Genomic DNA, 72089 nt, shown 5'->3' with positions numbered 1-72089 from the left:
ATGTTCATTGCACAGTGGTGACAGTTGTTGCATGGTTGCAGGGCAGGTGTGGCATGATCCTGTGATTGTGGGTTCAAATCCTGGATTCAACCTGACCATGATTCAAGTCATCTTCCCAAGGCAAGGGAGTCAACTGACTGTAATAGTCCAGCTTCCACTCTTACTGAAATAGGCTGGAATTCCTTGGCTCGCTGACTTGGTTGATGCATGTTACCGTATCCTAATTGCGTGGATCGATGCACATGTCAATCACTGGATTGTCTGGTCCCAACTTATTATTTACAGACCGCCATCACATAGGCGCTTGAATATTGCTGAGGGCGGCAGTAAACAACAACTAAACAAACAAACAAATCATATCACCACCAGACCAGGTCAAGGTGAAGATTTCCAATACATATGCAGCATACCTCTATCGTTCCTTGAATTGTCTTTACATCCTGTTTAACAACTCCACTGACGCGCTGGACTTGTATCCCGCTGGAGGAAACATCTCAAATTTATATTTAATCACACTTCATAAAAGTTTCTTTGAAAAGGTAAATACAAATAAATACAATGAACATGTTTTTTAATTGGTTTACAGATCAACCTAACCTAAAAAGATGATAAGTGAAAAAGACAAAACTATGCGAAATATTCAATGATTGAAAAAAACATTTTCAGCAATCTTCAGTCTCAAGCTTACTAGGGGCGGTCGGGTAGCCTTGTGGTTAAAGCGTTCACTCGTCACACCAAAGGCCTGGGTTTAATTCCCGACATGGGTACAATGTCTGAAGCCCATTTCTGGTGTCCCCATCATGATATTGCTGGATTATTGCTAAAAGCGGCATAAAACCATACTCACTAACTCACTCAAGCTTACTAAATCCAAAACAAAAGACAAATCCAAGAAGGACAGGCCTAACAAATCAAGTGCACATGGTGCAATATTTACATAACTTTCGAAATAACAGAAAAAAAATCTTGGAGGTCTATACCCAGGTGAATAGGATTGTCATGGGAGTGTGCTGTTAAAATAAATGTTACAAAAATGAGAGGTATTTTGATATTGTGTCAATATTGACTTTTCATCAATATCTATTTAATGACAATAGATATGTAGTCAATAGCTCAAAATCTCAACGACAGCTACTTCATGAAAGTTGCTTTCACCACCGACATTTGTTTGTTTGTTGTTTAACGCCGCACTCAGAAATATTCCAGCTATATGACGTCAGTCTGTAAAATAATCGAGTCTGAACCAGACAATCCAGTGATTGATATCATGAGCATTGATCCACGCAATTGGGATACGATGACATGCATCAACCAAGTCAGCAAGCCTGACGACCCGATCCCGTTAGTCGCCCCTTTACGACAAGCATTGTCACTGTTAACAGCAGGCATGGGTTGCTGAAGACCTATTCTAACATAGATTTTCCTGGGTCAGCACCGACATTTAAATATATTTGCCTAAATACTGAGGAATAATATGTGAACAAAATATGTCTTCAAAAGGAGAATCATACATGCCTCAGTTCAGCTTTTTAGTCTTGCAATTTATACAAAATACATTTTGAAAGAATTTAAGTGCATTACAGCACATTTTGAGCAGAAATTGCTCAGTAGTGGCAATAAATAGGTTTTTCAATATGGCTGACACGGTGGAAAATTAAGTGTGAACCTCTTGAACAATTTGACATGTTATTATTGGTGGGAATAAGCATGGGAAATTTCAGCTTCATTGGTCAAGTGGTTTCTGAGATGTTTACGACAGATGGCTCATGATTTCTTTGTACTTTCCAATATGGCACAGGCAGCCATATTTAATTTCTGATCAAGATGCCTTGAACAAACTTGGTACTTCTTAAGGTGACCATCTCACACACCAAGTTTTGGCCTCTGGCCCGGAAGCTTTAGAGATGACGACTTTTTAATTTTCCTTGCTTAAAATCAAAGATGTCTTTCTATACGGAACATCAAAGTATGATTCATTGAACAAACAGTAATCCTTAAAAAATAACAAAAAGTCCACATAATTTCAGCTTAGATCTAATCCATCAAGCCATTTTGAAGAAAAAAATTAAAAATGGGTTCACAAAGCTGACAGCACTGATGATGACGGACGAATTGTCTGACCACCTAATGCTGTTACTAGCCTCTGACAACAAGCATGTGTTGCTCAATGGATATTTTTTAGTAACTGCTAGCTATCACATGTTATAGGACTAGGATCTATAAAAGACCTGGTGGTAGTCTGTATTTAGATTTTGTGGCTGGCCATTATTGGAGCAAATACTGTAATTAAGTATGCATGGGCCAAGCAAACCAGTGATTGATAGCATGAGCAACTATCCGAAGCATGTTATACCAACTGATGTACGTAAATTATTGATGCGATTGTGAAAAATATTCAGCTATCAAATTAAAAATACACAAAAATAAAGTTGGTTCATATTTGAAATAAAAAACAAAACCTGTCATGATCTAATAATTAATTGGTTGCATCTGATTATTTTATAGGCTCTGGTTTCATTATATAAGGTAACATGATTACAATTGTGTTAATTACATATCCACTGACCTATACTGCGTTCCAAGATACTGTATAAACATAAGATATCTTCCCATATTTAACCCGATTCATTTTCTAACACTTCTGTCATGATTGAGAAACTATTTTTATCAATCACTTCCGAAAACACGTGCAGAGTCCAACAGAAATATGAGAGGAAGTTTATACTTTAGAGACATGCGCAGTCATTACCGGATGTTCAAAATGGAGTCGGCTTCGTGACAGCGAGGCATTGCAACGTGGCCGGATGATTAAAACACAGATAATTGCGTGGTATTTTTCGATTTACAACATTTGTGTGTAATTCCAGGATCATTGACATCAAGGTTGCCCACCTGACGTAAACGTAAGTCATTTGGATTTCATTTCATCGTCAAGAAAACCTGTTTTCCGTTGCAACCGAAGACGAGAGAATGTGTAAAATGGCGGATATGTGTGCGATAGACTGAACGAAATGACAGTTGTTGTCTAGTGTGTTATTGTTGGTGAAGATCTTATGGTAGGAACACACTGCTGTAGATTTTTGAAAGTGTGTTTAAGTTATCAATATTGTTGTTTATATCTTTATTCAAAGGTTGTTGTGCAAGTAAAGCCTGTATATTATAAACGACTTTCGATGTATGCTGATCATGCACCATTGCATGATGGAGCTAATTGTTGTGTGACACTATGCCAGATATCAAGAGATAAACCCAACTGCGCAGTAGGTCCCCATTTTTTTGGTGTGCAGTAAGATAGGCAATGTCTTCACTCATCTAGAGAGTCTCTGATTTGTAAGGTGAGGTGTAAATGTGGTAGTATCGACACACCAGAGATTGACACATCCATTTGTCCTTTAGACAGAGACTAGTAACAATTTATATGGACTATTTGTTTTATTTCCATATCCCCTAAGTATTTTCCGTTACCACTAGTTTAACATGAGCTGCGGAAAGGTTGCATATGACCAATCAATGGTGTTTACATCTGCACTCCTTTACAATCATGAAGGTTAAGCCCCTGTTTCCGATCAACCAGCAATTTCCAATCCTTACAAGTAAGTTAGGGTTGGCTTTCCCACTTCTTGGGACAAATATTGATCCAATGTAATCCAAAGTAAGTCAGATTTTTGTAATGGAGTTTCAATTTTTGTGGAAAAAAGTGGCACATTCAGTGAGGGTGATTGCCAGGAAAATGAACACTAATCATTTGTCTAGCTCCCATGACAAATGTGTTGGCTAATTAACTGATTAGTCAAACCAAACTTTCACAACACGAGTTTGATCCTCCTACTCACACAGCACTAAATGGAACCAGATGTACGTCCAGTAAAGTGCAGAACTCCATCATTTTTGTAAGCTCTATTTAACACAGAATGTACAAAATGGAAACTTTTGCCAACATGAAACCCTTGAATGAAATATTGTTTGAGGTTGATAACTATATATCCCCTAAAATCACTGACCACAAGGGTTGAATGATTGATGGAAATACAGTCAGTTTGGTCAGTAAGGTGGCTGCTCATTATTTGTTTCTGATGTAATTTGTGAAACTGGCCGATCAGGGATAACCATTATAAAATATCTAAATCAAAGTGTATAGGGCTGTTACGATTCACTCACACATTCAGTGAATCAAACCGTATCCATTCATGAATTGAATTTGTTATCGATGGTCACTAGAATCAATTATTTATGAATATGCAGACATGTGCATTTACATATCCTGACCCTTAAAATATATTTAATTTTACAGTATTATACATGTTGTAGTCGCAATTGAGCAGATACTAGTACCTGGATAAGTGCAGTAAAAAATGTACAATAAATTAATAATTAACAAACTGTCACATAATTTATTATGTTATTGTTTCACCGAATATCATAAATGATACATCAACTACGACTTGTTATTGTATTTGTGAATAAATATTCACATTCGTTACCCTATATTCATGATGCGCATCGTATTCGCCTCATAGTGGATTCGTTGAAGCCTTATTGTACTATCCGATGTATTGTCTGTAGCCAGGTCAGCGTACAATGTGATCAAATTTGGGATTCTTTTCAGTAGCAGTCATTGTCAAAATGCAGATGTAGTGTGTATAGTAGTTGGTTTTGTTCCACACCTTTCCAAGGTGTTTTATTTTTATTAGTGACTTTTAAAAATTGTTGGTTCAATGTGAAGATGAATGAATGACCAGAAAAGGATCGTAAAGCAACTGCTATAATCACTAAAACATGGATGTGTTGCAACTAAAATATTGTAAATTCTGTGTGGTTATATACTAACTGGGATAGGATATCGGCTGATTGAAGTATGAATCATAATGCTTGGATTGGCGTATTATGCCTGATCTGCTGTGACCCTTGACCTGCCTAGTACATTTGCAGTATACTCTATGCCATGTTTGTTTGAAGCTTCTCGTATAAAGGTACATGACTGAGTTGGTTGGTTGATTTGTTCAACTCCGCACTCAGCAATATTCCAGCTATATGACGGCGGTCTGGGATGCAATGACATGCATCTATGGGTATCCATGTTGAACTGCGGCATGGTATCTCAGTGAGCTAGCACTATAAATTGGCAATAGTCCGGACAAGTACAAGCAGACACACACATGCATGTATGTCGCTATATAAGTGCAATAATCCTGGACGCGACGTTAAACCCAATTTCACCTCAAATCAAAAATAGTGCAGAACATGACCACATTATTACTTATGTATATGTACTTCTTTCAGTTAGTGAGAACAAGATGTCAGCCATCATTGAAGAGCCCCAAACACAATCAAAGCCAAATGTTATAGCAAGAGCTTTCCGACATTATTGTGAGGTGAGATATATTTACAGATTGCAATATTACAAATTGCAATGCAGATCTGCCAAAATGTATGTTTTAATTTTGATCTTGTACATGTTGTAATGATATGGTGTTAACCATGCCATGTTCTGGTTCTTCTTGTCTCATCTGGATCCATGTGAGTTCATTTCCTAATTTTGTGCCACATACAACAATGTCTATGGTTATGTATTTACTGGAATCTCCAGCATCAACTGTCTTTGTTATGACCTGTTTTAGGCTATAAGCAATATTTTGGGGTGACCAATTATCTTTGGCCATTCTGTATATGGTCAGAGCACATGCAAGTATCGTGATACCGATCAGATCATGAGCAAGGTGTATGTATACCCAGTTGGTGTATCGTCCCAGCCCAAGTGCACGCCATGATTCTCAAACTAAACCTGTGGATTTAGACATTGGAAAGTATATTATTAATCTCAATTCAGAGGTTAGGCATGGACTTTCTAAGTTAAAATGGCTAATTCTCATGATTACTTATGTATTTAGTTGATGTTGAAATGATATGCAATGCTCTTATTTTTGGCAGACTTTAATTGCAAAGAGCACTCATGTCTGACTTACTGTCAATGATGCAATTCCCTGTGTTACAGCGTCACCAGTACTGGTTAGACCGGTCCACTCCCCACAATACAGGGAGATGGGTTTTCACCGTTGTCTTGTCACTCCTGTATCTACTCAGGGTCTATCTGCTCCAGGTAAGTGCGATAGTTATTCCATATTACATTTGCAGTGTAAATTCAGACAGTGTGGAGGTGTTCTTCTTGATGTCAATCACTTTCTGTCTGCTCCAAACTCGATAATTTACAGACGGCCATGATATGGTTTGACTATTGCGGAGTGTGGCAGTAAACAAACTATTGCAATTGTTTTACCTATCGTTTTTAGCTATGGCAATATCAGTGAGTATGCCATCCATAGTCACCCCTATCTTCAGGTGGTTTGGACCACTTGTCCGTATGACCACCTCAGTGGTCCAGTTGTAGAGCATCTACCTGTAGAGCCGAAGGTCGTGGTTCAATCTCTGGCCGTGTCATACCAAAAGATGTTAAAAGATAGTGCTTATTGTTACCTTGCCTTTTGCTTGGCATTAAGGGGCTAAACAAGAACTGGTCAGATCAGAGAAGGTATCCTGTGTCTGAGTGGGGTGTCAAACTACAGCACAATACTGGCTTTAGTCCAGACAAGTACATTTGTCATAAGAAGCGACTAACGTGATCGGGTGGTCAGGCTCGCTGGCTTGGTTGATATGTCATCGATCCCAATTATGTAAATATTTGCAACAGTTACATATTGTTTCTATATATTCATATGAAACGTTCGGTTAAATAACAGTTACAGGTATCTGACTTACAGTCAGACTACCTCATATTTCAAATTTAATAATTTAGTGCAATTTAATATCCCAGAAAAGTCTTTTCAAGAAAGACAGGTTGAGTTAGAAGGCAAGAATTTTTATTTTTTTCACAGACAGTCTTTACTTAGCCAAATGCCTAACAGACCGTCTTTAATGACTGTTCGGTCGGTGGTTCAATACCCTGGCTGTGTCATACCAAGAGATGTTAAAAGATGGTTCTTGTTGTTACCCTGCATTGCGCTAAGCATTTAGGGGCTATAACAAAGAGTCGGTGTAGTTTTAGCCCTATGTAAACCTGCCGCACTGTATCTTGGGTAGCGCCATGAAGCCAGCACAATTCAAGATGGGTACAAGCAGCCTCAAACATGTTATGTTTGTCACTAGATGATTGGGTGGCACGGGTGGCCCAGTCGTCTTAGGCACCACGATTCGCTGTGCAGGGTTGCATCCCTTGGGCACACCAGAAACCTAAGATTGTGGGTTCGAATCCCGGTTCACCCTGATTGTGTTTCTAGGTTTGTCAACACCATACCCGTGCACGTGGGTTTCATCGAAGTGGTAAACGTCTGAGACCTGCATCACTTCTAGCTATCCTCCCACATTAAGCTGACACGCTGCGATATAACTGATACTGTTTAAAGCGGTGTTAAACCCAACTCACTCACGAAATGATTGAAATAATCTTAAACAGGATGTTGAACCCCATTTTCCCTCTCCCCATCATGTAAAAAACCCATTCAGAACTTGTTTTTCTCCTATGTTTAACATGTTTGTTATTTCATGATTGTTGTTTTTCTCTTTCCAGGGCTGGTATATAGTAACATATGCTCTGGGCATCTACCTGTTGAATCTATTTATAGCTTTCCTTACACCAAAAATAGATCCTGCTCTTTTAGATGACAATGGTAAGATATTGACCAATATCTTGTTCATTTTATATCTTAGAGGTGAAGCCTGTCATAGGAATTGATAGAGGATGAGTGACTGTACTACCTGACTATTAGGAAATAAAAGTACATACAGTTACGAGAACAAAGCAAAGGACAACCCTATTGTTCCATGAACTCTTTGTCCTATCCATCAGCCTCAGAGCACAGGCAAAGACCCATGAAGATCCAGGGTAGAATAGGTCTTCAACAACCCATGCTTGCTGTAAAAGGTGACTAGCTTGTCGTAAGAGTCAACTAAAGGGATCAGGTGGTCAGGCTTACTGACTTGTTTGATGCATGTCATCGCATCCCAAACAAACAAAACAAAATATATGAACAGGACATTCAAATTTTTGACTTAAAAAGATTCTAGAACTCAAGCAACAGTGTTATTTAGAGTGTATTGATAGTTGATATTATGAATATAATTGTACTGCACGTGACCCAGATGAAGAGCACCCATTGGGCTGAGCCTTTTGCTTTGCTCTTATCATGATTATTCCAAAGCAGTCTTATGATTGTTTATGCCAAGGCTGTCTTACGATATTGCTGGAATGCTGCTGTCTTTGGGTGCTGAGAATGAATGACATTTGATGTATTGATTGGGGAATAATGTAGCAAAATAAGTTGACACTTGGTGAATGGAATATGGGGTATAAATGAAATATGCCCCCCCGTGACTGTCCGTGGAAGATGTCGTTTCCGGAACAGACCAAGCTTGGTACATAGATAGGTCTTGTAATAGTTATACATTATATATAGTCTATATTTTGATAGTTTGTGATTTTTAAAAATTATTTTTGGAGTTTCCATGGCCACAACTTTGACTTAGGTTGGAATTGGTGGTATTGCTCATTTCCTGAGCAGATGTTGAGAAAAGTACAACAGCTTTGACTTAGACTGCTAAATTATATTAGTGCTTGTTTCCTGAGCAAATCTTTGAAATGATGATTAGTTATTTTAAAAAAAAATATGTTTTGAGTTTCCATGGCAACAAGTTTTACATGTTTATTCACGACCAGTATTTATTGATATCAGTGATTTTTGTTTTATTATTTGAATGTGGGCCGCCATGTCCTCTGCATGTGGATACTACTTAAAAAGGTGAAAGTATAAACACTTTGTTGAATATCAATTATATTGTTTATTCATCAACAGATGATGGTCCATCATTGCCAACCAAAGCAAATGAAGAGTTTCGTCCTTTTATGAGAAGATTACCAGAATTTAAATTTTGGTGAGTATTTTATGCTTCATTTCTTGTGAACAGCAGCCAGAAATTGCACATTGCCATGGTTCAGCCCTGTACATAGTCCTTCACATTGCCAGCATGTACAACTGCATGTTGCCTAGGTTTAGCTCTAGACATTGCCAGGGTTTAGCTCTACACACTGCCAGGGTTAGCTCTACACATTGCCAGGGTTGAGCTCTTGACATTGCCAGGGTTAGCTCTACACATTGCCAGGGTTGAGCTCTTGACATTGCCAGGGTTAGCTCTACACATTGCCAGGGTTTAGCTCTACACATTGCCAGGGTTTAGCTCTACACATTGCCAGGGTTTTAGCACTACACATTGCCAGGGTTTAGCTCTACATATTGCCAGGGTTTTAGCACTACATATTGCCAGGGTTTAGCTCTACATATTGCCAGGGTTTTAGCACTACATATTGCCAGGGTTTACTCTTTCCCCACCAACACTCTAAGGCTAAGGAATGAAAGTCTTTCAATTGTTTTTGGATTTCCAAACCCATTTACAGTAACAACTTAGTGTACCTTAGGGGGTGGGAAGACACATGTTGAGTAAAAACACATTGTAGTTTTTATTCTTTTCATTGATACAGACTATTGGGTGTTTTTTGTAAGATCTGTCATATTTCTCTTTTCAGGTACTCTGCCTCCAAGGCCATAGTTGTGGCAATGATATGTACATTTTTTGATGCACTTAACATCCCTGTGTTCTGGCCTATCCTCGTCATGTATTTCATCATTCTTTTCACCATTACCATGAAGAGGCAGATAAAAGTAAGTTTATGTCTCTCCAAAATGAAGAATGAAAATCATGAGGTCCATGTCATGATCCTAAGGTTTTTGTAAATATTCATAAATTTCTTTTAATTATTGCCAACTCACATTTGTTATGGAGAAAATATGATACAGGAAAAACTGTTTCCATTTGCATACTTATCCTTTTTGTTAACAATGGTTGTGCAGACCCACATGCAGACATGAAACCCTACAGAGAGCTAGCGATATGTGTGTAGATATACTGTCATCATCCTCACTCCCACAGCTGTAGTAGCATGTCAGTAATTATGTAAAACAATATGTAAGTCGCACTGAAGGTTTTCCACTGCGTCAGACTGCTTAGATTTTAGAATTTACGAGTTTGTTTACAAACAAAGAAAAAGTCTGGTCACATGATATGCAAATTAGCTTGTGGCCATGGTGTCATGCTAAGTCATCACTGCACCGGAGTGTGTGATATTTTTAGAAACTATTGCATCACATTTTCATGACTTTATCAAATTTTTAAAGGATATTCTTCTATATATTTACCAAATTTGACAAAAGTCCTTTTTGGACATTTGGATACCATCGGTCAAGATCCTAGAAGGATAACCAATGCCTGAAGAATGAATTGAGATGCTGTTGACTGACATAGAATTATGAATGTGTTGTATTTAAGGCTGGGACGAGTCCAAATTTACTACCAGGTACCTTCCAACCAATTACCCGACCCTACCCGAGTACCTTTTGCAGATATTTAGAGATAGGTAAAAACTGTCCGATTTGGAAAAGTTTGACTGTAGCCCTCGCAAAATGTATTAAGATACATGTGTTAAGATACATGTGTAAAAGATCTTGTCATGCATACACTGAAGTTTACTGCATAGAGTTTTATCTTTAATCGAACATATAAAAGTCAGAAGGAATGGGTGCATTTTCAGAAAGAAATGGGAACATTAGTGACTTGTAGTGTAACCATAGAGTTTTAGATAGTTATTTTCATTAAACAATATATCACGTGACTAACCACGGGTCCAGGAAGTCCTACTCAAGACCCACCCGACCCAAGCATCCGAGTTACCCGTCCCAGCCCCAGTTGTATTGCTTGCTGTCATTAATATTGAATTTGTTTACATTCAACTTCAACTCTGTCTCTTTCCAGCATATGATAAAGTATAGGTATCTGCCATTCAGCCATGGAAAAGCAAAATACAAGGGCAAGGAGGATTCTGGTAAAGTTGTGGCCAATTAGATAAACAGGAGAATTTGAGAAGGACATCGTTGGGTCTTCACCTCATCAACTGAGACCAATGGTGCCATGGTCTGTTGGAACAGATGTGTACAGAACTTTTAACTGTTGTCATAGTCAAATGAATTTGATGTCCTGAATGTTCTTCAGTGGAGAGTTTGAAAGTGGTACATATAGCTTGTGAGTTATCTCCCCTGGATACATAGTAGTTACCTCCCCTGTTCATGTTATGAATTTGAAAAATGGTTGGACGATGTACAAGGCGTATGTCCTGGTGATTTGTTAGCTTTTAAAGTAGTAAACCAACAAACTTTTTCAGGTTCAGCACTGGGAGGTTTTTTTGAAAATTTGAATTAATTCTTATTTGGGCAATCAGTTTGCAGTGTTTTTTCATCTTTACTGTTACACAGTCACCATGTTCACTGTTACTTTGAGAGTTAACAGGTATGCTCAAGTTTGCTATTTTATTTCCATTGATAATGTTGATATCTATAATAGCTAGTGAGGAAGAACAACTGTTTTGACAGAGTATGATGGAATGTTGTGTAAAGAATAGGGTATACTGTCATTCAGTCATTTTTGTCATGAAAACATAATCAACAAGTTCCTAAAACGTAATTATTTGTGTGTTATTAATGATTTAATAAATGAAATAGATGAAAATTTTGTATTATCTTTGGTACAATTCATAAAACAGAATTATTCTTAGCAGTTATCAATATGCACGTACACGCTGTATGGATAGTATATGAACAACCAGCCTTGGTACAACTCTCAGCTTGTTATGTCGTGATGCCATAGGGAGGGCTGTCGTCTCAGTTCGCTGTGCAGAGTTGCCTCCCTTCGGCGTATCAGAAACTATTGGGTTTGAATCCCAGATTTGCCCAGGTTATGTTTGTCAGCACACTACCCGTGCTTCAGAGTTTTCAAAAACTGATGACCATCGAACACCTGCATATCACTTTGGGATTGCCCCCCTGCATCAAGCTGATGCTTAAATGATACATCACAAATACTATTGAAGGCAGTGTTTAACAAAACACACTTAGCTCGAAGGCGTAAATGTGCGTTCAAACTGTCGAGCGCTGGTTTATCAGGCCCAGGTCAGACTGCCAACTGATTCATGATCTCTGCTAAGTATAAGATTGTTTCTTTATGCCCCTGTCCATGTATTCTGTATACACAAAGTACATCACTTAGAAATTCAGCTAAGATTGTTGTATTACTTGATTCACAGACTTATTGAGGTGGCTAAAAACCTGCTGTTGCAGTGTGAAAATAATAAGTAAAACTAGAATCGGCTCCTACAATAATTGAGATATCCAGTGTTGGTACAAGATCATTTTCCCTTCAAGGAAATACAATTTCACAGGTATTGGGTCGAGTATGAAAGTCAGTTTCAATATGCACCAAACAGTTAACAAATGAATGGAAATGTTTTGGGTTTTTTGAAATAAAGAAAAAAATAGAAGTCTCATCACTTTCTTGCCAGTCCAACTTTTGGTGTTGCACACAGCAGTATTCAAGCTACATGACATCTCATAGAATTACCGGTAGACATAATGGAATCTGATCCAGAGAAAGCAGTAAGTTATGTTACGATTCAAGTCGGGGTATGTTGACGCAGTCAACTGAGTCACCAGTCCACTATGTCTCAACAGGCACAGCATTTGGAGGCCCTATTCTAACATGTGGGATAGGAGCAATAAATTGTCCTTAGCCTTAACCTCATTACAAGATGTATTTAGTCTGATCAAAACAAGCAGTCATTCATTAAAATCTGTTTATAAAATTGAAACATATGTATCTGTGTTGCAAGGAATATAAAAACCCTCTCAATATGGTTTCACTAAGTTAAACCTTATTACTTCATTGTATATAGATCTATTTATTTCTTGTTGGGTGACGCTCAAATGTAGATCAGAATTAAGATGATTATCATTTGATTTCTGGATTTCAACAGTAATAATCAGAGTTTTCTGTCAGTTTTATGAACACTGAATGGCGACATGCTTTCTGTCGAAGACTTAAGGCAAATCAAACTGTATGTAGCGTGTATCTCATCATATTCATGTATATTTTGTTAGTGCATGTACAACCGGGACAGCTCTGTATCTACAACCATCGCCTCATCCTGCCATGTCAATTGATCATCCACCAGATCACACCTCGTCCCTTTTTAATAAATGACTGGTCCTAAGCATGAATGATGATTGTCCTGTTCTTCATCTTGCTTTGCTGGGGAATGATAACAAAGTACTGAACTTTAACCAGAAATAACAAGCAGGGTAACTTTTATCATAAGGAGAGTTGATTCAGTTGAAACATTGACATGCCCTGTAGGAGGATGCTGTGACTTGCTGTGGTATGATTTTGGACCATCCAAATACCAGATAAACAGTTCCTGGTACTCTCCTGGAAAAATCTTCGATTTCATGCTCAGTGCCCTTGGCAGGATCACTGTGGAAAAATCATTATTTTGTTCAAAATTGGGATAATTTTTTGTATTTTCTGACATTTGGAAGTGTTTCAACATTGGAGTCAATGCAGAAATATGAAGAATTAAACCTCTTTCTTTATATTGGTCCTGTTATGAGTGAAATCAGTTCTCTGCAAAGCCATAACTACCGGTATACTAACATGAATTGGGAAATTGTTAATTCCTGTTTCGGGAATTATTACTGACATTTGCCTCCCAGCTGGTCTAGATAAACCCCTGCCTCTCTCCTGAAGTCATTGACACTTTAGGATTAGAAGAGGATCTACAAAAGGAATGTTATTTCTATGGAGTGTACACTGTTAACAAGAATATGATATGCCATATCCAAGAAATAAGGCGTAACAATTCTCCTTGTTGCATCACGGCCATCTTGATCATATGGTCGCTGTACAATGCATGATACAAGTCGATGCATGAACATTCTAGAGTTGTCTTGAAACAGTCATATTCTCATAGGAAGAATATTCTGTCAACAAACAGCATATTCATTACTTGAGTCACTTCATGGTACATGCATAGATTTTGAGGTCTTGATGCGTACCATCTGATACAAGTATTTTACAAATAGCTGCTATCCTTATATGTACTGACGTCAGCTTTGGTTGGTTCTGAATCAATACCTAGACACGAATTATCTATTGTACTGACTCATGAGAGAATTATTTTCAGGCTAAAAGAAAAAAAGGTAATGTTTCTCGAGAAAAGGCTTATCACTTTTAATCCTGTGCATTAGTAATTATTATTGCTAAAAAATATTATTCTTGTTAACCATAAAATGACATGCTTGACAAGAGATTTTGCATCAAAGAGCCATGTCTATGTGTGCCCTGTTGTGTTAAGAAAATAAAGTGTTCCTCCCATGTCAATTTTGTTTTTCAATATATAAAAATATTTTTAAAGTCTTACTGCCCTCGTCACTTTTGAGAGAAAACGATACTGAGAAACATTTCTTTTTTGTAGCCTTACAAGATAAACTAGGTTCCAACTTTGTGAGGCTATATCTCTCTTGCAATAATTGCTACAAATGATATTTTATGTTTGTTTTTTTCTAAAGAAACTAGAATGCTTAGTAATATATACACATATATATGAGTCTAGTCAGAAAAAGGATTTTATAGCAAAGGTTGTTTTAGATTTTAATTTTTGATGTAATGTTTGCTTTATAGATAATGAGTGTACAATTATCCTCATTCCCAATATTTGTAGATACATGTTGGTTATATCAGGGATAGAAATAACTTGGTTAGTATACCAGCCTCAATGGTGAAACCAATAGGAACACATGTTAAGATTCTTCCGGCCGATACCTTTAACAATAGCAAAACTAGAACAGATTAACAAGCTAGTGCTAATTTCTATCCCTGGACTAGATACATGTTCGTTACTAGTTTACGAGTTTATTTCTAGATGCTGCTGACTCGTTGCCGGTTTGTAGATTGAGATGTTTAGATAACCAGAATTGAGGTTTTGGTGAAATATGAGACCATTGTTGTGTACTGGGAGATGAATCCCAACTATTTGATTGTGTGTATATCTGGACTTCAACAGGCTAAGCTTTCAAATGTCAGAGATCTGCCTTCAAACTATGCATCATCACTGTTTCCTGCAGCTAACAGAAAGAAAATATACTACACAAAAGAAGCTGAAGAACTTGACAGATTAACTCCAGGCATTTGAAAAAAATCAGGTGTTCCTTAACTTCTTTTGAGTAGTATATATGGTTTTCAGATATACTGTTCACATGACACATTTTTAGATTTGTCTGTTTGAGGATGTTTGAAGATTACTATGCAGAGATGTAAGTATTAAAGAAGTTTATGAAAACGCAGTATTTGTGTAAAAAGATTTCTCAAGAACAGCTAGTTACATGCTTTGAGTGAAGCAGGAAACGTGACTGGGCCAGATGTATGACTGCATGATTCCGAGTCCTGCCACATGTACAGTGATGAATGCAACAACACATGTATATAGACATCACCAATATCAGATTATAAAATATTGATATCTGAGTCTTCTTGTTTTGTTTGTTCTTATATGGCCTTTTCTAAGGCACCACAATTCAGTGTTCAGAGATATGTCCCCTTGGGCCTACCAAAAAACTATGATTTAGGGTTCAAGTTCTGATCACGCGATTATGTTTCTTGCTTTGTCTGCATCATACCCGTGTTTTGGGGGTTTCGAATATAAACCCGTCACGGATATTGACCATTGTTTTGGGCGGTACTTTTCTTTACTTTTTCCTCGCAAGACCTCATCCAGGGTATGAGATTTTATTATTTCCTAGTGAGACCTCATCCAGGGTATGAGGTTTTATTTTTTCCTAGTGAGACCTCATCCAGGGTATGAGTTTTTATTTTTTCCGAGTAAGACCTTATCTTGAGTATGAGGTTTTATTTTTCCTCATAAAACTTCATCCTGGATTTGGGGCGGTCAGGTAGCCTAGTGGTTAAAGCGTTCGCTCGTCACACCGAAGACCCGGGTACGATTCCCGACATGGGTATATTAAGTTAAGCCCATTTCTGATGTCCACCGCTGTGATATTGCTGGAATATTGCTAAAAACGGCATAAAACCAAACTCACTCACTCACTCACCCTGGGTTTGAGATTTTACTCCCCCCCCCCCCCCCCCCCCCCCCAAATTCCTTGAATACCGGGACATACTGTATTGTTTCACTATAAGGTATCATAAGTCAGATAAAACTCTCCTGCTCGGTTTTGGTTGAAAATGTAAATTGCTCGCGGTTTCACATTTTCAACCAAAAGGGAGAAGGAGAGTTTTATTCTAAGAGGGGTGGTGGGTTAGCCCAGTGGTTAAAGCGTAAGCTCGTCATGCTGAAGGCCTGGGTTCGATTCCCCACATGGGTTCTATGTGTGAAGCCCATTTCTGGTGTGATATTGTTGTGAATATTGCTTAAAGCGGTGTAAAATCCAACTCACTTTATCCTTAACATAAATCCCCGATCCGAATCGGCATCACTTCAGCAAAGTGCCTGCATCATGATCTAATGACAAATACAGTATGCTTCCCTTCCTAAGACACTGGCCTTCAAAAACCAGTACTTACATTTTAGATCATCTATATTTACTTATTGAGTTAGAAACCGGTACAGTAGATGTGTGAAGGTGCATTCGGAAGAAAATCAGTCCGTGAAGATCTGGGGTAGAATAGGTCTTCAGCAACCCATGCTTGCCATAAAAGGTGACAATGCTCGTCGTTAGAGGCGACTAACGGGATCGAATGGTCAGGTTCGCTGACGTCATTGTTCCCAATTGCCTGGATTGATGCACATGTTGTCAATCACTGCATTGTCTGGTCCAATGCGCCAGACAGGGTAATACTCTACCACTAGACAAAGGAGGCGGTCTCCGAATTAGGGATCTCTGTAGTGACAAGTCAACACTTCCCATCAACACCGCTGGACAATATTACACAGCTCACAACACAAGTTGGAAAATAGATGAGGCATTTATTTCACTTAACATAAATTCTATGAATATTTAATTATAACCAGTTTGCTATTACAATGCAATTTACTGTCCCATCACATAAATATCATTTTCTGCTATTATACTGTAGATATACACACATCATCCAAAAGGCTTGACATATTTCAGAAATTATACTAAAACTTGAATCACCTGGCACGTATCATTTGACCATGATCATTGATGTCATATAACACATAACAGTCAGTACTAAGTGACATCACCACCAAATATGACAGATCATTATCGTATTTCCATAACCATGGTAACAGACAATTTCATGATAACAGATATATCAATACTTCCGTCACAGTCCGTAACAATGTCAAGAACAATGTCAGCACCAATACATACAGTAAAATAATTATTGTAGCATGCTCGTCACAATTTCGCATATCTAGACTTGCTGGCTCTCGTTCACATTTTCACCATTATTTTAACATTCTTTAATTTCATGGATTACAAATTTTCTACATCAGCTTTGACTGGGAATAAAGTTGTTTGGGTCAGTACAGTGCAGGATGTTTAATATCGTACATTTACATGTATACTACTCAAAAGAAGTTAAATACCATGACAGATTATTTGTTTTGTTTGTTGTTTAACGCCACACTCAGCAGTATTTCAGCTATATGACGGCAGTCTGTAAATAATCAAGTCTGAGCCTGACAATCCAGTGATTGATATCATGAGCATCAACCCAAGTGATTGGGATCGATGACATGCATCAACCAAGTCAGTGAGTCTGACCACCTGATCCTGTTAGTCGAATCTTACGACAAGCATAGTTGCCTGTTATGGCAAGCATGGGTTGCTGAAGACCTATTCTATTCCAAATCTTCACGGGTCCCATGACAGATTAACTACCCTGGGTAGGTATATTAATATGGAAGAATCGGGTGCTCTTTAACTTCATTTGAGCTGTATACATATTTCCTGCCATCATTAGGTATTTGTCATGGCCACATTGCATCGGAGGGAACACACAATGAAATCAATTTGCTGCTGTTTAATTAGTTTGTTCATGCTGTTGCAATTTTCTAACCTTTTTGTTTGTTTGTAACCTCAGCAATATTCCAGCTACATGACGGCTGTCGATCGATCAAAGAGAGACTGTCAGGCAGATATACATAAATTGAATTTTCTGATATTGTTTTGGCTCTGATTGGTTGAACCTATAAAATAAAATATCAGGAGAGTGAAGCCTGGCGCCATTTTAGTGAAAATGAGAAAGTCTGGTTAAATAGCATTCATCAGTTTGAAGTAAATAAATCGTGTCTAGACATTCTAGATCCATAAAGAACCCTACATTTGTCCATCCTAAATACATGTATCAACACTTGAATTCATGACATGACAGATCAACTCTAGTCATATGAAAGAAATCAGTGTTCTTTTAACTTTTTTTCAGTTAGATATATTTTAGGAGGTAAGAGAAGAAAGTACTTGATAGAAATATAGCTTTTTACAAGTATTTAAATACTTAACCAATCAGAAATGTATATGTGCAGAAATTCCTAACCCATACTCTTCTGATGTTCAACTCGTAGCCTTCAGTGGTGATATACCGGTACAGAAAAGCTGATATAGTTACCGCAGCTATTGTAAATGCTTAACTGTAATACTAATTAGTGATATATAATTTCAAACCATTTTCAAGAGCTCAATCTTCAGCATTTAAGCATGCCGCCAGAAGCACCTCTCTCATGTATATCAAACTGAATTTTAATGCATTTCAAGTTTAAACTTTTAAACAACTTATGAAATCTATTTGCAAACAAATGTCCATCATTTACATTTGAATAAACTCAAATTCTTTCTTGGACGGTAGACTATCATGTCTCACATAATGCTTACCATATTTACAATGAATGCTACTCGGTAGCCGCACTGTTTTGGCAAAGGGAACATCCTTTCCTTAGACCAGACTTTTGGGGTGTTGTGGGGGGGGGGGGGGGGGGGGGGCGTTTGAATGTTATGAACTTATGGTTATAAAATTTCAATTTGAACTTTATTCATATTTCCTCTCATGATTCATCTTCCCAAGGCAAGGGAGTTAACTGACTTTTAAAGTTAGTTTCCACACTTGCTGAAATAGGCTGAAATACCAGCCTAGTTCGGGAAGGGTGGAAACTGGACTCTTAAAAGGATAACAACTTCTTTAATACTGTAAAGAGCGACGTTTCAGTATAGATCCTTATACCGTTGTCAAGCAAGACATTGTGTTTCAAAGTTTTTAAATTATCTTGTACTGGTAGTCTTTCAAATAATGTATTTATATTGATAGCCATTGTAAAAGATTTGTTTTTTTAACATTTTACTTATTTCTAGTCAGCAGAATTAAAAGAAACATTTATGTTCATGTTTTAATTTTTTTACAATTACATTTTTGGGATTCTGATATTCGTAAACCAATTTTTATATAAAGTCTGGCCTTACCTGAGATTATGTAGTTCACAGAGAGACAGGACACAGGGATTTCAACTTCTGTATTCTATGATTTTATAAGTTTTGGGACTAAAGAGTTGAGATCAGTATATCTTGTGTCTCCAAAAATGTCTAAATGACTGTCAAAGTCCTACCTCAATTGCTGTTATCATTTCATGGGGCTACTGTCATATATGTGACACAATGTGATAATACATACCACAACATGTGTATTTAATACTTGTAAAGGTGAGGTTCCTTAACATGACAAGGTGACCTGTATTTATGTGGGCTTTGATGATACATCAAAGCATAACACTACAACAATCATGGTACATAATGTATCACAACAATCATGGTATTCAGTGCATCCTTACAATCATGGTACATAATGTATCATGGAAGTCTTGGTACATGATGCATCACGAGACTCACAGTACACAATGCATCACGACAGTCATGGTACTCAGTGCATCCTTACAATCATGGTACATAATGTATCACAACAATCATGGTATTCAGAGCATCCTTACAATCATGGTACATAATGTATCATGGAAGTCTTGGTACATGATGCATCACGAGACTCACAGTACACAATGCATCACGACAGTCATGGTACTCAGTGCATCCTTACTATCATGGTACATAATGTATCATGGAAGTCTTGGTACATGATGCATCACGAGACTCAAGGTACACATAGCATCACGACAATCATGGTACTCAGTGCATCCTTACAATCATGGTGCATAATGTATCATGGAAGTCTTAGTACATGATGCATCACGAGACTCACGGTACACAATGCATCACGACAATCATGGTACTCAGTGCATCCTTACAATCATGGTACATAATGTATCATGGAAGTCTTGGTACATGATGCATCACGAGACTCACGGTACACAATGCATCACGACAATCATGGTACTCAGTGCATCCTTACAATCATGGTACTCAGTACATCCTTACAATCATGGTACATAATGTATCATGGAAGTCTTGGTACATGAAGCATCACGAGACTCACGGTACACAATGCATCACGACAATCATGGTACTCAGTGCATCCTTACAATCATGGTACTCAGTACATCCTTACAATCATGGTACATAATGTATCATGGAAGTCTTGGTACATGAAGCATCACGAGACTCACGGTACACAATGCATCACGACAATCATGGTACTCAGTGCATCCTTACAATCATGGTGCATAATGTATCATGGAAGTCTTAGTACATGATGCATCACGAGACTCACGGTACACAATGCATCACGACAATCATGGTACTCAGTGCATCCTTACAATCATGGTACATAATGTATCATGGAAGTCTTGGTACATGATGCATCACGAGACTCACGGTACACAATGCATCACGACAATCATGGTACTCAGTGCATCCTTACAATCATGGTACTCAGTACATCCTTACAATCATGGTACATAATGTATCATGGAAGTCTTGGTACATGATGCATCACGAGACTCACGGTACACAATGCATCACGACAATCATGGTACTCAGTGCATCCTTACAATCATGGTACTCAGTGCATCCTTACAATCATGGTACATAATGTATCATGGAAGTCTTGGTACATGATGCATCACGAGACTCAAGGTACACAATGCATCACGACAATCATGGTACTCAGTGCATCCTTACAATCATGGTGCATAATGTATCATGGAAGTCTTAGTACATGATGCATCACGAGACTCACGGTACACAATGCATCACGACAATCATGGTACTCAGTGCATCCTTACAATCATGGTACTCAGTACATCCTTACAATCATGGTACATAATGTATCATGGAAGTCTTGGTACATGAAGCATCACGAGACTCACGGTACACAATGCATCACGACAATCATGGTACTCATTGCATCACGACAATCATGGTACATAATGTATCATGGAAGTCTTGGTACATGACGCATCACGAGATTCACGGTACACAAAGCATCACGACAGTCATGGTACATAATACATATACATTTAGTATCTGGTACTTTTCATAAGGATATTTCTTTTATTCCATGATACACAAAACAGATTAATAATAATTTGGAACTTTGGCCTAGAAAAGTTCTCAGAAGATAAACTGTAACCCATGGAGTCGAAATAATATATTTCATTTCATTTAAGCATTTGAGTATGTACTAATCAAACAATTAGATAATATAAAATTAAATACAAAGGATAAATGTATGATGAAGGCCGTTTTTGGTGCACTAGAAATGCAAAATTTCAAAGTTATAGAAAAATCCCCAACAAGTTCAAGAAAATGTTGAGAACTTAGCAAGTGTTTGTGTGACTGATACAGGTTTGTTTTTGTTTACTATTTAAGTTCAGGGTTCAAGGTTCATGTTTGCAACATTTGATGCGGAGATCTATACAAGATCTGTGTACAAGCTATTTCAGAAAGTTTGACAAAACATTATTTTGATATTTTAAGAGCAAGACTTTGTTTCCGTTAATCCGGGACATTTTCGCACCTGGACTTCAATGTTCTAAATGATCTAAGCCATATCTTTGTGACACCATTTCTAAAGAGAAAATATGTTAGGGACCAGCCATTTATCAAAGGGTCAGGTGTTGCAGAACAGAGGGAATAACGAGCTTCTTCTTTGTTTTTTTGTATATATATTTAAGAATTTTATAATTGCAGAACAAACACACATATCGCACATGGAAACTGGTTATTCACAACTAAGGGACCGGTCATTTATTATTGGGGGTGATGTGTCAGAGGAATGAGGGGAGGGTCACCAAGAAATATGACAGTCTCTAGGGGAGGGTCATAAGAAATAATACACATATTTGGGCAAAAATTGAAATTATAATATAATATAAAATGCTTTTGGATTTAGGCTTGTTTGGAAGGGTCATGAAAAACTTGTTCAAGAAAATGTGAAGGGTCATCCAAAAACAAGACTGGCATTATGAGAGAGTCACTATTTTCAGTTCATTAGCGCATATATTCCCTTATTCCCCCACCACCACTACACATTTTGTAATCAATGAATGGTCCCTTAATTAAACCAGACGTTTTCCCCGACTGTATTATCTGTTCCAGCAGACCAACACGAAGACAAGGTGCCCTTATCATACCAATTCCTTTGATCAACCAAGGATTTCATTTCTTAAAAACTACAAGAAAACTATTTGAAATTAGTTTTTGGTTAAAAATGTATATCATATAAATCTGACAACTGGTCAGATTATAGACCACAATTTGTGCCTCCCAAATGAGATCCTTGATTATGATGATACAATCGTCAACACCACAAAAACCCATTGACCATGTGTGTATGCACATGTCAAAATGATCAAATACATTCTTGATATTAATAGCTTTACTAAAAAAGCAGTGGATTACATTCCAATGTCTACAGGCTCTATGTAACTATACCTTAAACCTTTCTCATTATCATTAAAATCAGATATCTTACTCCGACACCATAACTCTCTGCATGAGTGAGTGAGTTGGTTTTAATGCCGCTTTTAACACTATTCCAGTTATATCGTTGTGTGTCAGCTTACTGTGGGAGGAAAGCCCGAAGTGATGCAGGCCTCAGACGTTTACCACTTCGGTGAAACCCACGAACACGGGTATGGTACTGACAAACCTAGAAACATAATCGGGGCGAACCGGGATTAGAACCCACAATCATAGGTTTCTGGCGTGCCCAAGGGACGCATATCTGCACAGCGAATCGCTGAGTCTTAGACGACTGGGTCACCCGCGCGCCCCTCTCTGTATGAAGATATGAATGAGTGAGTGAGTGAGTATGGTTTTAAGCCGCTTTTGGCGATATTCCAGCAATATCACGGCAGGTGACACCAGAAATGGGCTTCACACATTGTACTCATGTTCGGGTCAAACGAACACTTTAACCACGAGACTACCCCCAATCTCGTTTTGAGTGACTGAAGCATCATCAAGCATATCTGATTTCTGTATCTTGAAAACATACATAATCAGCAAGATATGAATGCAAAATAATGTATCTGCACTATCATATCCAAGTGAATATTTTGTATACGGCATCAACTCCCAAAATGGTGTACTATCAAGATCCAATATGTGTTCTGTGTGGGTGTTTTTGTTACAGATCAAACTTTCTGAATCAAGGTGGAAAAGAAATGAAGTCAAATATTTTTAGAAAGCAGACATCAGATTGGTTCGACACCCCATTCATCCTTCATTTTGATTGGACGGTCAACATGGAGGTGTCTTCAGATCTTCAAGCGTGTTTCGCTTAATGTTCGTTTGATACAATCAGTGAATTATACATTCCTTGTGCACAATGGCATCTAGAACCTCTGAAGTGTTTTTGTTTGTTTGTCTGGTTGTTTGTCTGCAGAGATGAACTGTATTGGCGTAAGATATCAGATCTCAATGAGTCGAGCCAAAGATCTAGTCAAACAGCTTCATCACCATGTTAAAATAATGCTTCAGGAAGTAACAATATATGTTCTTAATATATTCACTATGTTATTAAAAAGTATTTGAGAGCTTAGATTTTAAATAATTTCCATGTCAATATTAACATTGATAAACAAACATGATATTAAATTTTAAATGTTATTTATTTTGTTATGGCTGAATTATCTCTTGTAAATAGGACATGCATATACCGTCTCTTTTCACAATTGATATCGAACCTAAGTTCCTTTGTACTGAAATCTTAAAATAAGTCAAAAAGCTAAAACAGTAACATTTTGAAAGAGATTGTAGTTCTTGAATATTCACACTAAATCATTTTAAAAAATAAAACTCAAGCACCAATAGGACAAAAAGTAAAGATTCCAACATTTTGAAATCTATTGCTTTCAGGATTAAAATCACATCCATTCAATGAATGTTTGGTCATTTTTTCACCACTGCCTCTTCTCCAAGCTGCAGGCGAGCAAAAGCAAGCAGACACCAAGCTGACCTTGACCTCTCCATTTGAAGGTCATGCAGATTTATCCGGCTAGGAGCTGGGGATGCTTCTTTTCTGTATGACGGTCATGGCCGATCATATCTTATGACTTTTGGGACTGAAGTCACATTGTTCCAGCAGTCAGAACCAGACGTGGACTGTTTGGGGATTTTGAAATCTATTACCATAACATGATCCAGTAAACAATATGGGAGCGAGGGAGAATGATAAGTAGCTGCTCTTATTTGTTTGCTTTCATATCATTCAACCTACATTCATTGATAATAAAATAAACATTCATAAAATATCTATCATATTAGTGATTTTTCAAATTGGGTTAAAATCATTATTTGTCTCCCTTGATGACTGGACCTGATATGTTATGCATTGGTATCTAGTTCAAATGACTGCTGTTGTTAGGAGTTGACCAAATCTCTTTTAAGATGTTATCTTTCAAGATTAAATCCAGGGGTGCCATCCGGCCCCTTCGGCTGACGAGACACTGCATTGTCGGCAGGGGACACATCAAACTTCTGGACCAGTCCGGCAGGTCTGTCAAAGAAAACAACATTCTTAAAAACCATTGCACATTCATATGAAACAAACAGGTTTCAAATTTTGAGCATTAATACATCTTCCCGAGGCAAGAGTGTTAACTGACTACAAAAGTCCAGTTTCCACCCTTGCCGAAATGGGCTGGTATTATGGAGTTACATTTTGCCTGGATTAACAAGTCTATGCATAGTCCAATCAAAATCGCACAACGAAGTTGAACTCCGGATTGTAAACTGTCATGCAGATTTTGGTCCATTGCCGAATTTGCATGGATTTGCAAGGCATGTGCAATGCCAACTCGTTGTCATCAGATATTTTCCAGATCTTTTGATGTTTTTAATCAAGGTGATCGGGTGATTTGATGCACTTCTCGATGAAGGAATAGTTTTATCACAATTTAGATCTTGATTATCAATCAGATGGCGCCGCCATTTTGTTTGAAACAAATGCAAGTGATACGAGAGGTGGAACCTGACTGGTCTATAGGAGAGGCTTAGAAGGGACATAACTTGTAATAAGAAGAATATTATAAACCTATCACGAATATAGACCATTGTTTTGGTCGGTACTTGTCTCTTCATAATAACCTCTTGGGAGGTTTTACTTTTTCCTAGTAAGACCCCATCCTGGGTATGAGGTTTTACTTTTTCATTGTATGACCCCATCCTAGGTATGAGGTTTTACTTTTACCTTGTATGACCCCATCCTAGGTATGAGGTTTTACTTTTTCCTTGTATGACCCCATCCTTTTTCCCCCCAAGTAAGACCTGATGTGTTGAGTAGCAGATGAAATTTGGACTAAGTGCGTCAAACGTCCAATGTTCTTAAACTGAAGACTAGAATTGAAAACTATTGATCATGGATGACAGGAATCGAACCTGCAACCTCACATATTGTGTTATGTTTTGTAACCCACTGTTTTCCCACTGGTTACAGGTGATGGAAGACTGTTCAATCTTACATGTCATGACTTCAGTTAGTGTTCATGCTACACATGGTCTTTCTTTGGCATGATTTCATTGAATTCCTTGTATACTACGACATACTGTATTGTTTCACTATAAGATATCCCAATGTCTTATTATTTTTTCTGGTATTTCTTACATTAGACGGATAAAACACAACCCTGGAGTCATGTTTTATCCTTAGTTTCTGACCCCAAATCCCCACAGATGTAGCGATACTATCAGTAACATCACACAGGCCGTTGGGACACGATGACCCACAGACAAGTTGTGCATGCATTATGAGTATCTGTCAGATGATAATGAATACCTCTCATCTCCCTGTAATGCCTCCACATCACTAGCCGATGGTTCCTCCAAACTTCCGAAGATCCTTAGTCTTGCCTGAGCATACTCAGCTTCACGCTGTTCCAGAGTTTTCATTGGTTTTGCTGCCTGATTGCTGCAAACAAACAAAGTGAATGGTTTACCAATAGCTTACACCACAGTATGATATGAGTGATTGAGTGAATAAGGTTTTACGCCACTCTTAGCAATATTCCAGCAATATCACAGCGGTGGACATCAGAAATGGGCTTCACTTAATATACCCATGTTGGGAATCAAACCTGGGTCTTTGGCGTGACGAGCAAACCCTTGAACCACTAGGCTACCCGACTGCCCCAGAGTATGATATGACTGAGACAGACTGACATAGAGTCCCCCAAAAAAAGTCATGTTGAGTTAAAACCTTTAAGGCCCTTTTTTTTCATCTTGGTTTACATTTTTTTCCCAAAACAATTCAGTTCAGTAGGAGAGCAAATTACAATGTCCAATTCTGACTGACAAGGCAAAGTAACCAGATGTAAGTTACTGTCAACACTGCATGGTTGTCTATCAATGCAAAAGCGATTCCTTCTGCAAAGTAATGTATTTGGAGGGAAAACTCATCACGTTACTGTGATGCAAGATTCTAGAAATATTTAGAAATATATAGAACTACAAAAATATTCTGATCAGCAGTGATACAAATATAATGAAATTTTTTTTTAATTTCTTTTTCTTTGTCTAATCTCAACATATATGCGCAGAGCTATAGATAAGCTTTTGGTTATTTTACCCATAGGTTTGATTTTGACTGGGTAGCCACAAATTTTAGACGGTACAGTGTACCCTCGTTATTGCACCCTTCAATATAGTGCTTACTCGTGTTATAGCGCACGGTAAAGCATGGCTCCCATAATTTACTAACATTTTCAATAAACTCAAGTTTTCCAATGACACAATGTTTTCCCCAATCTCAGAAAAAATTATCAGCTGTTCACCGCGATCACGGAACATCGGAAATTCCTGTCAACAAATCTGAACAGAAGTATGCAATTTAATCCTATTATTATAATATTTGTTAAAATAAAAAAATAATTCACTGTTTATCTGGACTAATGTTTGCGATATATTTTAATTATATTCAAAATTTCATTCAATAATTATAATAATGTTAACAATAATTTTGGCGAAATCGTATGCGAAGTGATCGGTAGATCGCACAACTCACTGTTATTAACAGCAACCACGGTTACCGCTATTGACGCCTTGAAACGAACTTAAGTTGCAAGAGAATGGATACACATATCATAAATGCTGTACCATGACTCACTAAAAGTTACATTTGAGGCAGTTTGACTATTAAATGTCAACATAACGTTTTAGCAATCGAACTACATGTAGTGCGGGAAGTCCCTAAGGTGACTGGTCAAAATTGTTCCTATACGTCAAAATATATCCTGCATACAATTTCTACCAAAGTGCTACGCTGACATGCCTCAATATAACTGGAATACTGTTAAAAGCGGTTTTAAACAAAACTCACTCACTCACCTACTCAGCACGCTCAGACACAGTATACTGACTCCAAACCGACTAGTCCTTATTTCACCCCCTTAACGCCCAGTGCCAGACAGGATATCAACAAGTACCATCTTTTAACATATTTTTGGTTTGACACAGCCAGGAATCGAAACACCGACCCTCCGCTCACCAGACAGACGTTCCATCCACAAGATCACGTAGACAGCCCATAGGGAACTGTGTACAAAGAGGGTAATGTATCCCAAGGTAACATGTCTTCATGCCTCACCTATTGTCAAGCCTCTTAACAATACGTAACAACATGCTTGATGACATAATCAAGGTAGACGTTTCAAAGCCGACTGAAACATCAAAGTGTTCACCACTTGCTGCTGACTATATGTTATGAATTAAGCTATACAAGGTAAGATATTCAATAGGTAATGAAAACATACATCAAAACTTACTTTTTTGCTGATGCACATTTTAATCAAACTGCATCTGATGCTAATTTTGCATCAGAACAATCGCATGCAATGGTGATGTATCAGCTGCTGTTTGTAAACTTCCTGTCTGTAATGTCACGTGACTGATCATGCCGTGAATCTATTTTTAACTTGACTGTCATGGAGGGGTTTGAAAACAGGTGACAGTAACAAGATGGAGCTGGATTGACTTCTCTTGTTTGGCTTAATTCAAGTGTATTGTGATTGTTCTTAGACAAGTAATCAAACATACCTTTTACGGAAACACAGTAGGCGAGGATAAAAAGAAGAAAACTGATTTAGGCTTAAAAACAATAATTGTCTTGTTTCTCAGACACTGCCCACATCATCATAAAGTCCACTGCACATTTCATTTTTCTTTCCATATTCCAAAAAATCTAAAAAATCTGACTATCTCATTAAAGGGGCACTGATCTAACGCAATTCCCCGGACTTGTTGCTGCCTTTGTTATTGTTTTTTTCCCCGTGAGTACCCGGATGATACGCAACGCAACTGAGCGTGACCAGAGACTGGGCTACCGTCTGCAAGGACAGCTAAATGAACTTGGAGGCTGGAGGCAATATTTGTTTTACGCATTTTTGCATAAACACTGATTGGTTAACTGTGATCTATAAAGATTTCGACTAAGGGCGCATGTTAATTAATTTCTTCGGCCTAAACAAAGAGACAAAAAGAACGGCGGAGCTCATCGGATGTCCTCATTTGGAAATACCCCAGATGGTTATAGTTTAACACTAAAAAAGTATCCATGCAGTGAAAGAATTTTCGGGTTTTGGATTGCGTCGATAATACAATTACTACTCCCTTGTTGTCATCCACGTTTTCTCGTCTAACCCTACACTTGTGTATTTGTCGTCATTCCCTTGATGCTCAGTTAATGAATTTATTACAGGTACAATTAGTGGTAGCACCACTTAGATTACCTGACAAAGGTTCCCATTTGGCATTTATTGTGTCTGGGGTAATTATTCAATCTAAATCCAGGTTGGAAGTGAGGTGAAATGTGTGTTATGTAATATGCACGTGGCAGCCAAGCAAGAGATGAATGGTCAGTTCATTTACTTTTTTTGTATATCAACGGATCGTTCCTGGTCATCAAAGGATTAACAGAAAATACGTTGATTGATTAATCACTGTTATCTTGCACAGTGGATATGTCAAAAGTGAGTGTTTACATGTCTAGGTTTACCAAAACAAAGGGAATACACTCATATCATGGCGTGAAGTGCCGATGTTAAAACAACATACTTTGTTCAAAGGGATAACTGATAATACGTTGATTGATTGATCATTGTTATCTGTCACTCAATGGAACCGTGGACGTTATGAAAATAGTTGTCACGTGGGCTTTCTCAGCCGACCCTTGAAGACTTGACACCTATGTGAAACACCTGAAACAATCTAAGTGATCAGTTGAGAAACGAACACGGTTATAATATCCCGAAACGATATATATTTTTTTAAATATTTGATTGTTACAGAGACACGTGACATCGAATAAGTTTCTTTGTACAGCTGCAGACGAGTGGGATATTGTTCCTTTGTGTGGATATTCACGGATACATTCCTCGAACAAGGAAGCTGCCTAAAATTTATACACATAAATTTGGTGGGTTGTAATTATGGTATTTGCATTTTGTTTTCCTTCATTTGAACCGATTCGTTCTTGTTTCTCTATGTCTTGGTTGGGAAATTCTTCAATGCGCGATAGACGTTGTTTTCTCCGGTCTTTTCCTTTGTAAGCGTGTATATATTACCGTCAATTTGTAAAATTTGATTCTCTCAGGCAATTTATAAAATGTGTAAATATTTCAGCCATTTTGACTAAAAAATCTGACCAGATTGATTAAGACGAACAAAAGGGCCTACAAACATCACAACAGATTATTATGTAGGATTAGAAGCCAAACAACATAGACATGTACTTTTCAACGAAATATTTTTCAGTCACTTTGTAAAATATTTAGATGTTTAATAAATATGTTACACATTTTGACAGTAAAAAAATATACACACTATAAAAAAGCAATGCTTAGGTGAAATATTTACTTCGTGTTGCAAGTAAAAATAGTGTAAACGAAAATCGCAAAATTACCAAGCAAGTGACTTATCAAAACTTCGTCACCATTACCGATGCTACCCCCAAAGATACCTACATTTCCTTATTATCTCGAAAACTATTTCATTTTGTTGATCAATGTGACCATACGCCCTTATTACTACCGGTATCCATAAACGTGACTAATGCGCTTACGAAAGGCGCAGCAGAGGTCACGAACTAGTCTAGATTTCTGCTATACATCCGGGTACTCACTGGGAAAAAAACAATAACAAAGGCAACAACCAGTCCCGGGGAATTGCGTTAGATCAGTGCCCCTTTAAAATCAGACCTAGTCCTCGCTACCGCTAAACAAAGGTCTGAAGACATCACATCAGGGGTCACATCAGAACGACCTTTCATCCGACCAATCAGTGTGTCGCTTACCAGATTATGAAAGTGACAGTCGGAATGTGATTTCTAATCCTGCAACTTTAACACATGGGGTATTCCGAACGATAGTTATGGGTTTAACGACTGAATCCTTACAATCTAGACCATCTATTAGCGATTCCAGACTGTTTTTAGTTCAGGTTTCAAATTTGTAATTGAGTATTTGTCAAAATATTTCTCGAAGTGTAGTCACCAATTTGAAATTTGTGCCGCAAAGCACGAGAAAGCAGCTGCCTTCTGATTGGTCATTCCACTGGTCGGTCAAAGTTCGCGCAAGGTCGGTCTGACATGACCCATAATGGGATGTCCTTAGATCTTTGTTTAGCGGTAGCGAGAACTAAGATCTGATTTTAATGAGATTGAAAATCTGAATACTTAAAAACAATGCAATCCAATACAGCACATAGTTACTTCCCTTTACAAGACACTGCTGTACTGTGCATCTCGCGTTATGGTCATGGTGGCAATAGGAGTTTGTATGCTTGTTTATGTAGGGAGGCCCTTTCCAAAGGTTGATGGTACACAACTGTTTATTTGGTTACATACTAGTTTGAACAAGCACCCCCCCAAAAAAAAACATCACCCGCCTGCGCTATATCTTCAAAAGTCTTTGCCTGAGAACCAATTCTCTTTCATTTCAAGCCTTACCTGTTAGCTGCATTCACAGTTTTGGGAGACACTGTGTCCCTTTTCAGTATCCGGACTTGAGGCTGGTACTCAGTCCTAGCGGTTTCTTCCCTCATCCCAGCTGCCAAAACTGAGGCACTGAATTAAAGAAATGTAGGGAAACATTGTCAATATTTTTACTCAAAGTATGCTGTAACACTGATAATAAGCACCCAGGGTTTTTCACGATTTCTGGCGCTAGAAAGAACATACTGGGGTAACAATTCTTTTTTATCCAAAACATGCCTAATTTGGATCAGACAAGTGGATATCCAACAATGTATTCAGCTGACAATTTCTTATCAGATATTAATCAGAAAAGCAGAGATGCCCTTCTCAACTAACATGGGCATTCCCCTATTTCTGTGATTGGTTCATTATCAGACGTCCTTGCAAGAACAAAACACCACTGATTTATCTAGGATTTCAATCTTAGTGATCTTGGCAGACAAATTGGAAAAAATCTTTAATTTGTTCAATATTTGGGATTTTTATTTTATTTTCTTGAAAAATCAAAGGGCTAAATATTTTACTGATGAATTTTAACATTGCATTCAATGCAATAATGTTAAACTAAGCATCAAAGTCTCTTCCTCTTAAACAGTCATGTTATTATATAACCCGAAACACATGTGTCAAAACATGTAGTGTCAACCTGGGCAAGTGACTTAGTTCAAATGTGCCTCTCTTCACCCAGCAGGGAATGGGTACCCAATATGTGAGGAGGATGTAAAAACCATCAAGCGCCCCAAGGCAGCGTGGGTTGTATACTCCCCAGGGAGCTGAGAATGATAACTGGAATGCAAACGGATCCACAGGTCGGAGAACAAATAAAACAACATTTGAGCAGATACTAGTACCTGGATACCTGCTGTATATAAAGGTATAATATAATCATAATAATTTGGGGATCAGCCCATAACCATGATAAAAATAGTTTTGTTTACAGCAAGGAACTTCAGCCACTACTCGATAGCCTGAATCTAACAAAATTTCAGCTTATAACAGTATATGCATATAGTCCATACATTAACGCTAAAACCTAAACATGCAAAATAAAATGATGTCAAGAGATAATCTTGGTCTCAATTTTTTTCACATTACATTATTCTAGGGTTGATTGATCCAGAAAACCAATGACCAAATAAACTATCTCTACTGTTCTACATTTGTATCGGTTCACGGTGCCACCACATAAAATGAAATGATACTTTGATAAGAATGTATTTTGACACATACACTATTACCGTATTTGAGTGCATATTAAACAGGAATAAATAAATCCTGTGTACATTGATCAATTGGAAGAGGTGCTAATTGGGATTGTTCACTAGCCAATACATCAGCAAATATCACGGTGGGCACTTATTACGTCGAATACTGTACTTTGAACACAATGAAGAAAGCAAGGCCAGCTTCCAATGGTGACAGTTTACTGACAGTAAAAGCTAAGTAGTATTAACAGTGTGGTAAGCTATGTCACTCTTTAAAACAAAAAAATTCCTTTCTATAAATTTATCCAATCAAATTCTTGTTTGTTAGTTGCAGCTTTTTGACAGATACCTGTAAATCTGTATGTTTACATGGCCTGTTTTAATTCAGATAATCCAGTACACTTACCGTATAAATATAGATGATTAACAAATCTGTATTCAAAAGAAACTATTATCAACTTACTATATCCATTGACGGTTTCAGAAGTTTTCAGTAAAATCAGACAAGCAACAAAACATCACAAACTCATAACAAATATGCTTGTGTGAAGAAACTGATAACTTACGTGGCTGTTTTGGGAGCTTTAACTTTCATTTCATTCAAACGCTTGTCCAAAATCTGAAACATGACACAAAAGTTTCAATGAAAGTGTTTGTCAACAGAATTTTGTTAATTCACACGCTCTGTCTTCACATTATACACAATGGACATCATACTTGACATTGTTATAAGGACAACAGCAAAAACTGACGGCGGGTATGTTGTCATTGTTGGTCTGGTAGCTTCATGAAGCCATACAGGCTAATAGCGACAGAGTCGAAACTTGATCCCTACAATAGTTTAAATCTTCCGTTGTCTCCAAAAACATATTGTGGTTCTAACAACCTCCAAACAAACATTAAGTACTACTGACAAAAAGGTTCTACTAATCTTCTTGTCCGATTTGCATGAACATTAGAACAAGGCAACGGTTCAAAATGAGGGGGTGTTGGGGGATTTGTTGACAATAGCTGAATAAGTCTAACTGAAAGTCAACCTCAGTCCTTTATAAAATCCTCCCAAACCGTTTTTAAGAACAGAATATCAAACCTGTGTGTCTAGAAGTATTACACATAAACACAAATGTTATAATTAAGAGGAACTTACGCCCTGATCTTCTTGATCTTCCCAACTGTCAAGCACTTCTCCGTCTTCCGCCATTGCGGCTTCCTCAGCCGATTTCTGGATGTTGTAAATGAATTCCTCAGCAAAATATCTTGTATGTCATGTATGTTAAAATTAAGATCACCAGGGTACTTATTTTAAAGTCAAGTAGAACACATTCACTTTATATCTTTTTATATGACACACTTATAAGTTGAATGTTTACTGTCGTAAAAGAGAGTGCGTCGTAAGGAAATGAGGCCCTGGTAGGGTTTTTAAATACACGCTCTGTTTTTCATCTTACTTTTAAAAAATGCAACTTAACGTTTCTGGCGTTATATACTCACATTGTAGACAAGGGAAATTGTGAATGAGGAAAATAATCCAATCACATCAATTTTGGAAAATACACAACAAAATCAAATTCCACTCTTCGATCCACATTTTATACAATCCATATTTTCCAAAATGTCGACGGACGCAAAACAAGCCAAGATGGACATTGACATATCTTCTCATGACAAGGGAGTCCTCAATTGTATATTTAACCCAGGATTGCCTTATGGGGATTGTGTAGAAGAGGACAAACCCGAACCAGCTTTATATATAATTGGTTTGTACTGTCACTGTTTGAAAAGTTTGCTTTTTACTATAAACATTAGCTCACCTTGACATTTTGATATGGGGTTGCGTCGTGCGACTCTACATTAACAATATATATAGTAGTTAACACAACACAAACGTTTTTAGCAAACTGATAATATATGTTTTATGTCGAAAAATAAAAAACAATGTTTGGGGGAAGCTTTTGTTTCAAATTTTCTGGAAATATTGTCTGCATCCACGGGATTTTATGTAGAAAGTTTCATCTTTGAGTGAGGGTCTTGTTTTGGGGTAAATGTTTAGCTTATTGAATGTTTTAATGTGAAAGATAAACAAAAAACTGCTTAGCATAAATTAAAACTTTAATGTATCGTTAATTGTGGTAACATTTCATACAAGTTATCTATAACTAGATCTAAAGACACAACAAAACCAGACAGTGTTCGATCTGTGCAAAACACAGACTGCACTAATGAAACAAAAGCAGAACCAACTGTCCCTATGTTTCCCTACATATGCTGGCCGATGATCTGCATTCGCATAGAGATGATTTCCCATTTTAGATTCAGCTTAATAGATCATGCATGATGTATATCTGATGATATACTGTTTTCAAGACAAAACTTAAAAGATTGAATGATTATTGCATTCATTATTGATCTCCCTACTGCTTTCACTATTATAAATAAGACCAACTAGAGGAGAACTCATCAATTGAAAATAAACGTTAAGATTAACGTGTGATTTATTCTACCCATGGCCCATTATGCCAAAGGCACATGGCTGTCATGTGATCAAGTTTTTCGTAATTGAGTGAGTATAGTTTTACGCAGATATCAAAAATATTCCAGCAATATCATGGCGGGGACACCATAAATAGGCTTCACATATTGTACCAATGTGGGAATCAAACCTGGGTATTCTGTGTGACAAGCAAACTAACCACTAGGCTACCCCACCACCCCTTTTCATAATTGAAAATACAGAGCTAATTTTGGGAAGTGTCCTCAATTTATTTGTTTGATTTTCATAGCAATTTACTTACACTGTTTTAAATGTTCAGGCTGTTTATTCTTGATTTCTGTATCAATTATTTTGAGAAACAATTTTTATGATATGGTTCAAAAGTTATCAAAGCTGAATTTAAAATAATTCAGTACTGAGTTGCATCCAAAAAACATGTCACAAACCTATAATCATTGGATCAAGTCCCAGGCTTGCTCTTATTATTAGAGGGGCGGTCGGGTAGCCTAGTGGTTAAAGCGTTTGCATGTCATGCCGAAGACCCAGGTTCGATTCCCGACATGGGTACAATGTGTGAAGCCCATGTCCCCCGCAGTGATATTGCTGGAATATTGCTAAAAGCGGCATAAAACCATACTGGCGCTTAATATGATTTTAGGTTTCTCACAAGCATACAATTGCTCATGGTTTTCGCCAAAGTGGTTAATTTCTAACACCTGCATCACTTCGGCTTTCCTCCCACATCAAGCTGACACACCGTGATATACTGTTCAATGCAATGTAATTTATAAAGCACGTGTGGTGCTTCTGTGGCAAGTGAATTTGTTCGAAATATGCCTTTGTTCACCCAGCATTGAATATGCCTCTGTTCACTCAGAAGTGAAGGGGTACCCGGTAGGATGCGATAGTAATGTGACTGTTAACCTTCAATCCACCAACAGTCAGCTTGGGTTGTATACTCCCCAGGGAGCTGAGAATGAAGGCGAGTGCAAACTGATCCATTGACCGGGGTATAAATGATGCAGGATCTTAATGGCCTTATTATTAAACCAAACTCGCTAATTTTTTACAGAGGAGAGTGAAGAAGTGAAGCAGGCGAAGGCTTTAGAGCTGGAAGCAGTCAAGGCAGCTGAGTCGGGCGACCTTGAAACTGCCCTTGACCTCCTGAATGAAGCTGTGACCAGGGTCCCTGACTGGGCGTCCTCATATAACAACAGGGCTCAAGTTCTACGCCTACAGGGAGATGTCAAAGGTATTTGTTCAAGGCTATGATCATTTGTAAGGGAGAATTAAACAGCAGTGTCTTGTTGCATGCCTTTGATGTAATGTGTTGATGGGACTAAGGAATGGTTCGTTTATTATCATAATTATTGCCTCATAAATCTCTCATTCCCTGTATTCAGGAGATAGGCTTACTGTGCTTACAATGTAGGACTTGATGGAATGTAGATTGATGTCATTAAATTAAATTTGGAAGTGAACACACAGCATGAGGTTTAAAATGTCACCATGACAAAATGTAACACAAATGCTTTGTTTTTTGAAAAGATAATGAGTGACTTGTCATGGTTTGAGTCCAGTGTTTTTTATATGTTTTGATTCATTTTAAGGAATTACAAATAATCAGCTTAAAACCAAGTATGTTGCTTCATGTATTCAAGCATTGATTTTTACATCAATAAACTGAACTGAGAGGCATTGAAAGTGTGCTCCACAGCTACACTTGTAAGCAAACAGTAAATAGTGACCCTTCAAGAAAATGAAGCGATGGTGGGGTAGCCTCGTGGTTAATATGTTTGCTTGTCACACCGAAGGGCCAGGTTTGATTCCCCAGATGGGTACAAAGTGTGAAGCCCTTTTCTGGTGTCCCTGCCGTGATATTGCAGGAATATTGCTAAAAGTGTCCTAAAACCCATCTCACTGACTCACTTCAGGAAATGAAATGACCATTGCAAGGTTTAGTTTTAAACCATCACCTTTATTATGATGTCATGACGTCCCTTGTGGCACGATAGATGTATCTCAGTCAAGATAGAGAAGCTACAGATTACACTCTCTGTTGTCTCTAAACTTTGGAATACCCTCTCTAAGTTTGTTTCTAGTGTGTTTCCTGCCTAAAATGTATGGCCATCCATACTTTGATTATTGTAGGAATCACATATCTGCATTCTTTGACCTGCATTTGTTAATATTATTATTTGAAAGTGCGTTCTGACGGTGAAATATTAGCTGCTAGTGATATCTGTCTTGTCAAATTCACTGTTTCAGTCAGAGGTAGTTGTAGTGATTTGAAACCTCTGATTAACCAATCAGATTCAAGTATATTTCAAATTCATGGTAGAATTCTTGAGGTTTTTTATGGGTTGAAAAAATAAAATATAAATAAAATAAAAGATAAATATGTGATAATATGTCAGACTTTGAGATGTCTCATGATTCGTTAATCACTATTTCAGATTCATACATAAATTTTAGAAAATTGATTTGCCAGTGTAGAATGACAGTCCTAATTTTAAGTCTTTCAAAGATTTTTACTTGTAATGGTATTATTATATTTCAGGAGCATTGGATGACTTGAATAAAGCTGTAGAGCTGAGTCGCGGTGAGGGCAAGGTGGCATGTCAAGCTTATACCCAGATGGGACTTATCCACAGACTAGAAGGTGGGTGATCAGGATCTTTCCTCACAAACAGAAGGTATTATCCATTGCTGATAGAAAGTTTCTTACTGGGCACCAAATATTATGGTTATTATGGTTTGGGGCTTGCACAAAGTGTTGGCAATACAGAATTATTTGTACATGTTCAGTGAAGGAGTTAAAGATTGTTTCAATTTGGCATGCATCTCAAGGCAGCAAGACTCTCTTATTCTATAAACTGCATATATCTTATAATGTTTGTGAAAAATATTTATCAAATATTAAGCATTGTGAGTATAGAAGGCCAATAACCAAATTTAGATGCGGACAAAATACAAATTGTTCGTAGGGGTGTCGCTAATATTCAGGATGATGCCAGTCTTATGTAAACACAGTCATGTAATTAAGGATGAACTTCATGTTATGTACAGTTGTCCTCTTTATGCAAGTCAGCGGGAAATGTTTATCCCAAAGAGAGTTAATCATCATTATTTTTGTTGAGAAAGACTGTCAATTATCCAACAATGATATAATGAAAAACTTTGCAAAATTTCTGATGTATGTGTTCTCATCAAAGAGAAGTATCAATTAGGTAACTCTTTGATAAATATGATGTAAATGTATTTTGTACAATGGGTCAGTTGGCCTTTATATAAATAAATAAATCTGTCTGTCTGTCTGTCTGTCTGAAACAAACAGAATTCTCTTCTGAAGTCATCGGCATAACACATACTATGTCTGACTTTACTTTGCAATTTTTGGTTGGTTCATTATTCATGCCGAAGCATCACAGCTTAGAATAGGGTGTTAAGACACAAGTCGAAATTCAGTAGTTTGTAGCAAATGCTAGTACAAACTCCCAATTCTCCAGAATTGACGAATATGAAAAACATAATCAAATCAAATTGGTCGAATCTACACACACACCCAAAAGAAATGCAAAACATAAAACTATATAGAGAAGTATGTACGTTAAGAAGATTATATACATTATTTCCAATGTGTACCAATTAATGACAAAACTAACAATCAGTCAAGTGTTACCAGAGTGTCTTTATTCTTATTACAATATGCTGCATGTGATTTCCAAACTTTACACGCTAATCCGGCAAATGGTGCACCACGAGTCATGGATCTATGACGTCACATGTGATGAGTTCATGAGTGTCGGTTCACACAGAATACCAGTATGTTCATTTGTGCATCAAACCAATCTAATATCTCTTGAATATGAGTCATTTTTCATATATTAACCAACATGTATGATATTCACGTTCATTCGCATTTATTTCACCTAAACTCTATTTTGTTCTGTTTCGTTGATAGGAAACATTGATGTAATAGCCTGTTATGTTGCCAGACATTGCCCTTGTTATGAACACAAAATGCCATTTAGAAGGTGGTACCACTTTTTGAATGGCATTGGGTGTTCATAGCTTACGCTGGCGATTTGGTGCCTCACTCTGGCAGAGAGGCGGTCGGGTAGCCTTGTGGTTAAAGCGTTTGCTCGTCACGCCGAAGACCCGGGTTCAATTCCCGACATGAGTACAATGTGTGAAGCCCATTTCTGGTGTCCCCCGCCGTGATATTGCTGGAATATTGCTAAAAACGGCGTAAAACCATACTCATTCACTCACTCTGGCAGTGTGGGTTCAAATCCGGAATGAGAATCTGTACTTTACTCAGTAAGTGTTACCCAACATTTGTTACATTGCCCTTGTTGTTTTCCTGTCATGTGATTTCATTAGACTTGGAGGCTGACATATTAGAGCAATTACTTCAGTGGTATTTATGTTGTTCATGGCAACAGATAGTTATTCAAAACTTGACAAGCTGACACTAATTGCTTGTAATTTGCACATATATTGGTACTTGTCAGTGTGATTCTTGCAGAGGCACCAGGTGTTCACAGTGGTGTTTATTCTATGCCTTATTAACATCTGTTGTATGACAGTTGTTGACACACGCTGACCAACCATTTAATATATGCTACACATCTCCCCGAGGAGATAAAAGTTCAGTTTCCACCTTTGCACCTAGGCTGGTATTATGGAGTTACATTTTTGCTGGAATAAAGAATCTGTGCATAGTCCAATCAAAATCATGCAACAAAATTGAAATCCGTTTCGTAAACTGTCACACAGATTTTGGTCGAATGCAGTATTTGCAAAGCATGTTCACTGCCAGCTCGTTGTCAACAGATATTTTTTAAAGCTTTTCATGTTTTTAATCAAAGTGCTCACATGATCTGATGCACATCACGATGTAAGATCTGTTTTATCACAATAAAGATCTTTGACTCGATCAGAACGTCTTGAACGGGCGCCGCCATTTTGTTTGAAGCAAATGCTATTGATATGAGAGGTGGAATCTGATTGGTCCATAGGAGAGGCTTAGAAGGGACATGACTCGTAATAGTCACTGGTGGCGCTACTATCGAGCCCAGGAATTCCAACCTAGTTCAGCAAGGATGGAAACTGGAAGTTAACTCCCTTGCCTCGGGAAGATGTATGCTACAATGCGATGTGAGTCTTGAAAGTCTGTGTAGAGATACAGACAATTTGTTTCAATAAATTAAAATAACAGTAAATTCAGAATTCTAGTATCTAGTAAGTCTGTGTAGAGAGAAATACAGGCAAACCGAAACATGTAGCAAATTTGATTCAATTAATTAAAGTTACAGTATATTCAGAAGTATAGTAAACACTTTCATAAAAAAGTATTTTACATTAATTTTCCATTGTGAATGATAGTTTTAGTAATGAATCAAATCTGTAGTTAATGGATAAAAGTAAGCAGGGGTCAATTTAACTGTTGGCCCGGGCCAGTTAAGTTACAAAGGGCTTGCTAAAACATAAAGTAGATGGCCCGTCTGGCTGGTCAATATGTATGTTTAATCTTTTAAATTGTATCATCTGGATAGAATGATAACCGGCTGACATTTTGTCATGTTGTACACCATAAATTCTTTGTTTGCTCATAATTTGGCATGAAATGAGGACAAGATTTTATATCAGAGTGCAGGAAAATACGTTTTAGGGATGAGGAGTTCTAAAATTTTCAAACCTCAGGTTCGGCCATTTCGCAGATTCCACCATTTAGTTGTAGTCCATTTGGAGATTGGCCAGTAACTTTTAAAAGGAGAAAGCCCTGCTGGCTACATTCAAATTTGTTGTGAAATCTACCCCTGTGAACGGAAGTAATATTGCAAGTCTTCTAACAATACGTCAATCTCATTAAAATCAGATCTAAGTTCTCGCTGTTGCTGAACAAAGATCTGAGGACATCCCATTACAGGTCACGTGAGAACAACCTTTTGCGAACTTTGACCTACCTCTGAAATAACTATCAAGAAGTTGACATCAGCTAATTAGAAAGCAGCTTTCTCGAGCTTTACAGAACTTGCATTTCAGACTACGCTTGAAAAATATGTTGACACAGTCCTCGATTAAAATTTTGAAAACTGAACAAATGAACATTTCGAAATGTCTAATCTATGGTTGAGATTGTATGGCAGTGCTTCCCACGTACTGTGCAACGCCTATTCCGTCCAAATGTTTATCCCACGGAAGTGAGAGACAGACGGTGATTTTGACGGAATCAGTCGTACGGACCGTAACTGTCGTTCAGAATACCCTGTGTAGACATTTTGGAGGTTTGCATGATTAGAAAACTCATTCCAACTGTCACTTTCATGATCTGATAAGCGGCACTTTGATTGGTCGGATGAAAGGTCGTTCTGACATGACCCTTAATGGGATGTCCTCAGATCTTATTTTAGCGATCTGATCTTAAGATTTGATTTTAATGAGATTGACAATACTTTGGCTGCACATGTAAGAGACACGCAGGTAATATTGGGAATGATTGGTTGCACATTCCTATATACAAGGGATCTATGCACGGTTGTTGGGAGAAAGGTATAACATCAAGTCGGTAGCTTGCGGTATTTACACATTTGTATTATGCAAGAAGATCAAGTGTGTGAGTGAGTGAGTTGGGTTTAACACCGCTTTGAACTGTCACGGCGTGTCAGCTTGATGTAGGATATAAGGCCAAAGTGATGCAGGTCTCTGATGTGTACCTCTTTGATGAAACCCACGAGAATGGGTATGGTGCTGACAAACCCAGAAACATAATCAGGGCAAATCTCCTACAGGTTATGCCGATCGAGACAAACAAACCACTCAGCGTGCCCAGCCCCTCAGCAGAGAAGCAACTTTCATTCCCCGTATCCAATCAGGATGAACAATGTGAGGATGAGAATGCTGACTCCTCACAGAATTTAGTTTCTCCCCAGGACTCTCAGGGACACTCATCAGCGACTAAAAAGTTAGTTTCAGTTTCCCTCCACTTCCTCCAGAAGACAGAAAGAGTTTGGAACGCATGCACACTTCTTATTCTGGTGTGAATCAACACTTAGATTGACGTCGACCCGAGGGTCGTTATCAAGATTTTTTCCTCGGGATCAACATCAACTCGGGGATCGACCTCGATACCTTTCTTCCAGGGGTCGACATCAAGACCAACACTGATACGCTTTCCAATTGATCGATAAAAACTTGAATAAACAGGGTCAACATCGCCCTTGTTCAGTACTCCTATCAGTTCGGAAAGGTTATGACAGTCTACATCGCACCGGCCATTGTCATCGACGTTCTCTCGCTGTGGTATTCAAGATTTGTTACAGGTCATATCTACCGCCATAGTGTACATGGCTTGCATTACTACATCACACTTTACCCACATGATATTTCCAAGAGAGTACTTTCGTCCCTCTTTTTTTTCGTTTTTAGATTTTCATAATGTATAGGCCACATATTTGTTCATAGCTACAGTGCAAAATAAGACTGAAAAAGATCAAAAATGGTAAAGTCGGCAGCATCAAACCCAATGCACTCACTCACTCACTGACTTACTGATTACAGGTGATGACACCCAGGCAGTGGAGGACTTCAAGAAAGCTGCCCGGCTCGGCAGTGAGTTCGCCAAGCACCAGGTGGTGGCACTCAACCCCTATGCCGCACTGTGCAACCAGATGCTAAGTGAGGTCATGCAGAAAGTCCGTCGAGGAGAACAGTAGATCCACCCAGATTGTTTTTAACTCAAATAACAGGTTGATTTAATCTCTTTCTGACCCATGAAGATCCGGGGTAGAATATGTCATCAGCAACCCATGCTTGCCATCAAAGGCGACTATGCTTGTCACATGAGGCGACTAACAGGATCAGGTGGTCAGGCTCGCTGGCATGGTTGAATCATGTCATCGTATCCCAATTTGCTTAGATCAATGCTCATGATGTGAATCACTGGATTGTCTGACTATTTACAGACCACTGTGATATTGCTGGAATATTGCTGAGTGCAGCATTAAACAACAAAGAAACTGAAGATAGAAGTATGCATCAGATTTATAGTTTTGTTTCTACTTAGGCAGTGAGGTAACGCTGACCCAGACCATGCTTTTAAAATACTGTCACACTGAATGACAATAGGAATGGATACATGGGTGGACGTATTATGTATCTTATCATCCGGTTTAAATTTGTAATACGCCGATACAACTGTGTATCATGACATGCCAAATATATGTATGTTAATTAATGGAAAAAACAAATGGGTTTTTTGCCTGAAGGATACTTCTAACAGTGGAAAAGAATGACATTAGCTCACTGTTCCCCTGAAGCATTCTGCTCCATGTTAAGGGAAAATTTGTGCTATGAGTTAAAACTGCCCATTCTTTGCAACATGCCTATATATTTTTATGTCATTGGATCCAGTAGGGCCAAGTGCCACACTCCAGTGCAGTGGTGACTAGGCATAACACCACTGCCACAGGCTAATTTGCATATCACATGACCAGACTTTTCTTTTGTTTGTAAACAAACACACTTTTTCTGAAATCAGAACAGAACGGCCTAATGCAAGTATTTTGTGCCACTTTACATATTCTTTTGCTTAATTCTATAGATATGCTTCACTGTGACAGTGAGATGCATGGCAATATATATATTTATTCATCAAAGTGCCTGTATCGCTTGCTTCAGCATGTGAAGCTGTACAACCAATGTAAACAAATGGAAATGGAAATAGTTTCTCACGTTTGGGGATATTTTTCCAATGAAATTTATCAATTCTATGACATATGTTTATCAAGATAGACTTGTCAAAAATGAAACAGATGAAAAACATATGCAATATCTTAAATGGACTTTGTACGATTTGATACACTTGGCTGTGGCAGAGGTACTTTGCCGGCCGCATAGAAGTCTGGGTAGAGTGGTAAGTGCCTTGGCACTATTTTCTTTATTAGCCAAGCTTACAAATATTAACTGTTTCCATGACGGGTCAGACTGACATTGTCAGGCAAGACCATATATATTTTTATGTTGTGTATGTGTGTGATGCTAACGCACTGGGGGTTGTTTTGAATTTTTTGTTTGGGTTTGAAAAGGGTGTTGGTTTTTAGCGACAGTTGTTTTGCTGAAGTGTCTTTCAATAGAATATGTTGTTGGGTTATCACTTATGTGTGAATTATGAAATATATCTTTATGTGCTTACTTTACAGATTGTCCTGGGGGTATTGCTAGTTCATTCCAGAGTGCATGATGTTTTAAATAGATACAGAGTATTGTGGTGTTATTTGTGACAAGTATTAATATATTATGTTACATATATGCTGTAAAAGGCGACTTCGCTTGTCGTAAGAGGCGACTAATGGAATCGAGTGGTCAGGCTCGCTGACTTTGTTGATGCATGTCATTGTATCCCAATTGCGTGGATCCATGCTCATGATGTCAATCACTGGATTGTCTGGTCCAGACTTGATTTTTTGCTGACTGCCATCATATAGCTGGAATATTGCTGAGTGCTGCATTAAACAACAAACATATTTTTGCATGTTAATTCATGTTTTTTAGAGGAAAACTTTGTATACTACTCAACTTGTGATGGAGATATTACCGGTACTATTATTCCAGGATATTCCAAACTAATACTGACTGTACGTCTAATTAGTGTATCACAGTACCCCCAGTAAAGTTGACTATTATACATGCCTTAGACTAACAATTAGTCCCAGAAATTAATGTTATCTTTAAATTATATATATCTACAAAATAATAAATCAAATCCCAATGGTACCCAGAACAATGCTTAATTTTATTCTAGACTGGATTTATTTTTTCTATTTGTGGGTCTGAAGACAGTCTATGCAGTCCTCAAAGGATGAATTTTATTTATTAGTAATTTTTCAACCTTTTGTTTTTAATTTGTTCAGGTAATAAACTTCAAACAATTACCAAATTAATATTTTTATAGGGTAAATGAATTGGTCTGGTATTGTTGTGACCTGTTCAGCTGACATCTTTATAATATTTATAAGGACGAATTTTGTAAAATTCAGGAGCAGCAATGTACTCAGTATCGTATTCTTGGTATTTTCAGATATCGATATATTATCCCTTTTTTAAGTCATCATGTTCATATATTCCAGATATGTCATCAATATCATGTTAGCAAAAACCCAGATCTTAGTTCTCGCTACTGCTAAACAAGCAAGAACTAAGATCTGATATGAATGAGATTGTTTTTCATGCAAATATGAATCTGAATAGTTCATATCAGTGTGGATAAGAATGTTTCAGTTTGTGTATAATGCTTACTGTGGAAGAAACGTTCAGTCTTTTCAATATGATTGTTTGTTGATAATATCAATAAGCCTTGACAAATATAGTATCAGATGTTGTCATATACAACTAAATGTGTTGTTTGTCAGTGCCTTGCATTTACCAAAGATCTGAGTATATATTTTGTGAACCCTTTCATGGGCAGCTATGTATAACCAAGGTTGATCTGAATAAATTGTTACATATTTGACAGTGTGTTTTCTCCATAAGTTTATCGACCCATGAAGATCCGGGGTAGAAGACCCCATGCTTGTCGCAAGAGGCGACTAACGGGATCGGGTGGTCAGGCTCGCTGACTTGGTTGATGCATGTCATCGTATCCCAATTGCATGGATCGATGCTCATGATATCAATCACTGGATTGCCTGGTCCAGACTCAATTATTTACAGACCACCGTCATATACATGTAGCTGGAATGTTGTTGAGTGCAGCATTAGACAAACAAACAAAACATAGGATTATCATGTTTCAAATAGCCATGCTTATATGCATCCCACAGGAATCCGTGTTTGTGGGGGTTTTCTTTGTTGATCTGTGAACAGATAGATTAACAGTTGTTAAGACCACTGCCCCCACGCGTAGAGATAATTGTGATAATTTGTACCCCTCCCTTTGAAACATGCTGTATCTGCCCTTGCACAGGAAGTGATGTCTATTAAATGTGTATGACATAATATTAAACAGAGAGTCACATATCTGAGGAATTGTGTGCCCAGAATCCAACAATCTGTCTCAGATTAGACTTACACCATACATCAGAGTCCTACTTCTGTCCTGCTTATCTCCCAAGCATGAAAGTGAAGGTAATGCTGTTTGAGTGCAGGCTCTCTTCAACTAAAGCCCCTTTTATTGAATGGTAAGAGTGTTCTTATTTAATGGTATGTGTGTCCTAAAAGTCATCTATTGGTGAGTGTTAAACATTGTTATATTCCTGATGAATGTTATCTACAACTTGTAATTGTAATGAGGGTAAGAATCTCTGTATGATATTAATGTTTTTCTTAAAATAATTTAAGACATTTTTCATTCTCTAAAATAACTTTTGAAACCATGTAAAACTACAATGCCTTAAGTACAAGTACTATGTAGAGACAAGTGATTTGCAACACTCACACTGATTGTTTGTTTGTCTGTCTGTTTGTTTGTTGTTCAACACCGCACTCAGCAATATTCCAGCTATATGACGCCAGTCTGTAAAGAATCGAATTTGAACCAGACAATCTAGTGATTGACATGAGCCACGCAATTGGGATACAATACAATGATATGCATCTACCAAGTCAGCCGGGGACTGGAATACTGCTAAAAGCTGCGTTAAACCTGACCAACCGATCCCGTTAAAACTTGTCGGAACATTTTAGATGTTATAAAGGTTTTTGAGCAAGTAGGCCCCGCACTGATGTATAGAAATTCCTAAAGTACAGTTATAACTATGGTTATAGCGAATTCAAAGGGGCCACTAATTTTAGTTTTTGATAACCGTAGTTCGTTATAAGCATGTATACAGAATATAAACAAAAAATGGCTGGGACTAAGAAATAAGTTTGTTATATCAGTCAGTTCGTTAAAAGTGTGTTCGTTATAAACATAGTTGACTTTAGTTCCTGCTAGACGACCTCTGTATATTTCTCATACTGTTATATCACTGAGATAACACTAATTTTGTTAAATTGATAATATGTTTGCATGAGGAATGGTATGGTAGTGCAACTCCTACTCAATGTGATAATGTACAAGTGCCCTAGCCTTGTTGCTAACCTGGCTTGTCCTACAAAATCTTGACACTGATCCTCTAAAGTAGACACCAACGGGGCAGCATTACCTTCACCCTTACCTTTCCCCATGACACAAGCAACACCAAGTCTTCACAATACTGACACTCTGACAAACAACAACAGTCAACTGGGATCAAATATTTAATGAATAAATTGTGTACTGAAATGCAAATAGTCTACAAACACCATAAATATGTGTAAAAGTGATTGATAATACTGTTTGTTTAGCTATGCAGTGCCTTCGGACACATGTACAAGAGATCTTAGCGCTAAGATTTGTCCAAGTCCCCTGCAATATTATGGCTTTATGTTGGAGCACTGAGATCCCTGTGCCCAAATACGTCCATGACACATGATATATTACATGTTATATAATACATGATATATTACATGTTATATAATACATGATATAATACATGTTATATATATAATACTTGACACGTTAGTTATCTGCGGGATTGACAGGTCAGATGATACATGCGTACACTCTTACCATTAATTCACCATGTTGATTTATTCAAATACATATTCTCATATCACATTTCCAGCTTTTGATTAACTTAGAGAATCATGCATGTAATAAATGTCTGAATTCATTCAAGTTTAGATATAATAAACAAAAAAAGACATTTTGGCAATATGAACAAGACAGTGAAGCCAGTTAAACATTGATAGGACTGGCATCATATGCTACTCAAGAGAAGTTAAGGAACACCCTATTTCTTCTCATGACTAGAGTGCTTCTGTCATGACATGACATGAAAAAATCAGGTGTTCCTTAAATCTTTTTAAGTAGTATACAATACTGCTATGTTAACTACTGCAGACAACATTGACACTGGTAAGTTGCTTATAAATGAATAAAATTCACATCACAAACTTGATGAGACTTAAATACCATAAACCATATATTGTAAATACAAAAATATCACAGATAAAGCCAGTAGGTGTAGCAAATCAACAACAGTTAATACTGAATAGATGTTAATGTTTGTAAATACCTGTATATACATAATATATAAAAACAAACAGTAAAAGTGCAAAATACTATATATCCAAGTTTATGGTAATTCATAATACTGAATACTGCCACTTCATTCAAAAATATGATTCAATAATACTGTGTTAATACTGTGTGAGCTAATTACCCTAAAGAATGTCATTTGGTGCTGTTGTAAGTACCGGAAACATATACTACTCAAAAGAAGTTAAAGAACACATGGTTCTTGCATATTACTAAAGTTCATCTGTCATGCCGTGACATATTAACTATAGTAGTATGAAAGAATCAGGATTATTTATCTTCATTGGAGTAGTGCATATCAGATGATATTTTGATATAAGCATTCTGATTATAGCCGGAGAGGTATTATGCTAACAACATTTTTAATCCATTGAGCAAATATGTGTACAGTGAAACTCTGTTTATACAGACAAATATGTTCCAAGTGAAATCATATAGATTTACAATCTCTGGATAAATGAAACAGGGGTACAGAGTAGTATCCCCTTGTATATATGCAAGCTTCAAGCAGTACCTGTCCAGAGTGTGGAGTGTCCGGATAAAAGGGGTTTGGAATAATGAAGTTTTTTTGTATAAAACAACACAACGGGTTATTTGGTTTTGAGAACATAAATCAAAATATGAAATGGAGTCAAGTTATGGAACTTGTATTGAGCAAAGATTTTAGTTATCGCAATATAATCAAGATAAACTGAGGATTTGGGGAGAAAATAAGACCATCCCATTTTAGAGACAATATGTGTCTATGTAACATTACATATAAAACATTCTAGCTTTAGAGGGAGCCAAATATTGATTCAGGAACAACAGATCATAAACTCAACAAATTGAATTTGAGATGAGCACAGTTGACTTGTTAATTTGATGTATTGTCTGACAGACATATACACAGCAAATCATAACATAACTAAAAGTGCTTGTGTCAGCTAAAACTCAAGTTAAAACATTTGGTATGTTGATTATTCAAGAATTGGTGATTGGGATTGGTAAACCTTCCAATTACTGTTCAGCTTGGTCATTATAACATTAGGGAGATATGTTATGCTGTGCAGCTATAATATCTAGTAATATAATTAACAATGTGCACATACATAAACTTAAGAATAAAATGGGATTCCACAAAATCAAATAATCTGAGAAAAACAGAAATATTAGTGCTTGAAGAATTGGATCAATGCTACATGATCTTAAGGGATGTCTAAATATGTAGCCTATAGTTTAACTGTTTTGATTTGAACAGTTCATATATAAAATATATGAAACATTGTAAATTTATGTAATACTGTTAGTTATTGGTTTCCACATAATAACCATTATGTTAATCCTTTCTGACATAGATCTTTGATTGTAAAAAACATATGGGAATACTTCACAAAATGTACAGACATGAGACTAGATATAGTGATTTTGAGACAGAGGTCATCTGAACGAATTCAAATGCCGTTTTTCTTTCAACATGAGACTAGTGGAATATCACTGGGAAGTTTCTCGAGAGACTTCAAAGATGAAACTTGTCTCAAGCCCAAGTCCTTGTTACTGTGATTGTACTTGTGGAGAGTTGTGGAGTTCTCGCGTGGGTTGGCAAATCTTGTTTTCACCAGTCCGCTTGCTGATCTGGGGTTGTACGCGGATGTGTAAGTTGAGGTGAAATCCCCTCGTGTATCGTCAGCAATTTGGTCACTCCAGCGATTTTGAAGTTTCTGATACAAGCCATAGTTGGTGGAAGCTCCTGCAATGCGATTAAATGAGGCAAAAGTAAATTTGAAATTTGACATGTTGGTCCAGTCTGGAGTGAATGAGTACCAGCTGTATCTGATGTCCGAGTCTGGTAAAATTCGGTTTGGACTTTTGTAAACTCAGATAAAATAGTTCATATTACAGTCTGCAATTTTAGCCACTAGAGTCTATAAAATATATTCTGGTCTAGTAATATCAGCTTATTCTAGTCAATATACAAAGAAAACGTGTACTGAAAATAAAAGATGCAAAAATACATGTTTGGGCAAGGAGACTCAAGAGTATCTAGAACAGACTCTGTTATAACACCTAATCTACTGCAAATGATGCAATATTTTATCTTTCCACGGCAAGGAATTTACTGACTGAAAAAAGTGCAGTTTCCTCCCTTGCCGAACTTGGCTGTTTTTTCCAGGCTCGATCTTAGCACCACCAGTGGCCATTATCAGTTATGCCCCTTCTATGTCCCTCCTACTGACCAATCAGATTCCATCTCACTTAAAAGAAAATGAGTGAGATTTTCCCTAGTTCTACCTGAGTGAAAGAGTATGGTTTTACGCCGCTTTTAGCAATATTCCAGCAATATCACGGCGTGGGGCACCAGAAATGGGCTTCAAACATTGTACCCATACCGGGAATCGAACCTGGGTCTTTGAGCGAACGCTTTAACCACTAGGCTACCCGACCACCCCTATTTCTACCTGAAAGACAGGAAGCTTATGCAATATCCTACCTTGTAGGACCCATGAAGATCTGGGATAGATTAGGTCTTCAGCAACCCATGCCTGCAGTAACAGGCGATAATGCTTATTGTAAGAAGCGACTAACAGGATCAGGTGGTCAGACTCGCTGACATGGTTGATGCATGTCATTGTACCCCAGTTGTGTAAATGCTCATGATGTCAATCACTTGATTGTCTGGTCAAGACTCGATTATATGCAGACCATCATACAGCTGAGAGAAACAACAAACAAAATACCTTGTAGAGGATAATCCGACTTCTCCGGCGCCCATGAGAGTTCATGGCTGTTCCAGTTTCTTAGCTCAGGGAGAGTATTTTCCCTCCATCTCCCATTGTAGTGCTCATCATACCAAGAAACCATGTTGTTGGAGTAGCGATTGCCATGGTGATAAAACAGGTTTTGCTGACCGATTCCATCATTTTTCAAAAGAGCAGAGCGCCTTATGACAACATTTGGACGATGATTTCCAAATTTTCTGAAGTCGATTCTGTGAGTGCTGTTGTGTGGGGTATTTCCATTCTTAAACTGTAACAATCATAAAGACTTTCTATCACAAAATGTCAAACATGTATGATATAACATGTGATCTCTAACGTTCGCTGATAATATTTTTATTCATAAAAAAACTATTAATTCTTAAACTTAATAATCATGACAAATAACTGTGTTATATAAGGATATGTAGGTCTTGTTAACATTGATAATTTATGCTGATTTGATGTTCCCACAATACAATTTTTTTGGGCACAAAGAATGATATTGTAGATCTAATCTAGATTCTAGGAGCAATGTCATTTGAGATGAAAGATAAACTTACCACATTGCGCTCTTCTGACCAGTTTCCGATAAGGACCCCTTGTGAATAGCGTTGTTCTATTCTCCAACCTGGTAGATGCCATTTTCTGGGGTCCCCTTGTGCCATCGTGTGCTGTCAGTCTCAGAATACAAGCGAAAATAGCCGAAAGTGTCACTGGAGTTGTGTGACAGTGATAGTTGCTGTGAAATTCCTACGCCACACGTGGAATCAAAACAAAGGCAAATACGATTTTCGATCAATGCAAATACATAAAATAAATCATAATATCATATTTACTAGCGACAGCTTGCGGACAGTACCTAAATTTATCTCGCATGGAATTGTTTCTTTGCAATATACGATGAACTATTTTATTTATAGTGGACTTGCACGAGTGGTTTGGCGTTGCTATCAACTAGGTTAATCCAAATACATAACTAGGGACGAAACGAAATATTTGGGTGAACTCAACTGGAATAATCCAGGGGAACTGGTTTCCCATCTGTCAATTTGTATAATTTTTACTTTAGAACTTAATAAGTAGTTGCTAGTAGTGAATGAACAGTGTTTTAAGTTCATGCCAGAGGAAAGTGTTTAAGGTCACACTGTATATAGCTACGTAAAGTTTTGTGGAACTTGTCACAACCGACAACGCATTGTAAACTCACTTTCTAAATAATCGAGAGACAATTTAAGTAAACAAATTAAGCAAAGGCGAGTCCCATCTAAGTATCCTACCCGGTATGTTCGAGCTAAAAGGCCGAATAAATTAACACAGAAATTATTATCTTTAATGTATTTGACTATAAAAACCATATAGGACATGCAGGAGTGTTTGGAATGGGGAAAAATCATAGTGTCATTATTATAATACAAACTTCGTATTCCAGTGCTCATGCTTAGCTATTACGGTCTGCCCGCCCCTGATGTGCTCTGGAACGCAGATTGACTGCGGCGTGAAACAGCATTTATTCACACAGTTTGTCAGGGCAAACTTCTCCTACTTTTATCTTAGAACGTGGTTAGTGAATTTTATATTAACTGCTAATTTTTTAGTTGTCGGTGATCAAATAATATTATGATAAGTCCATTTATAATGCGCCAAATTCAATTCATCAAGTGAATACTCATGTTTGTTTGCTTATTTTTAACGCAGCACCCACCTACACGACGGCGGTCGGTAAATAATCAAGTATGGACCAGACAATCAAGTGATTGATCTCATGAGCGTCGATGAAATCAATTGGGATACGATGAAATGCATCAATCAAGTCAACGAGCCTGCCCACTCGATCCCGTTAGTCTCCCATTGCGACAAGCATGGGTTGCTGAAGACCTATTCTGACCCGGATCTCCCCTAGGTGAATATTGTACATGGCTCTAAACCATCATTACACTGGAAAATATCGAGTGCAAAACTCATCCTCGGAAACAGACGTTGATGAATGCAGAAATGGAGGCTCATACCGGGTATATGACGGTATAGCGGGGTATAAAATTAAAACTCACCCCTGCTATTCAGTATACGGACACGTGTTTTTTGTTTGTTCTATTGTATAACGCAATATTGATGCGTCACGAGTTAGTGTGTGAGTGAGTTGGGTTTAACGCCGCTTTTAACATTATTCCAGTTATATCACGGCGTTTCAGCTTAATGTGGGAGGAAAGCCCGAAGTGATGCAGGTCTCAGACGTTTACCACTTCGGTGAAACCCACGAGCACGGGTATGGTGCTGACAAACCTAGAAACATAATTGGGGCGAACCGGGATTCGAACCCACAATCATAGGTTTCTGGCGTGTCCAGGGGACGCAACTCTGCACAGCGAATCGCGGCGCCTTAGACCACCGGGCCACCCGTGCCCCCTTCACGAGTTAGTGAGTGTGTGCATGAGTATGGTTTAACGCCGCCTTTGGCAATATTCCAGCAATATGACACCGAGGGACAACAGAACATGGGCTTCACAAATTGTACCCATGTAGGGAATAAAACCCGGGTCTTCGGCGTGACGAGCGAACGTTTTAACCACTAGGCTACCCCATCTATATTTGACGCATTGGATTTGATCTTCGCCGTCAAGCTCCTCACAGCGAAAGCCCCGTCACGGAGCTCTCTATAGAGTGTAACGAAGGTGTCACGCGCTGGAAATGAGCTTGCTTCGCCGTGGTCAAAGGGAAGTAACTAAAAATCCTGTAAACCATTTGCTAAGCAGACTTGCCTCCCTTTGGAAGGGACATAACTCTTTATTTGTTTACGTGGTGAGCTCCCTTAGACTGCTGTGCGTGGAGTTTCAATCGAGAGGCTTTGCTGAAAAGGAAGTTAACACTCGTAAAAACATGATTACGTCCATTTGAACATAAATATTCAAGTTCCATACTCTCTATGTCAGAATTAACTGCAAATTGAATCCTTGGTGAGTCATCATCATTTAATCAGATGAGACAAATATAAGATTGGACCATATATTTTACTGGTCCAAGCTTTAAAATACATAGAAACCTAACCTCAAAGCCTCATACCTTTCATTCTGAGCTGTAAGGGAGACAGGGTCTTAGATCTGTCAGTCAGCTTCCCTTGTCAACTTAGGATTACTCTCTTCACAGAGTGTAGAATTAATCTTTTTTCATTGTTTATGGGGTAGCTAAGCTGCCACAATTCGTCCAGAGTTGCATCCATGCCAGAATCTGATGGTTGCAGGTTTGAATCCTAGCTTTGCCTTGCTTCTTGGTTTGCCTTGTATCTTGGTTTGGCATAACCACACCCATGCTTGTGGGTTTCACTAAAACTTTTGGGTTTCACTAAAGTGGTAAACTTCTACAGCCTACATCAATACAGGATTTGATCCCACAATTAGATGGCACCCCAATGAAACTGTAAAAAATATGCCAAATAACTTTTGTGCATGTAGCTAGAACAAAAATACTGTAATCATTAAAAAACGAGAAAACAGTTTCAAAAACAGTAGCATCTTATTTTATTTGTTCCCTGCATTCTTTGCGATACATGTATCCAAAATCTAATTCGAGCACACACATACATTCTCAATCAGCTACAGATAGTTCATGATAAACGCCACCTCCCAATGGGAAGGGAGTTCGCTTACTATAAAAATTCAGGTTTCCACCCTTGCCGAACTAGGCTGCAATAATGGAGTTATATTTTGGCTGGACAAACTATGCATGGTCCAATGAAAATTGCGTAACGAAATTGACAACTGGTTCGTAAACTGCTGTGAAGACTTCAGTCGATTGCAGGATTTGCAAAGGACGTGTACCATCAACTCAGCATCAACAGACATTTTCCAAATCTTTCCATGTTTTTAATCGCTGTGCTCATGTGATTTGATGCACTTCACAAAGTAAGACATGTTTTACTACAATATAGATCTTGATTATTGATCATATCATCTTGACTGGGCAACAACATTTTGTTTGAAGCATATGCATGTGATATGAGCGGGAGGTGGAATCTGATTAGTCAATAGGCGGGACATAGAAGGGACGTAACTCGTAATAGCCACTGGTCGCGCTACGATTGAGCCCTGAAATTCCAGTCTAGTTCGGCAAGGGTGGAAAATGGACTTTTGCAGTCGTTGCCTAGGGAAGATGGATAAATGTCTCACTTTGTCATCTTCTTACATTAAGGTATCAAAGTACGATCCACACTGCACAGATATTGTCCAACCAGGCCCTCACCCACAAAGCAATCTTAGAGGTACATGTTCCATAAGCCTATGTTACAGAATGTGAGTTATGACGGTCGAAGAGCCAAGATCGCTTGATCGCAAGAGGATCAACTCTGTCCCAGTGAGTGAATGAATGTTGTTTTCACAGTCTGACAGCAATGTTCCAAATAACAGCAAATATTCCGTTCTATTCTTATTATATTATATCATACATTTACATACAGCACTTATCCAGACTCTTTGGACAGCTGAGGAATCGAATTTGAGTAAAATAGGGTCCCATTTAACATAGTGATCTCAGTGCAACCACTGTCTTTGGTCTATGTCAAAGTATGGATCGATTTGCGGAACGGAGCCAAAACATTAATGAGATTGCAAAGAACAGATGATCCAACATGTTCCTTATCATGAAACACACATAGGCATGTACAAAAACCATGGTCAAGATTGTCTTTTGTTACCATGGAAACATCCAAATCATTGGAATGATCTCCACTCAAAGCTTTGGCTGTCTTTATGAAGTTGGTTATCCATTTGTATACATGTAAATCTTCTTGTCTTAGATTTACACAGGAACCTTATCAGAACCAATCAGGAGCAAGTGGACACAGGCACCAATTCGACAGTCTAGACACAGCTACTAGACTGCAGAGAGGAGTCATCTTGGCACAGATGAAAGGTACACTCCACATAGTAGCTGAATACACTAGCTCCGTTACACAGTTATCCACATCAAGAGTTGTGGTGCTGTTTCACTGAGGGTCGGGTGAGGCAGTGTCAGGTTTACTTGTTGGGTACAGGGTGGTGAACCTCCTGATGGCCTCGGCCTTGGCTGCCTTGGCCTTTTCTGGGTCCACACTCTGGACAGCCAGTTCCAGCTCCGCCTTGTGTTTACAATCATGCTCACAGTATGCCTAGAAAAACAACCAGTGAGTGAGTGAGGGGTACTTAGAATAATACATTTTTAACCCCTAAAATATTATATTAATGATACCAAAACACTCTCGGGTGATAATCTAATATAGCATGATACAAAAGAGAAATCTGTACATGATATTTTCATATTCCTTCTTCACTTGCCTGCCTGAAAAATTACATTGTTGCGAGCTGTTTTTCTTGAAAGATAAAATTCAGATTCATTGTTTTAAATAAAAAGAAAATCTGGTTTTGTAGCAGTAGCTGAAAAAATATCTAATCTCGTAACAAAATCCCAGGACCATCACTCCCTTAACACTACAGTCAGTATTATTCCACCAATATCAGTCTGATAAACCAGCGATTGATATAATGAGCAATGTTCCACTCAGTCATGTTACAATGACATATAGTCAACTCTGACAAGCCTGACCACCACGTCTGTTGAGCCACCTCCTCTGACAATGAGTGAGTTGGGTTTAACGCTGCTTTTAACAGTATTCCAGTTATATCACGGCGTGTCAGCTTAATGTAGGAAGAAAGTCCGAAGAGATGCAGGTCTCAGACATTTACCACTTTGGTGAAACCCACGAGCATGGATATGGTGCAGACAAACATAATCGGGGCGTACCGGGATTCAAACCCACAATCATAGCTTTCTGGCATGCCCAAGGGATGCAACTCTGCACAGCAAACTGCGGCGCCTTAGACGACTGGACCACCTATGCCACCTCCTCTTACATGCATAGGTTGCTGGGGAACAATTTGAATCCAGGTCTCGACTGTGTGAATGCATGAGAATGTATGGACATAGACAATATTACATAAATACATACCTTGATCACATCAATGCCTTCTAAACGATTCTCTCTGCAGTATTCTGCAGACACGGAGTGTTGATGTACTTGGTAGTAAATGTTGACCAAGTAAGCTGCATCATGAGCTCTGAAATATATTACAATAATAATGATAACATTAACAACAATAAGAAAACATAAACCTTTTCCATAGCCACAAACAATTTCTGATAAAAGCAGAGATAATTGAACTCTATCATGAGCATGTGTTTATGAATCACTATCAAATAGTGATACCAGGTGTGGCACCCATCACAAACACATGCAAAGGCAAGTTAAATTCTCCAAGGTGGCATTGAACAACACCAGGAAGAGATCAGAGCAACAATCATGTCTCATTCAATCTGCAGTCCAAAATGACGTTCTGCTACACGAATTGACTGGATAGTGTCGGTTGGTGGAGAGTGTGTGGTGGGAGGAGAGTTTTGGTGGGTGGAGAGTGTGTGGGTGGGTGAAGAGTGTGGGTGGGTGGAGTGAGTGAGTGAGTATGGTTTAATTCAATATTCCAGCAATATCACGGCGGGGTACACCAGAAATGGGCTTCCCACATTGTTTGAGCTACACCTTTCCCACTTTCATAAAGAATTTTGCAAATATAGCATTACCTGCTCGAATACATGTTATACTAGTTTCTGTCCACTGTGAACATTACATTCTAGGGGCCCCATAACCCAAATATATGGTCAGGGGTTCCTTGATTACAAGAGTGCTTTGAGCAGTATTCCAGGTCAATCACAGCGTGTCAGCTTACTGTGGAAGGAAACCCTGAAGTGATGCAGGACTCAGACGTTACCACTTTGGTGAAACCCACGAGCACTGGTACGGTGCTCACAAACCTAGAAACATAATCGGGGCGAACCAGAATTCAAACCCACAATCAGAGGTTTCTGGTATGTCCAAGGGATGCACAGCAAATTGTCCTTGATTAAAATACCATAAGCCAAAACATGACATTCCAGGCCCCCTCAACTGTATTATAAAACAGATCTAGCACTCATATACTAAGTTGGCAGAGCCCAAAAATGTCACTACAAACACATTAAAACAGATTCAGACAGTCAAATTTCGTAATAATTACATACCGACATCAGCTTATTTTAAGTAAGAATTTGGGAAACCATAAAAAATAAGGAGAATGTTGACTAGTGCTCACCCCACTCTAGTGGATTCAGTATTTTGGAGAAAAAAAATATTTTCGAAAAATTATGCACAGAAAAAAATTACACCGTACCAGGTCAGTGTATTCCGGTAAACAAACAGGTGATAAGAAACTTGGTCAGTATAAATTTGAAATTTGAGATAAAAAAATCACCAGACATGTTGATTTACGGTTTAAATTGTATTTTTTGTTCTGCTAGGCATTGTTTTACATCCAGGGATTAAGATTACATTGTTTATTTTCTCGTAAACTAAGCCGGAAACAGCAATCAGCTGTACACACGTTTTCTTGGAATCTACCGGTGATTTGGTTAAAACTTACCCAATGATATAACTTTAAAGGATTTTGATGCAAGGATCAGGAAAAATTGTATCTGAAACTATTTTTTTTATCAGGAAGAATATATTCCAATATCTTGTTATTTTAGTTGCAGCTTTCACTTAATAAATTTAAAATAATAATAATTTCAGTGCAGCTGATCATTGTTGCAAGTTATTTTTTTTCACATGGAACAGTTTGACCAGTCACCATCGAGGCTCCTGTGCACGTGATCGCGAGAACTACATGTTGACATAGAATCATCAAACAACAACAAATATGACTTTTAACGAATCAAAGTATGGCATTTATGATATATTTATCCATTCTCTGTTAACTAAAGTTTGTTTCAAGGCATCAACAGCGGTTAATAACGGTGAGTTGTTTCACACATGATTTCACCGAAATAAATAAATACAAAATTAAAAGGAATTTTGAATAAAATTAAAGAAATAAATTACAAACATAAGTCCAGATATACAAAGAACACTATTTATAACCGGACAGTGTAATTACATTATTAATTTGCGTACTTCAGTATGGATTTGTTGACATGGTATTTCCTGTGTTATATGCTCACAGTAATGTCATTGTGTTGGGGGGAAAAAAACATCAAAACTCATTCCGGCGTGTATAATGCATATCCCCTTCTACAAAGCTGTGTTTTTTTGGAAAAAAGTGTGCACTATGCTCAAGAAAATACAGTATCTCCCTCCCATTCCTGTGTCTGGTGAGGGACATCACACAAGAATACTTACAGGCTCCTCAGCAGCATGTCAATCAGTAGGTAGTCTATCTGTTTGTTCCAGACTAAATGGAATGCCATGGGTCCGAAATGCCTTGTTGATCGAAGATCATCATAATCTCGTTGATCGTGGACAGACTGGTAACACCTGTGAGTGATCTGCGACAGAGAGTGAGTAAATGGGTGGGTGGAGAGTGTGGGTAGGTTGAGAGTGTGGGTGGATGGAGAGTGTGGGTGGGTGGAAAGAGTGTTGGTAGGTGGAGAGTATGTGGGTGGGTGGAGAGTGTGTGTAGGGGGAAAGTGTGAGTGGGTGGAGAGTGTGGGTGGGTGGAGAGTGTGTGTAGGTGGAGAGTGTGTGGGTGGGTGGAGAGTGTGGGTGGGTGGAGAGTGTGTGGGTGGAGACTGTGTTGGTGGGTGGGTGGAGTGTGTGTGTAGGTGGAGAGTGTGTGGGTGGGTGGAGAGTGTGTGTAGGTGGAGAGTGTGTGGGTAGGTGGAGAGTGTGGGTGGGTGGAGAGTGTGGGTGGGTGGAGACTGTGTTGGTGCGTTGATTGTGTGTGGATGGGTGGAGAGTGTGTGGGTGGGTGGATGGGTGGGTGGGTGCGTTGTTTGTGTGTGGGTGCGTGGATTGTGTGTGGGTGGGTGGAGAGTGTGGGTGCGTGGACAGTGTGTGGGTGCGTGGATTGTGTGTTGGAGCGTTGATTGTGTGGGTGGGTGGAGAGTGTGGATAGGTGGGTGGAGAGTGTGGGTGCGTGGATTGTGTGTGGGTGGGTGGAGAGTGTGGATGGGTGGGTGGAGAGTGTGGGTGCGTGGATTGTGTGTGGGTGGGTGGAGAGTGTGTGGGTGGGTGGAGTGTTTGTGGGGCTGGATAGTGTGGGTGGGTGGACAGTGTGTGGGTGGGTGGAGAGTGTGTGGGTGGAGAGTGTGTGGGTGGAGTGTGTGGGTGGAGCGTGTGGGTGGGTGGAGCGTGTGGGTGGGTGGGTGGTTGGGTGGAGAGTGTGGGTGCGTAGATTGTGTGTGTGTGGGTGGAGACTGTGTGGGGCTGGATAGTGTGGGTGCATGGACAGTGTGTGGGTGGGTGGAGAGTGTGTGGGTTTGTGGAGAGTGTAGGAAAGTGAGTGTGTGTGTGTGTATGGGTGAGTGAGAGAGAGAGATGACATCAGAAGTAAACAGACAAGTCAAGCCTTTTTTTTTTACATTGTCAATGTAAGGGATGCATTTTTGATAGACGTTGGCAAGACAGGCCATAAATTTGACTTACAAAATTTGGGCAAGTGAATTTGATCATCCATGTTGGTATAAACTGTGTCACCTTGTGTGACTGTACTAGGGGAATAACTCTACCTACCCTTATGTAGTCCGGGTGATCAGGCTCAAACTGAACACATGCCTTGTCCAGTATGTAGGCGTATTTCTTCCTGTTCAATAAATTCTGCAACAAAATTAACACACTATTTACAGGAATCTGAGTATTCTGTATATTATATACACAGCCTGCTGTTTGCTTAATATTGGTATCAATAACACAGGGTAAAACAGGTTGTATGAATGACCCCAGACCAAAGTCGCCAACTCAGAGTTATCTCCCTTGGATATTCCTCTCGTTTCCTTGACAGCAGGCCGGGAACACAGGTAACAGGTACATAGATACAGCCTGGCAGGCCGGGAACACAGGTAGCAGGTACATAGAGGCAGCCTGGCAGGCCGGGAACACAGGTAACAGGTACATAGAGGCAGCCTGGCAGGCCAGGAACAAAGGTAACAGGTACATAGAGGCAGCCTGGCAGGCCGGGAACACAGGTAACAGGTACATAGAGGCAGCCTGGCAGGCCGGGAACACAGGTACATAGATACAGCCTGGCAGGCCGGTAACACAGATAGCAGGTACATAGATGCAGCCTGGCAGGCCAGGAACACAGGTAACACAGGTACATAGATACAGCCTGGCAGGCCGGGAACACAGGTAACAGGTACATAGATACAGCCTGGCAGGCCGGGAACACAGGTAACAGGAGCATAGAGGCAGCCTGGCAGGCTACCAGCAGGCGATGGTGCAAGAATCAACTCCAGTTTTCTCACCTCCAGGTTTTTCTCCAGAAACATCTGTGGCATCACCAGCATCCTGCCTTCCCGGGGGTTGTAGATCTGGTTGATCTTGTCTCGTTCTTCCCATGATGCCTTTCTCAAAGTTCCGCTTGGATCACGGACAACAATTAAACGGCTCTAAAACAGCATGAACATACACATTATTAGTGGAATATTCGAAAATCATAAAATCGCCTGCCACACAAATTACCACAGCATTGGCAACAATACTTCAGGCTGTAACTCACTCACCCTGTCTGACACACCGAAGGTGATGTCTGTGAACACCAGTTTGGACGTCTCCAGCCCCTCCAGATCTGGATCGTGGGTCAACACTTCCGTAATGGGCAGTCTCACCCCCATGTAGGGGGGCATCTGTAGCCGCTGCTTGGCTCGTCTCAATGCCTTCTCTCCTATCTGCAAACCACACATCATGAAACAATGTAATAAAGACAATCTCACCCTCATAAGGGGAGGTGAAACAGAGTTTAACGTCTCATCCAAGATTATTGCACTTGTTTATAGCAGCGTGCATGCACGTGAGTTTGTGTGTGTGGCTGCTTGTACTAATTCTACTGAATCCGATTTAAAGTGCCAGCACACTGAGATACCATGCCACAGTTTAACATGAATACCCCACTCAGACACAGTACACTGAACCCGAGCTGACCAGTCCTTGTTTTAACCCCTTAAATGCTAAGCACCAGACGGGGTAACAACAATTACCATCTTTTATTAAGTTTTAACGTCTTTTGGTATGACGTGGCCGGGGATCGAACCTCAGACCTTCCGCTCCCCAGTCGAACGCTCTACCACTGGACCACGGAGGCGGTCTCTTGTGTCTCTTGTTATCAAATATACCAACATGAGCCGTTAACATTTTTTTTAAAATGGTGCATTTCCATTTATCATCCAGAATCGTTTTTGTCTGAAAAGTATGGCTAACCTGTTGCAGTGGCAGAGATTAGTGATCTCATTAGATTGGTTATAGTGTGTTAACATGTCCCGACAACATGAACCGTTGTTCACAATATCAATCACTGGATTTTTTATAGGTTGCTGTCATACAGCTTGAACTTTGCAGAGTGCGATTTAAACAACAAACCAAATCATCACCATACTGACCTGCTCCAATTCTTCATCTGTCAAAAGCTTATACTTCGGTTTGGAGAGAGGCGTGGGTCGAGGTTGAGTGATCTTCATAATATCAAAACCAGTGATTCTTCTGAGCAGTCTCTGGATGTCATGATTCAAAAAGACTTTAAATGGATCTTTCTCCTCTTGCCCACTTGAAGAATAGAAGGCAGCTAAACGAAACACACAGAAAGAGGTAAAAGCTATCTGCTTTAAAGTTGAATTTGTTTCAATAGTATTGAAACCGACTAAAATTGATTTTACCTTGGATTACCATAATAACATTGGACTGATTTGGGAGTGATTGGGAGGAAATCCACAGGCACGGGTATGGTGCTGACAAACCTAGAAACACAATCAGGGCGAACTGGGATTCCAACCCACTATCATAGGTGTGCCAAAGGGATGCAACTCTGCACAGCTAATTGTGGCACCAACTGATTTGGGAAATATTTGCTAAAGGGTGTGAAACAACTAACTCTTACCTGGTGCACAATTAACCCTTAGGATCTGCAAGGGGCTTTAACAATACAAAGCAGAGATAGATTTAAGGAACTTTTAACTTGCTTTGTTTGTTTGTTTGTTGTTTTACGCCACACTTAGCAATATTCCAGCTATATGATGGTGGTCTGTAAAAAGATAAAGTCTGGACCAGACAATCTAGTGATTGATATCATGATCATCGATCTATGCAACTGGGATACGATGACATGCATCAGTGAGCCTGACCACCCCATCCTGTTAGTCGCCTCTTACGACAAACATAGTCGCCTTTATTGGCAAGCATGGGTTGTTGAAGATTTATTCTCCCGCGGATCTTCACAGGTGTCATTTAACTTGCGCTGACATGAAAACCAAATTGCATCAGACAAAACAGTTTGCAGACTGGTCCTTCGAACTTATCAAAGTTGCAATAGACATGATGGATGCATAAACTAGTCTAAATAAATACAATCTCAGAGCTCTGTTGAGTGTGTCATGATTTTCCATAAATTAATTATGTATTGCTTTCAAACATAATAGGAACATGTGCACATAATCTTGGAAGTACCCACAATTTGATGACGTCAAGCCCATGAAAGCATGACAAAGTACACATAACACAGGGAATAGAGATGGTGTGTGATAGTGAGATGGGTTTAACGCCGCTTTTAACAGTATTCCAGTTATATCATGGCGTTTCAGCTTAATGTGGGAGGAAAGCCCGATGTGATGCAGGTCTCAGACGTTTACCACTTCAGTGAAACCAACAAGCACAGGTATGGTGCTAACAAACCTAGAAACATAATCGGGGCGAACCGGGATTCGAACCCACAATCATAGGTTTCTGGCGTGACCAAGGGACGCAACTCTGCACAATGAATCGGCCGCCTAAGACGACTGGGCCACCCTTGCCCTTGATGTTGTGTGAAAGATAAAGCTTTGAGGTAATGGGTGTGTTCAGAGATCAGTGTTTTAAGGCTTAGTCCAAAGACCAAAAACAGAGGGATGGGCCTCGGGGCTAGTTGGCAACCAATCACTGCCTCGCAAGACAAAGCAGCACTTTCACGTGAAACTATGCAAGATTCGAAGATTTACAAGCATGGGTTTCGTGAATTGACTAATCAGCTGTCTGTACGAGTGACGTTGAGAGAGCCTGGAGAGCTTGTCTATCGTCAATCTCATTGAAATCAGATCTTAGTTCTCGCTGCCGCTAAACAAAGATCTGAGGACATCCCATTACGGGTCACGTCAGACCGACCTTTCGCGAACTCTGACCGACCAATGGAATTACTGACAAGAAGTCGACATAAGCCAATCATAAGGCAGCTTTCTCGTGCTTTATGGCATAATTTCAAATTGGCAACTACGCTTTGAAACATATTTTGACAAATTCTCAATAAAAAATTTGAAACCTGAACAAAAGAACATTCTCCTCGAATGATCAGGTTTCAAATTTTTTATTGAGATTTGTCAAAATATGTTTCAAAGCGTAGTTGCCAATTTGAAATTATGCCATAAAGCACGAGAAAGCTGCCTTATGATTGGCTTATGTCGACTTCTTGTCAGTAATTCATTGAGTCGGTCAGAGTTGAGAAGGTGGTTTGACGTGTCCCCGTAATGGGAATGTCCTCAGATCTTTGTTTAGCGGTAGTAAGAACTAAGATCTGATTTTAATGAGATTGGTCTATCGCATACAGGATGGTGTAAATCATCATGTGTAGTTGTGTACTCGGTCGCAATGTTCAAACCACTAAGGAACATCTGTGTTAGGCTAGTTTGGTAAGGGATACAGGGAGGTTCGTATGGTACATAGCTGTAGTACCCTGAACGACAAAGATCCATCAGTGTTACTTTCAGTCATTTGATTTCATTGAAACATCAGACGCCCAGGGCCATTACCAACAGAAAATATTGAGTTAATGCAGATATCCCCACTATAACACATTAACGCAACCTTGCAATGTAGGTGTGCTGTTGAAAACTGTTGATCTTAACTGTGCACCAACAGGCTGACATCGTCTTAAACACCGAAGTAATTGACTGCTAACAGCGCACATGACTTTATCCAAGGGCGCAGCCATCTTGAAAACCTCGCTAAATACAAAAGCCATAAATAAACACGAAACGAAAATTGATTTGGCCTGCAAGACAACTATCGATCGCTATTATTTGTCAAATGTGAAGACAGAATATATTTGCAGGAGTATATTTATAAACGTGGCTATAAAATCAATGACGTAATTCAGTATGATATTGGAGGGAAATAAGCTGTGATGCAGTTGGATATATTGAGGCCCCTATGGGTTGTAATAAGTAAAACAGGTTGACTTAAGGATCAAGATTTGTTTGTTTGTTTGTTGTTTAACGCAGCACTCAGCAATATTCCAGCTCTATGACGGCGGTCTGTAAGTAATCGAGTCTGGACCAGACAATCATATGATTGACATCATGAGCATCAATCTACCCAATTGGGATACGATGAAATGCATCAACCAAGTCAGCGAGCCTGACCACCCGATCCCGTTAGTCACCTTTTACGGCAAGTATATTCTACGGGTCAGCAAAAAAGTATGACACAGGTCAATCATTAATAATTGGTAAGAATAATTAATTTAATTGAGAGGTGTGAGATTACCCCCATGCAGTCAGTAATCCGTTGTCACAAGAGATTTCTTAAATCTGGGTATTGAAGGTCGGCCTCCTGGGAAGACACCTTACCGAGAATGTGTGAGTGGGTGAGTTGGGTTCAGTGCATCTTTGAACATCTTCCCGAGGCAAAGGCGTTAACAGACCAGACAATCATATGATTGACATCATGAGCATCAATCTACTCAATTGGGATACGATGAAATGCATCAACCAAGTCAGCGAGCCTGACCACCCGATTCCGTTAGTCGCCTCTTACGGCAAGCGTGGGTTGCTGAAGACCTATTCGACCCCGGATCTTCTCGGGTCATTGGATCGTGCTTCGATCTTTTGATTCTTAGCATATACTCTTTGATCTGGCAGTATAATACCTTGCTCGTGGGTTTCACAACAGAGGTTAACGACGCGAAGATCTCAGTTACTTGTCGTAAGAGGCGACTAATGGGATCGGGTGATGATGCTCATGATGTCAATCACTGGATTGTCTGGTTCATATACTCGATCACTTACAGACCGACGTCATATAACTTGAGTATTGCTCAGTGCGGAGAAACATACAAACAAAATAGGCTAAATGAAATATGTACAACTTGCAACAGTGTATATGTTCCTTCTATCCAGCGTTCTATTACTGAAACGTTATTTAAAGACTTTAAACCGAACCCAGTACTTCTTCTACTACAGTATTTCTTTACGATGTAGTCGGTGGGGCAGCCTAGTGGATAAAGCGTTCGCTCGTCACGCCTAAAGTCTGGGTTCTATTCCCAACATGGGTACGATGCGTGAAGCCCGTTTCGGGTGTACCCGCCGTGATATTGCTTGAATGTGGCTAAAATAGGGGTTAAACCATACTCACTCGTTCTTTACTATGTATTCTTATTGTTATTTCATTACTTCATCAAACTTTCACTAAGACGTTGCAAGGGTATATGGAATCTCTTAAGAAAATGGCTTATAAACAAAACAACGATACGTATATGCGCATTTGGGCGCGTACGTGCGTGCTGATGTGAGGGCTTGTCCAGGTGAACAATTAATTTGCCTTTGCGTGTGTTTGTTACTGGTGCTACCGTTGGGGCAGGTTGAGAATAATACAGAAACTACATAAAACATATAAATAACATAAAAAGGTATACACCTATGTTAGACGGTGGCTAAAAATGAAACAAACAAGAATTGGTTATTCGATGGTGATGTATTCGATAAGGGTATCATCGTTGTGTTTGGGCCTTACCTATGTGGTGTTTCGATGACAGTTTTCAGTCTATAGTAACGTTATGACAACGTTTGAAATGCTTTGACAAATCCAGTTTTCGTATGTATACGTTCTTTTGCCCGACAGTTAACTTTGACAGCAACCGCTAGTGTTTGCGTCGCTGGCTTACAGCTAGAAGTTCGCAATAATGGCATCGATGTGAAAACACCCACGTGTCACAATAACCATTAAACTTTCAACTCCATATTTCAATGTTTAACTGAAGCATGTGACAGACCTTGTCATGTGTCAGACCGCCGCCGTTGTCTGGTGGTTGAGCGTCCGCCCGGAGGGCCAAAAGACGTTAAAAGATGGTACTTGTTGTTGCCCTGTCTGGCGCTTGGCATAAAGGGGCTATAACAAGGCATGGTCGGCTCGGAGTCAGATTACTGTGTCTGATTCATGGTATTCATGTTAAACTGCGGCATGGTTTCTCAGTGTGCTAGCACTATAAATCGACTCGTACAAGCAACCACACACACACACACACACACACACACACACACACACACACACACACATGCATGCACGTCTCTATAAGTGCATTAATCTTGGACGCGACGTTAAACGCCATTTCACCTCACCTGTCATCTGTCACTTGAAACACCACGGAGTCGTGATATTGTACAAACAAACGTCAGCCATGCATGGTATTAAGCACATACTTGTGTGGCATGTGTAAACAGTCTCATTTATTTGACACACGAGGAGTTGCTAATTCTTTGCGCAGGAGCTAAGACATTGTTCTCCTTTGTTTCCAAACACTGATCGACAAAAGTTGCAATGAAAAAACGAAAATGGATTGTTTGTTTCAGTTAAGTTTATCTTGAATAGCATGTACACGTATACGCTGTAACATATATACGTTAATTGTTGTTACCCTGTCTGACGCTCGGCATTAAGGGGCCAAAACAAGGACTGGTCGGTTCGGAGTCAGTATACTGTGTCTGAGTGGGGTATTCATGTTAAACTGCGGCATGGTATCTCAGTGAGCTATCAGTCCGGACTAGTACAAGCAGCCCCCCCCCCCCCCCCCCCCCTAAAAAAACATTTCACATTACCATCATTTGACATTATTAATTCAACAGTGACATTTTTTACTGTGAACCAAAACTGCCATCTTGGGGCATTTTTCAATGTATCTGTAAGTATGGCTACCTTCTCGAACGCCCTGAGAAAACCGGAATACTGTTCAAACCGCACCGTCCCAAGGCAAGGGAGTAAACTGACTATTATAGTCCGGTGGACTTTCATATTCTGTTAACGCCTTTGCCTCGGGAAGATGTTCAAAGATGCACTGCACCCAACTCACCCACTCACACATTCTCGGTAAGGTGTCTTCCCAGGAGGCCGACTTTTAATACCCAGATTTAAGTAATCTATTGTGACAACGGATTACTGACTGCATGGGGGTAATCTCACACCTCTCAATTAAATTAATTATTCTTTCCAATTATTTATGATTGACCTGTGTCATACCTTTTTGCTGACCCGTGAAGACCCGGGTTAGAATATACTTGCCGTAAAAGGTGACTAACGGGATCGGGTGGTCAAGCTCGGTGACTTGGTTGATGCATGTCAATGAACCTAATTGTGTGGATCGATTTTGTGAATCGATGCTCATGATGTCAATCACTGAATTGCCTGGGCCAGACTCAATTATTTGCAGACCGCCGCCATAGAGCTGGAATACTGCTGAGTGCGGCGTTAAACAACAAACAATTTTTATCACATATACAGGGGCATAGATGCTTAACCCCGCTAGACAAGCCCCACCTCCATGCAGTGGCTTTGTCGGTTAAGCTTATTCATCTAAACAAATGTCATATCAGGTGGGAAGTGTTGTTTATTTCATGCAGGTGTTCACCAGAATAGTCACGTGATGATGATGTTTCGAGTTTAGCCAATCGGGAAACACTTCCGTTGCACGAGTTTTTCCTGCGCGAAATTCAGACTCTTTGGATCGAAGCAGACGACGCTTACTTTATCAAATGGACCGGTGCATTGAACGCTGCGTTTAAAATTTCGTATGTCATGTGCATTATGAAGACTTTTCACGAAGAAACATTTTTCAGTTTGATTTCCTGCCCTTCCGTATGTTTTCACTCTTCAGAGGACGTTGAACAAAACGACATGGTAAGTGCAGCACTATGTAATTAAACAATCTGTTGGTGAACATATAATTATGCAAACAAATAATCGCTGTGGCTGTAACGATTCGCCGATGATGTGATGTTATATTCGATACAAAACAGCACCAGGGCACCAGTCCGGTAGGAGCGTTTCTCTGTCACCCCGCGTGTGTGTGTGTGTGTGTGTGTGTGTGTGTGTGGTGGGGGAGATTTGTCCCATGTCGTCAATGAATGAAGCATATTATTTAATGTAAGAATACAGCATGTACATAAATCATATTGATTCTAAATTCTGTTTATGTTCTTACACCTATGTCGTTGGTGTTTTCAACTTACACAATTACACGATTATAATTATATTACAACCGCATTACGACGGTAAGACCAACGATGTGATGGATAGCAATATACCAGAAATATCACAGCAGGGTCACCAGAAATAGGCTTCACACATTGTACGCATGTCGGGATTCGAACCCGCTCGTGCACCCTGTACACACATCGAATTATTTTTTTCATTAAATTTAAAGGAGTATTTTGTTCAACGCCTCCACACATTGGCCAACAACATATGCATACATACATAGTATTTGCTGCGAAATTTAGTTTTAACCATTCATTGCCGCTCTATCTTGTCCAGCTCTGCTGTGAAAGATGTAGTAACATCAATACATGCTGTTTTCTTTGTGAAACCTGCAAACTGTTGGTTTAATATCAATTAAATTTGGTATTGATTGCAATAAAAACGAGTTTACCTCCGTCGATTCAGCCTTACTCCGACGAGGGTAGCTGTTTGAACCGCTGTAAGCAATTGCATACTTAGCACTGGTCAGTGTCTAAATAGGGAGAGGTTAGGTTAGGTGTCACTTTTTCTACAAATCTACAAAGAATTTTTTAAAAACGAATTTAAATTTAATATATATGGCAATTGGTTTGAATGGAATTTTGTTTTGTCAAAGATTAATCTAACATGTTTGCTGTATATCATAATGAAATTTAAAATTGCCTAGAATACTGTCGATGCATTAAATGGCCTGAAGAGTAAAGCTAGATTGCTTTTATATTTTGATGTATAGAGCTCGAACAGAAGTTTGTTACTGATCGTGATATAAAGATCAGTTGTCAAAATCATCGCTTGTTTTGCAGTTTTTACATTGATCACTTTGGTGTTTATTTAGTTGCAGAGTTTAGATCTGCAATGTCTCTTGGCTAAATCGGTCGAGTTAAAAAAAAAATGTGCCATTTAGTAATACTTTTAGTGTGAAGGGATTTATGTCCATATAGATTTAAAATTTTGAATATAAATTTGAAATTTTGAAATATATTTTTTTTTTTTATAAAATAGCGTTACCGTTATTTTATAGCTAAAATGGATAGAATTATCATTAATGAAACACAAACTACAAATAACAGTACATAGATTGTCAGAATGTTTCCGATTACTTACATGTCACATTTAGGTATATACGAACCCTGAATCAACGAAAGTCCCCTCGTAATATCCCGCGTACTGTTGACAGTCAACACGCCATTTTGTAAAAGTCGGCCACAGGTTGTGATGTCATACGTCAACATTGTTGTACATATTTGGTAATTTCTTTGTGGTAAAGGTCCTTGAATGAGAGTGCACACGATCATTGTATCATGCTGTTTACAGCTTCAGTTATGATGTATACTTGCATATCTTTTATACATTTTTATTTTTTCACACAATTAATTTCACTTTGGATATTTGTCAATGTTCAGAATGATATCATACGTAAAAATAGGCCACAACATGTATGAACGAACCTTTGATAATCGCCTGTTTGTTTGAACATTGTTTACATAACAATTGATAGGTTTATAGTGTCGAATACGATATTTCTTTCCTTTGGACAAGTGTTACAAGATGAAGCGTAAATGTAACTGCAGCAAGTACGTATTTCTTGGGATGTGTAATAGTCAATGATATAAGTTCATATAACCAATGTCCATGAATAGCCGTTTCATTTTATTTTAAAACTAAAACTGAATAAATCACTTTAAGAAAATGGATTATATTTTTCGTTAAAATATATGTACACATTTCTGAAAGAATTGTCATGGTCTTGGATTTGTTTTTTATGTCGTTTGATATATAACAGTGATATCTAACGACTCGCCAGGTGCGCGCGTTAGTCACAAACAATTTACGAATAATTCCTCTCGGTTTGCATTATATAATCAATGGGTTCATTCTTTTTTCAATATTGTGACCACAGGATAGTAAACTGTTTACTTTATTTCTCCGGGAATTGTATAAAAAACAAAACATGCCAGGTACCCCGTTGGTTCAAACGTATACAATTATCCTGATAATTCTATACCAACAGAGCTTTCTTCGCATCTTTTATTGTGTAAGAAATAATAACATAATAATGAACAAATATATGTCCAATACTGAATATAATTTTGGTTGTTTTGAAATATTCCTTTGGGTATTACATCACGTAAATTGATGCCATGCCTTGTCCAATTAAGATACACGATAAACTATCTAATTGATCAATTATTTAAGACATTATTTACTTGCTGAAAGCAGTCATTTTATGTTGTGTCGAAAAAGCGTCAAATTCCGTTTCACACATCGAGATTTTCCATATCATGAACGAAAACTAGGGGAGATATATATTAATCAAAATACCAGTGTCGTCTTTCTCCGAAGTTATCAAAGACATAACGCAGCCATGACGCAAAAAGGAATGGTGTTATTTTTGGGGTATTTCATTACATTTGGATTTGGTCATAAGGCTAGTGCTCCATTAATAATGATGCAACATTAGTCAAATTATACTTACACAATCAGGAGAATGTTGGAATCTAAGGACTGAAGTTATAGGTTAGATAAGACCATCTATTTCTCTATTACATCCTTTCTATGAAGTACGATTTTATCATTTCTTATTGGTATATTTCATAACTAAACGTATACAGTTTCAATATCGATAACTGTGTTGGAATAGTTTGGTTCCTCCTGTACAAAACACCACGAAAATATATTGTCCTTACCCACAGCCAATTCTCATCAAGTGACCAGGGCCTAGATTTTCGAAACGATCGTAGCCCTAAAATTATCGTAAAGTTATCGTAAGGAAATCGTAGGCTACCGTGGCCTATTTTCGAAACTATCGTAGCCCTATAGCCCCATACCTGTCGTACGTTTATTTTATCTTCATCCAAGATGGCGGCATGTTTTGCCATAGATATTTTGTCAAACAATTAGTCTGCTTTACGCT

General features: G+C 38.6%; 6 protein-coding genes across 6 annotated transcripts in view; 2 read left to right on the top strand and 4 right to left on the bottom strand.

Moving 5' to 3' along the window:
- Positions 1-2700, bottom strand: part of LOC139470906 (tRNA pseudouridine synthase-like 1) — a 10796-nt gene extending 8096 nt beyond the window's left edge. Inside the window, exons 1-2 of the mRNA XM_071253233.1 lie at positions 2567-2700; positions 411-480 (exon numbers count right to left, since the gene is read on the bottom strand). Coding sequence (XP_071109334.1) covers positions 411-480; positions 2567-2613 — 117 coding nt within the window. The 5' untranslated portion in view covers positions 2614-2700. The remainder of the gene's footprint in view (positions 1-410; positions 481-2566) is intronic.
- Positions 2701-2754: 54 nt separating this feature from the next.
- Positions 2755-13206, top strand: LOC139470820 (protein RER1-like). Its single transcript, XM_071253116.1, has 7 exons — positions 2755-2903; positions 5281-5372; positions 5993-6097; positions 7562-7661; positions 8844-8922; positions 9572-9707; positions 10855-13206. Exons 2-7 carry the CDS (start codon positions 5295-5297, stop codon positions 10942-10944), a joined length of 588 nt encoding a protein of 195 aa, XP_071109217.1. The 5' UTR covers positions 2755-2903; positions 5281-5294; the 3' UTR covers positions 10945-13206.
- A 10401-nt stretch (positions 13207-23607) lies between these two features.
- On the bottom strand, positions 23608-33796 carry LOC139470735 (SUZ RNA-binding domain-containing-like). Its single transcript, XM_071253009.1, has 5 exons — positions 33676-33796; positions 33095-33147; positions 31297-31413; positions 26134-26265; positions 23608-24855 (listed from the first exon to the last, which is right to left on the bottom strand). Exons 1-5 carry the CDS (start codon positions 33727-33729, stop codon positions 24750-24752), a joined length of 462 nt encoding a protein of 153 aa, XP_071109110.1. The 5' UTR covers positions 33730-33796; the 3' UTR covers positions 23608-24749.
- A 344-nt stretch (positions 33797-34140) lies between these two features.
- Positions 34141-45516, top strand: LOC139470918 (tetratricopeptide repeat protein 36-like). Its single transcript, XM_071253244.1, has 4 exons — positions 34141-34285; positions 36092-36271; positions 37580-37681; positions 42586-45516. The coding sequence occupies exons 1-4, from the start codon at positions 34141-34143 to the stop codon at positions 42738-42740; spliced, it is 582 nt and encodes a 193-aa protein (XP_071109345.1). The 3' UTR covers positions 42741-45516.
- A 2557-nt stretch (positions 45517-48073) lies between these two features.
- LOC139470873 (cilia- and flagella-associated protein 107-like) lies at positions 48074-51603 on the bottom strand. Its single transcript, XM_071253191.1, has 3 exons — positions 51444-51603; positions 50863-51151; positions 48074-49874 (listed from the first exon to the last, which is right to left on the bottom strand). Exons 1-3 carry the CDS (start codon positions 51546-51548, stop codon positions 49597-49599), a joined length of 672 nt encoding a protein of 223 aa, XP_071109292.1. The 5' UTR covers positions 51549-51603; the 3' UTR covers positions 48074-49596.
- Positions 51604-54391: 2788 nt separating this feature from the next.
- LOC139470753 (small ribosomal subunit protein mS22-like) lies at positions 54392-64880 on the bottom strand. Its single transcript, XM_071253037.1, has 8 exons — positions 64754-64880; positions 62308-62489; positions 61435-61599; positions 61177-61320; positions 60446-60529; positions 59114-59259; positions 56858-56966; positions 54392-56020 (listed from the first exon to the last, which is right to left on the bottom strand). Exons 1-8 carry the CDS (start codon positions 64878-64880, stop codon positions 55859-55861), a joined length of 1119 nt encoding a protein of 372 aa, XP_071109138.1. The 3' UTR covers positions 54392-55858.
- Between the last annotated feature and the right edge of the window lie 7209 nt (positions 64881-72089).

This window comes from Haliotis cracherodii, unplaced genomic scaffold (genome assembly GCF_022045235.1).
Source record: "Haliotis cracherodii isolate W230 unplaced genomic scaffold, xgHalCrac1.p SCAF_21, whole genome shotgun sequence".
Classification (NCBI taxonomy): domain Eukaryota; kingdom Metazoa; phylum Mollusca; class Gastropoda; order Lepetellida; family Haliotidae; genus Haliotis; species Haliotis cracherodii.
Note: the sequence above shows the minus strand (reverse complement) of the source record. Positions and strands in the feature narration are given on the sequence as shown.

Excerpts from the sequence above, each read along its gene's own strand:
- LOC139470753 (XM_071253037.1), bottom strand. The coding sequence starts at position 64,880 with ATGGCTGCGCCCTTGGATAAAGTCATGTGCGCTGTTAGCAGTCAATTA. Across the intron at positions 62,490-64,753 it reads CAGCACACCTACATTGCAAG|CTGCCTTCTATTCTTCAAGT; the intron begins GTTGCGTTAATG and ends TGTTTCGTTTAG. Across the intron at positions 56,021-56,857 it reads AAGGCATTGATGTGATCAAG|GCATACTGTGAGCATGATTG; the intron begins GTATGTATTTAT and ends TTGTTTTTCTAG.
- LOC139470918 (XM_071253244.1), top strand. The coding sequence starts at position 34,141 with ATGTCGACGGACGCAAAACAAGCCAAGATGGACATTGACATATCTTCT. Across the intron at positions 34,286-36,091 it reads ACCAGCTTTATATATAATTG|AGGAGAGTGAAGAAGTGAAG; the intron begins GTTTGTACTGTC and ends AATTTTTTACAG. Across the intron at positions 37,682-42,585 it reads ACTTATCCACAGACTAGAAG|GTGATGACACCCAGGCAGTG; the intron begins GTGGGTGATCAG and ends TACTGATTACAG.
- LOC139470820 (XM_071253116.1), top strand. The coding sequence starts at position 5,295 with ATGTCAGCCATCATTGAAGAGCCCCAAACACAATCAAAGCCAAATGTT. Across the intron at positions 7,662-8,843 it reads TGCTCTTTTAGATGACAATG|ATGATGGTCCATCATTGCCA; the intron begins GTAAGATATTGA and ends ATTCATCAACAG. Across the intron at positions 9,708-10,854 it reads CCATGAAGAGGCAGATAAAA|CATATGATAAAGTATAGGTA; the intron begins GTAAGTTTATGT and ends GTCTCTTTCCAG.
- LOC139470735 (XM_071253009.1), bottom strand. The coding sequence starts at position 33,729 with ATGGCGGAAGACGGAGAAGTGCTTGACAGTTGGGAAGATCAAGAAGAT. Across the intron at positions 33,148-33,675 it reads AAGATCAAGAAGATCAGGGC|ATTTTGGACAAGCGTTTGAA; the intron begins GTAAGTTCCTCT and ends GTCATGTTTCAG. Across the intron at positions 31,414-33,094 it reads AAAGCTCCCAAAACAGCCAC|TGCCTCAGTTTTGGCAGCTG; the intron begins GTAAGTTATCAG and ends TCTTTAATTCAG.
- LOC139470873 (XM_071253191.1), bottom strand. The coding sequence starts at position 51,548 with ATGGCACAAGGGGACCCCAGAAAATGGCATCTACCAGGTTGGAGAATA. Across the intron at positions 51,152-51,443 it reads GGTCAGAAGAGCGCAATGTG|TTTAAGAATGGAAATACCCC; the intron begins GTAAGTTTATCT and ends TGATTGTTACAG. Across the intron at positions 49,875-50,862 it reads GTCGGATTATCCTCTACAAG|GAGCTTCCACCAACTATGGC; the intron begins GTATTTTGTTTG and ends ATCGCATTGCAG.